Source organism: Pongo pygmaeus, chromosome 13, assembly GCF_028885625.2.
Source record: "Pongo pygmaeus isolate AG05252 chromosome 13, NHGRI_mPonPyg2-v2.0_pri, whole genome shotgun sequence".
Lineage (NCBI taxonomy): Eukaryota > Metazoa > Chordata > Mammalia > Primates > Hominidae > Pongo > Pongo pygmaeus.
Window position 1 is genome coordinate 31,663,838 of NC_072386.2, and position 72,089 is coordinate 31,735,926.

General features: G+C 37.0%; 1 protein-coding gene across 1 annotated transcript; it reads left to right on the plus strand.

Moving 5' to 3' along the window:
* Window positions 1–33,351: 33,351 nt before the first annotated feature.
* Window positions 33,352–36,661, plus strand: TUSC1 (tumor suppressor candidate 1). The gene has a single exon (XM_054502151.2). It carries the CDS (start codon window positions 35,310–35,312, stop codon window positions 35,943–35,945), a length of 636 nt encoding a protein of 211 aa, XP_054358126.1. The 5' UTR covers window positions 33,352–35,309; the 3' UTR covers window positions 35,946–36,661.
* Window positions 36,662–72,089: the final 35,428 nt, after the last annotated feature.

A 72,089-nucleotide genomic window follows, 5' to 3' on the forward strand; every position in this document is an offset into this window, starting at 1 on the left:
ATTAAAGTGCCCTCAAAACTGTTTCTCTTTATTTTTTTATTTGTGCAATGAGAGAAGAGGAAGAAGGAAGAAAACCATTAGTGCTCCTAGGCATAGATATAGATTATGATTTGTTAAGTGTACCTTTGAAAAAGAAATAAAGAAAAAAATTTAAAAAACAGTACTTATAATATGGTTGCATTTTGTTTGTATACTTGCAAGAAGGGATGACTCTAGATGGAGAAGGTGTTACAAAAATAACCTCAAGCTGAAAAAGAAACTGTCTCACAAGGAGCATCCTGTATTTTTCTAAAGGAATCTGGAAACAAGAGAATGTACACTGAGTATTGGCTGCTGCGTTCTTTGGAGGGAAACCCAAGGAATGTCTGTTTTATCAGAATTCAGAACACTTGCCATGGAGAGCTATTTGAGCTTTTTACACTCTTTCCTCACATAAGTGGCTAAAAGTGGTGCTATGGGGTAATCATGGCAAATAGTCATGAATGACAGAGCAACAGATGATAGAGGATGCCTCCATGGGGTTTTATTTTTATGTTATTTTATTTTATTTTTATTTTTTATTTATTTTATTTTTGAGATGGAGTCTTGCTCTTTCGCCCAGGCTAGAGTGCAGTGACGCAATCTCGGCTCACTGCGAGCTCCGCCTCCTGAGTTCACGCCATTCTCCTGCCCTAGCCTCCTGAGTAGCTGGGACTACAGGCACCTGCCACCACAGCCGCTAATTTTTCGTACTTTTAGTAGAGACGAGGTTTCACCGTGTTAACCAGGATGTTCTCGACCTCCTGACCTCATGATCCACCCACCTCGGCCTCCCAAAGTGCTGGGATTACAGGCGTGAGCCACCGCGCCCGGCCTTCCATGGGGTTTTGACTGCTGACCCATGACCTCCAGGGCTTGGACCAGGTGAATTACCAATTACAAAATTTAAACTTGGTTGTCTTATATAATTTTAAGTGGAATCTTAAGTACATCATGCCTTCCATAGTACTCTTCTTATGTTTAGTTAACAAATATTTATGAGTATTTTAATTTTTTCCCTTATCTGTCCTTACTATTAGTCAAAGAATATTAGGATCAATTGAAAAACATGTTTCAGTATTGCATTACTTAAATTCATATGTAAAGTAAGGGCAAGAGATACAGGCAAACCTTGAGTGTTTTCTGTAGCTTGAAATATTTCACAGCTCATACTGAAGCTGAAAAAAAGTATATCCATTAAAAAATAATAGTTAATATTTTTATTATTAATTATTGCTGTCTTATGTAGTAACAAGTCTTAGATCACCTGTGCACATCATTATTTTATAAAAATATCATTATTATTAAACTATTTTAAGATACTTTGTTTCATCCTATCTTTTAAGTACATTATTATAAATAATTCCACTGAATAATCCATAATATTTTTGAGGGTTTTTATATTCTAAAAAGCGCTAAGCACTTTGCAATAATCTTTGCTTGTAAAGAGCAAATAAAACAGAAAGCATTCTGAAAGATTTTCTTCTCTCCAGACTGGTAAATTTGAATCAACCATCTCCTTTCCCTACCTTCTCTCATTTAATTTCACGTCATCTCAATTTATGTATGAGAAAACTAAGCCTAAGCCTGAGGGATTTATCCATACCTATAGCCTTAAAATTAGTAGCACCTAAACTGAGCTTCAAGTGTGCAAAGGCACCGACCCTAAACTGCTCCACTAGAGGAGGCGACATGTGCAGCTTGAACTTGGACTTCCCAGCTTCCACAACTATGAAAAATAAATTTCCGTTCTTCATAAATGACCCAGTCTGTGGTATTCTGTTATAGCAGCATAAAAGGAATTGAGACATTACTCATATAAATTTTCAAAAAGCATGATTCTGTTTAAACATATTCCTATATACCTCTTGGGTGTAAATCTTCCTGTTTGCTTTTAATAATTACTTTTTAATGTAAATTGTTTTTACTGAACATAACTTTCCTTCCCCTTCAATCATAAGTGCATGGCTTGATAAATTTTTATGTGACACATCCATATTACTAATTCTCAAATAAAAAAATACAACACAATCAGCTCTCCAGAAGAACTCTTGTATATCCTCCCTTGCTGCCTCTGACACAAATAACCACTATTCTGACATCTAGAATCACAGATTAGGTTTACCTGTTTTCGAACTTTATGTAAATAGATTCATAAAATATGCACTCCTTTTGTCTGATTTCTTTAGCTTAATACCACATATGTGAGATTCACTTACATTTTTGCAAATTGTACTACTTTCATTTTCATTGCTGTATCACTTTTTTTGTATTAATATGCCACAATTTTTATACTCATTCTATGACTGATGAACATTTTGGCAGTTTTCAATTAAAGCTATTACTATTGATACTGTTAGGAATATTCTTTTACATATCTTTTGGTGATAGAATGAAGTTCTAATAGTTATATACCTAGAGCAATAAATGTTGTGTCATAGACTTGTTTTTCAGCTTTAGTAGATACTGCCAAACACTTTTTCCAAAATGTTGTACTAATTTACAAATAGCTTGACTGAAATTTCGAATACCTATCTTTTTCAGTTTAGATATCATTTATACTACTAATAAATCCTCAAATTATACTAGCCATTTGTTATTATCAATGACATTATCAAATTTTTGTTATAATTGGCATGTCATTGATGACCAATGCAGTTTCTCACTTACTCATATGACTAATGGTCATTTGGATATCTTCTTTTGTGAGGTACCTGTGTAAGTCTTTGCCATTTTTCAGTTTCATTGTCTATGAATTTCAATATATTCTTGATAATGCTTTATATTTTATGGCTGTTTTTAGGTTGGTTGCATTTTTTAAATAAGCATCTGAATGAAATAAAAAGTAAAGACATTTTGAGTGCATTTGTAAAACAGAGAAAAGCTATGACTTAAATGAAAGCAAATGACTGTGTTTTGTGATATAACCTAGAAGAGTGTTTGCATTCCCAAATCTTTGAAGAGCTAGCTTTTCTCATTTTTATTTGCAATCATTTGAAAATTTATAGATCTTAAAGATTATACATAATGCCATCTAAAGACCTTACTCCTAAAATATTGGGGGTTGTATATGTTGCCATTTTCTATGTCCCCAAATGCTTTGAAAGGAGTTAATTATAAACACACTATTCTTTTCTGAAAAACACATGGAAGACTTTATTTTAAAAAAATACAGTCTTCTTACTCCACCCACATTTTTTTAATGGGTTTCCTTTATTTGGTTAGATCTGAAAGAAATTTTTAATATGATATTTGAAATATCTATTATGTTTGCAAATTTAATAAAATTCCAAACCTAAAACATATTCTAGATTTAATTATTTTTTCCATGCCTTTTATAAGATCTTATTTTTCTTCTAAATGATAGCTCTACACTGCTTAAAAATACTCATTCCATTCATTATCTCACTTGACTTAATCAAAAGTGAAAGAAGATATATTAAATTTACTTCTCTGGGAGTAGAGTAACCCAAACAAGCTATCCTCTAAAGCAGAGTCTGAGCAGAGTGTAGGAGAAAATACATTTGTTTAGAGCCCAACTCTCTTAAAAATTACGAAGGGGAAAAATTGTTAAGACATAGCCATAAATGATAATATTGTTTTATTTTCACAAATTTAAAATTCACACCATTTGTCACATCCAAGTATCTCAAAAACAATTTCCAGCTAGATATAATGGAACCCACACTGAGAATATAAATCAAATTTAAGCCAGGATTCTGGGAATCACAGCTTTCTTTTATGTAGAAAGTTGCATTCCTGGTTTCTTATCTTGTAGCTTTATACAAAAGAGGAAGAAAAAGAATAAGAACAAAGGCTACAGACGATATAAAGACATGGCAATTGAAGTTAAATATTGTCTCACATACGAGGAGCACTATAACAAAAAACATCTAGAACCATAAATTGTTAAAATTTAGATTCTGTATTCCTTTTTTACTTAAGCTCATCTATAAGAAGCTCAAAAGTAAAAGGCTTTTGTTAGCTGGAATTGTCCTAGACTTTGAAAATGTGTTTTAAATAGAGAATGAATCATTATGGATGAGCATATTGGATTTGCAAGTATTTGACTGTTTTGATACTTTCTGCCTGAATGTTTTCCAACTCTCTGCACCATAGATGCTTCCCACACATTGAAATGTCTTGCAGTTGTTCAGAGTAAAGGAAACTAGGCAAGGAAGTATATCTTCCAAAGACAGTCCCTCTATATATAGCATTCATTTGGCTGTCAAAACAGAAAAAGGCTGTCTGACAAATGTCTAAATATCACAATGTTCATGTAGGCTCATTGTCTGAGGTCTGTGTTTTACATTTACATTTAAACATGTTTACTATATTTATTGCTCATATATACAGTTTCTCATTTCAGTTTCAAATGATGTGTACACTATTTTTTTGCAGTTTTGAAAAGTCACATTTTATGTGGTAGATAAATTAGTAGTTTTTAGCAAAATGGAATTTTATATATTGAAGAGACAGAAAAATACGAAAGAAAACAGTTTTTATTTTATTTGGCTCATAGCCTTTATTAAAACTTGATTAAAAAATCCAAATACTGCCAAACATTATTTCTCTTTTTCAGATCATTATCATGAATAGAGCCATTAAAGTTCTGTCTTCCTCTGCCCCAAATAAAATGAAATACTGTGGTTTTTAAGTCTATAAACTTTGCTTGGAATAGAATTGGAGCTTCAAAGACATGTTACAATCTTCTAAAGACTTCAGGTGAATTCATATTCTGCGCATATACAAATTCAGGGAGCAATATCTAAGATAAGGAACAATTTTGGAGTCTTCTTATCACTCTTTAATTGCACTTTTCACTCTTTTTCTAGCATTCCTTATTTTCTGGATGCCTCGTAATCTATTCTTATGTTAGTTCCTTTCTTCCTTGAAGGACAGCTAAGTAATTAGTCAACTATTTCAAATAAACAAAAATCATGTTTTTTCATCGTTGAGATTCCTTGTGCTATTTCGATTTAAATAGAAATTTCTGGGACATTGTGGTGCTTAACCCAAAGAAATAAATGTTGATGTCTAGACTGACTTCCTTCTCTTCCTTCTTTCTCCTTTCTAAAGTCAGAGAAAATAGGGTTCTTGTGTGGGATAGGGGCATAGACTGTAGACAGAAGGGTCTTAGTGAAGGCTAAGTAAAAAGCATTAAACACGAAGGAAGCAAGAACTTGGTTTTGCAACTATGGCTCAAGCCTGGACAAGTAAGAAATATAAAAAAGAGTTTAGAATTTGCATACAGATTCAAAATACAGTTTCCAGAAGACTTCAAGACCCAAGTTAAAGAATGAACATTGCAAAGTTCTCTTGTCCCTAGGCTGGTAGTACTCAGAAATAGTCTGCTGTTATATAGTCCTAGACAAATGCTTTAGAGAGTGACAGAATTAAAACCCGCATCACAACTCTGGGTTCGGGCCACATAGGGTGACCAACTTCTCCTTCTACCCTTAAGAGATCTGGAATATACTTTGGTTCTTCAGAAATTTCATCTCTTCTGGAACCCAGGGAAGTTTGAAGAGAGACTAAAAAGTCCTCCTGACCTGTCTTTACAGTTAATATCTGTCAGTGATGGTCAGGAACCTAATCAAAGGTCTGGGTACCTTTCGCTTTAAAATAAAGTATCCATTTTTTAATAGAAAGGTTTTCCTGTTGCAACTTATGAATGTATTTATTTGCTTGTTAGTTTGTTCATTTGTTCATATAGTAAAGTAATAGTTATTTCATTTGTACCTTAGGTGATAGGATAAAATGATAAATAAGACCAGTTTGGGCCGGGCACAGTGGCTCATGCCTGTAATCCCAGCACTTTGGGAGGCCGAGGCGGGTGGATCACAAGGTCAGGAGATTGAGACCATCCTGGCTAACATGGTGAAACCCCGTCTTTACTAAAAATACAAAAAGTTAGCCGGACGTGGTGGCACCCACCTGTAGTCCCAGCTACTTGGAAGGCTGGGGCAGGAGAATTGCTGGGACCCAGGAGGAGGAGATTGCACTGAGCGGAGGTCACACCACTGCATTCCAGCCTGGGCGATAGAGTGAGACTCTGTCTCCAAAAAAAAAGACAAATGAGGTACAAGACAAATGAGGTGCCTATTCTCATACAGAGATCTGAACGAGACAAATAAGTACGTTTATACTACAGAGTTCTAACTTTTAATGAAAAGTCCTTATTTCAATAGACTTGTTTGTTGATAACTGAGGACCTACACTTTGTGACAGGGCATATTCCAGGATAATTTATTCAGAAATATTCAATAATATTTTATAATTTATAATAATAGGTACATCAAAAGTTATAGAGACAGCTCAATAAATACCTGCAGCTTTAGGAAAGATCAAAGGAAATCATCTTGATTATGTAGCCCTTGTTTAATGCAATCAGATATAATTATTAAGAATTTGCATCTGTATTTAGGTACCTGAGTTTAGAATTCAAGATTAAAGGAAATATTTTGACTTTACAATTTTTTTTTTTTACAAAGACAGCTTAATATCTGGAAACTTTATCTCTTCATTTGGTTATATTTACAAATAAAGGATTTTTGTAACATCTGGCATTAAAAGGCATATCTCAAAGTAGCTTAAAAGAAATTCCAAGTCGCTTGTGAACCCAGATAGATCTTTTCATAAACGTGGTGGCAAGTTGTGGCAATACAGATTTTCAGTGCAGGATACTTTCCTATTTCATCAAACAGATGAGTTTCTTTAAGAAAAAGAAAGCTACTCTAAATATCCATATGTGACACAATTATGCAATGATGCCCTAAACCTTGATATTTTAAAACATTTTTAGAAAGTCTACTGTACAGAATGCCTTTTTCTACTCTGTATGTCTATAGCCTTCAAGATCAGGCTCAAATTTCATTTCTGACAGTAGTCTAAGCAAGCAACTTTTTGAAACAGATCAAACACTTGATCTATTATATTAATCTTGAGACAGAATTGTTACAATTCCCTAATAACTATAGAAATTTATCAATTTAGCTTTCAGCTTATTTTTTTCTATGTATATTGCTACAGTTTGAATTTATGTGTTCCTTTAAAATTCACATGTTGAAATTTAAAGTTCAAAGTGATATTATTAAGAGGAGAGCACTTTTGAGAAGTAGTGGAATCACGAGGGGGCTCTGCCCATGTGAATGGGATTAATATCCTTCTAAAACAGGCTTTTGAGAACTGCCTAACCCTTTTTCCCCTTCTTCCATATGAGGATGTGGTGTTGGTACCCTCTGGAGGCTGCAGTAATAAGGCTCCATCTTGGAAGCAGAGAGCAAGCCCTAACCAGACAACAAACGTGCCAGAGCCTTGGTCTTGGACCTCTCAGCTTCCCTAACTATGATAAAAACAGTTTTTATTATTCATAAATTACCATTATCAGATATTTTTTATCTAGCAGCAAAAACAAAGTAGGACATATATTACAAAGCTATGTTGACAGGCACGTACAGATTCATAAATGTTATATCTTCTTAGTGAGTTTTTCATTTTATCATTAAGTAACAATCTTTTCAAATCAATATATTTTTTCCTTTAAGTAGATTTTATATGACAACAATGCTTGCTATTATGGGGCATTAAACCAGACATTTTCCTTATCACCAAACTGAAAATGCACACAAGTCCCCAACATTATTTAGCCACATTGGGTACATTCTGTGGAATATTGTGCCTGAAAAGTCTAAAAGGGGAAAATTACTCCAATGGAAGTAATGTTTTCATGTTGGTAAAGTTGTCAGATAAATGGTTAGAGTTTAGGAAAACATTCACTAAACCAAAGGTTTTGCCAATTAATGGATAATGTAGTGAAACTCCTGATGTGGTAGGTCAATGAATGGAAAAGTTTAATTAAATACTACATTTAATACAAATGGTTTTCTGCTGTACTACTTGGGCTGTTCATGCTACGGATGCCTATCATCTTCTGGCTTCTTATTTGAAAAATAGCTTTAGACATTAAAAATTATAAAAATAATACAAAGTGCTTGTAAACCTTACATGTAGCTTTCCCTATTGAAAATATCTCACATAAACTTAATTATATAAATACAGAAATGTCATTGATACAGTAGTGTTAACTGCTCTCTCTACCTTATTAGAATTTTTCAAATGTTCCCGTTAGTGTCCTTTTCCTGATCCAGGATCCAACTCCAGACCCTACATTGCATTTAGTTGTCAGGACTTTTAATTATCTTACAGTTTGGGATGGTTACTCAGTTTTTTTTGTCTTGCATGACCCTGACAGATTTGAAGAGTACTATTTATTTAGTTTTTAGCATTTTCCTAAATTTGGGGATATTTTTTTCAAGGTCAGATTCAGATTATGCATATGTGACAGGTATACTCAAAATGATATTATGCCCTCCTCAATGTATCATTTGAAGATGTACATGATGATGATATGTCTTACTTTTAATGAGGTTAACTTGATAATTTTTGCCAAGTTTCCCTATTATAACATTTCTATTTTTCCTTTTGAAATTAATAAGTATTTTGTGGGAAGATAACTATAGACCGTGCAAATATTTTGTTTCTAATTATAACTTTTCCACTAATTTTAGCATTCACTGATGACTCCTGACTGCAATATGTATGACTAAATTGTTTACCAAGTGGTGAATTTTTATTGTTTCTCTTATATTTATTTATTTGAATTCTACTCTAAGAAAGAGATGTTTCTTTTATTCCATTTATTTGTATATGAACTCATTTATTTCTATCAATATAGACTCATTTATTTTATTTGATGGGCCATAATTCGTAGCTATCACTATTTAATTTTTTGCTCAACCCAGTTTGGGCTATTGAGAGCTTCTTTAAGTTGGCTCCTGTGAACCCTCATCTTTTTAAAAAAATTGTTTCTTCACTTTCTTCTTTTCTGGCATTCTAAGATATTCTGGACTCATCTTGTACATCCTCAGCAATTGCCCAACCCTGGAATCAGCCATTTTTCTCAAGGATTCTTGTTTATTTTTATTAGAAAATTGCATTTAGAAACCAAAATCTAGACATTTGGTGTTCTCACTGCTACTAGGATGTTATTGCTATTATGCCTTCTCTATAAACAAAACTTGAAAGTATTTGTGTATATAGTAACACATACATACACACATCTACATCTACTTCTTATTTATTCACATTATTTATAATAAAAGCCAAGAGTTTTGACAAATATTTTCAGTTCCAATCCAACATCACAGAGTTCATTCTAGCCTTCCACTTTCCTTATTTGTAACTCCTTTCTCTGATAGTGAGAAACTTGTGTTGTTACCCACAGTCTATTTCTGTAAGACACAATTACATAATATATTTTCAGAATTACTAATAAGTATACCAGTAAAGCAAAATTTAACTAGAGTATACTATTATTTGTATACAGTTATTTTTATTTTTATCCTTACAGTATCTTGTCAAAATACTCTTTTGGAATCTACTTAATCTAGTTATTTTTCCCTGACCCCTTCAGTAGGGCTATGTTATTCATCTGTAATAGAGTTAGGGTTATTCATTATTGTTTTATTCCACTTTTGGTTCCCCTTAAGACATCCAGCTTGAGTTTATCAATATATTGGTTCTGTTTGTGAAATGTTGCTATGATCCTTAGCTGCAGAACTATACTTAAAGGTATACCTAGAGTAATGTCTCTCTCTCCCCTTTTCTTCTAACCCCCATTCCCTTTTTCTTTTCACTCCATTCTCATTATTTCTCATTCATTTTTTATTTTTACTACTTGAATTACTTTATTCACAAATGAGCAGATGTATTCATTATTTTCTTATTTACTCTTTTTTTCTTATATAAAAGGCAATGCACTATAGGTATTCAGGTATTCTTTTGCACTTTAGTATTTACACTTGAAAATACATCCTGAAAATCACTCCATATCAGTTAATAGAAATCTTTTTTATTCATTTTTATAGCTGCAAATGGAGTACCAAATATTCTTGTGTCTATACGTACAAACTGATGATAACTATTTTTATTCATTAATTTTGATGACTACTTACATTCAAACCAAAATAAAGTGCCACACCGCTTGCTGCCTGAATTTTCATCCCTTTCCTGACTTCATGAATCAGGCAAACACACGTCTTGACTCATGTGCATGTTCTAGCTGGTACTTACCAACCTCTTCCTGTTACTTCTTGCTTGAGTTGGCTTCTGCTTCATCTTGTGATCTGATGTTTGAATCTGAGTCTGTGAGTCTCTGATTCTCCCCTCCTCTGTCTAGCTCTGGGCGCCTTTCATCAGTTATTGGTCCCACCTTGGCAGCAACATGACTCCCAGTCTGAGTTTCTTGGTGAACTCCTCCAGCCGTAGTGGTCTTACTTTTACAGTAGGCCTAGTCTACTTGGGTCCAATCCAGCTGATTCTACTCCAGCTTCTATCTTTTCTCTCTGACTTCTCTGCAGCACTCACATACTCTAAACAAGATACCTGGGATACTGTCCAAGTTGCAGAATAAAACTGTGCTTTAAAATTTAGCACTCTTTTTTTTCTAAAAAAAGAGGGTTACTTCTTTTTGACTATATATGTGCTATGCTTTTACTCTGACTATTCATTTAGGACACTGTTGAAGCAGCTCCCTGACAAAATTTATCCATTTATAGTAAATGTTTCACTTCATGGAAACCTGCTGAAATGGAAAGTATTTTGGAAATAAATTAAACATAGACTATTTTTGAAAACTATGCATAGGCAGATTCAGCAAATGTTGATAACTTGGAAATTCCTGATACTTTAAAAGGAAGAGAAAAAAAAAACTATACTTCTTTGGTAAAAAGTTTTTAGTTTCCCACATCTTACCTCATTTTTACAGATGCAGTAATTAAGACCCTGATCAGGTGTCCCAGGGAGTCTAATACATCTGAAAAGAAAACTTCTTAGTTATTCAAATAACCTTGAACAGCACAAATCAAAATGCAGAAATAATATATCTACATTTAACTCTCTTATTACTAAAATATGAGATCTTCTTTATTTCCTTTTTCTGTCAACACATGTAACAATTTAGACATCAAATTTGAGCTATATGAAGAGCAGGGGGCAGCCATTAGAAGAAATAAATAGAAAACATATGCAACAAATATTTGTGATAAAGCAAGCCATTTCATTATCCACATGCAGTTTGAGCCTCTTTACTACATTCTCATTTTTAGCAGAAATCAATTTGCCTCTTTTTCACATCAATAGAACATCTCCTAGATGAAGCCCTGAGGTGGGTATATAAAGGGTATCTGACTTTTTCATTAATGCAAAGCTATTAAAGCCATAAGTAGGAATTAACACCATTCAACATTCACTGCAGAAGGACTCCTCTAGCAAATAGTCCATAGGAAAAAAAAAGAACAATTTTTCATTTAAGTCTGGCATTTATGGGTTGGAGGTGATCTAAAAATTGCAGCATAGAAATGTAAGTTCTAAAGGTGAAAATGGCACAATAGTGGTCAGAGCTGAATAATTCACTTTTCTCAGATCAGTTTTAATTTTGCTTGTACTATAAATGCATAGACAGATATTTGCTACTCTAAAAATACACTGTGTATATTTACTTGCTACAGATGTCTGATGAGTCACTGCACAATATGTTTCGGATAGGTGAAAATGATTTGAATATCTAACAGAATTGCAACTAAAATAAATATAGTATTTAAAAATAAACTACAGAGGTTAAACATGCCGAGACATTTTAAGGTTAGCACTGCCTACTTGATGAACAGGGGATTCATGATCATCTGTCTGTTTCCCTCTGCATTTCTCATTGTTTGACATTGTTGTCTCAAACAGAGCAGATGCTGGCTGGTTCTTATAAGTAGTTTCCGAGAGACCCCATCTTCTTTGTAGTTGTCAACCATCAGGAGCTGGGGATCCTGTTCACTATTAGTAGGTAGTCCTCTACATTATACTTGGAGATCAGGAAATTTTGTGTCAAAAATGAAGTTCTAAAGTGGGAGAGGGAATGTAAATTGTGGAATTCAATTACATGGAGAATATGAACAGTCATCCAACTCAAAAGCATTTAACTCAGAGAAGAAATCTCGCTACAACCCCCAAATGGATGAAATGACCAACTTACAACTTACCATTTTCACTTACTTATAAAACAATGCATTCTACTATTCCATTGTTGGACATTCTGAGCCATTAAAAAATTCTTTAATTTTAGCTAGTATGTCTCTTTGCAATTTCTTATGTTAATCCTATATTTGCCCTCTGGTGCCACTAAACTAAACCTGATACCTGTTTTTGCAGGTTAGATTGTAACTACTTGTTTAAAATATCCAATCATTAACAGTTCTTCATGTAATGTAACTATAAGATTCTCTCTTCCTTTTCCAAGGTTTTGCAGCTATTTGGAGAAAAAGTGACTAAACAGACCACTTAACATCCTTAACAGCTCCCATTTAAAATACTGGCATTGCCCACACTTTTGTCCAGGAAATCTATAATCTGCCTTCTATGGGCCCTTCTGCCTTAGTTCCAGATCCTTTACCCACCAGTTCAATTCTTGAATACTTCCTGTCCTCTAACTCAATGTGCTTCCCAAAGCCACCTCTTCTGAAGCATCAAGTTCACTTTATCTCACAAAAGCCAATTCTGACAAATCCTGTCCCTAATCCAGCTCCCAAGAAGTCCAGCTTTGACAAGGATTCTAATTTCAGGAGTGGTGGCTAGCCTAAATTTACGTAGACAGCCTAAATTAACAGAGTTCTTAAGACTCCATAAGCTATACTCAACAAAATTGATCAAGTTAATTTGTTTTTTGTTTTGTTTTGTTTTGCTTTTTACTGGCTGAGAACACTTTTAAGGCACCAAATTTGCCTTAAAAGCAAATATATATATTTTTTAAAAAACAAGACGAGTCTGGGCGCGGTGGCTCATGCCTCTAATCTCAGCACTTTGGGAGGCTGGGGTGGGTGGATCATGAGGTTAGGAGTTTCAGACCAGCCTGGCCAACATAGGGAACCCCATCTCTACTAAAAATACAAAAATTAGCTGGGCATGGTGGTATGTGCCTGTAGTCCCACCTACTCAGGAGGCTGAGGCAGGAGAATCGCTTGAACCCGGGAGGCAGAGGTTGTGGTGAGCAGAGATCACGCCACTGCACTCCAGGCTGGGCAACAGAGCAAGACTCCATCTCAAAAAATAATAATAATAACAAAAACAAAAAACAAAAGCAAGGCCATCTCCCTACCAGAGCCATTATCATCACCATGACTCATGACTATACAAAGACAGTACTATTTTGAGATCTAGTATTATAAACCCAAGAATACAACTCACATTTTAAAAAATACCCAAATTTGAATGTAAAACTTCGTTTGTGTTCAATTTATTGGGAGATAAGAGAATCAACAAATTTCTGATCTCAAGGAGTTTATAATCTAATTAAAGAAATAAAGTGACAGTTACAGTGCTATTTGATCAGTGCTTTGACGGAAATAGATGTTCTGTGCTAAAAGTGAATAAAAAGGGACCCAACTAGGAGGAGTGGAGGCATTTATCTTAGAGGATATGAAACATGAGCTGAGTTGTGATTTACAGATAGGAGTGAGCGAGAAAAAGGTGATAAGAAGCATACACCAGGCAGATGCAACAAATGAACCTTGTTGTAAACCTGAGAGAGGGACTTTTGTTCCCTGAGAGTTATTTGTGATGGTGAAATATGTAATGAGAACCTGTGAACTATGAGACGTCTGGAAGGTATGCAGACATCACACAATAAAATACCTTACAAAACAATGCAAATACATCTGTATTTACTCTGAAGGAAAGAAAAATCACTCAAACCCAGAGGAAGTATGCTGTCAAATTTAGGAGACTAATGTGGAGATTGAACTTGAGAAGTATGAAACTAAAGGTGGGGAGATCAGTGAAAGGCCTTTGAAGTGAAGGACTGCCAGAGTAATTCTGGACAGAAATAAATAAAGCTTTGAACAATGGGAAATATAGAATGTCAACTCCTTGAAGGCAAGGGTTTCTAGCTCTTTTGTTCATTTCTAAGTCCTAAGAACATAGAATTGTGCCTGATACATAGGAAGTTTATAAATATTTGAAGAAAGGAGATGAAAGGATAGAAAGAAGGAAGGATAGAAGGAAAGACAATTGAAGAAATGTCAGAAGAATTCATTGACAGGTCTTGTAGACTCATTCATTAGAGTATTACTCCATGTTTCTGTTTTGGTTACTTGGGTACTCAGTTGCTCCTTTCACTGAAACAAAAAGTATAGGAAAAGTAACAGGTTAGTGTGAGAAATGTATGGCCATATTGAACATATTGACTGACTACTAAAAGCCAGGCATTATGCTAAGTACTGGAAATACAATAATAAACAAAGCATTGTCCTTGCTCTTAATAGAACTTATAATCTTGTGTAGCCAAAATAAACAAATAAGTATATAAAATTTATACAGCTTATTAAATGAGGGACATCATTAGGAGGACAAGAAGATAGTTAGTTGAGCTAGTGGTCAACTACTACAGGTAAGTAGGTAGTCATGAAAAATGTTTCCAGTGTAAAAACTGATGTTAGGACTTGAAATGTTAGGAAGAAATCATATGAAAGCTAGTAGAAGAATGCTCTGCGTATAAAACAGAGTTTGTCATGTTCAAGAATCTGAAAGGAGGCTAATGTGTCTAGAGTATATACAGTACAAGGAAGTTCAGGCAGAACATTTTTAAAATGGGAAGGAATTTGTGGTTCTCAGTGAATAAAATATAAGAATAAAGTAGATGGCATCTGGAAAAATAGAAGTTAGTTGTCAGAGATTGGAAGAACAGAATTTAGGTTTTCAGATGTGTAGCAGCTCCAGATGATGGCCAAGTTCAGGATGTGACCTTGAGGATCCACATCTAAAGTGGAGACATTGTGAAAGTTATCAAAAATGCAGAAGTCAAGGCATGTTAAAGATAGATGTTAAGTGGATAGATGTTAAGTGGATTGTCCTCAGGGTCTTTGAGTTGAGTTAGGTATAATAGAAAGCAAAACTGCACTCTGTGATTGAACAACTTTACTAATTTCTAAATGGGCAAAAAAAAAAATTGCTTATTGAAAACATTGAAAATTTTTGTTTTTTTTCACATATACATGGGATAGTAAGAAATGTGTTATACTTTACCTGAAACTGTCATTTTTGCCAACAGCAACAAATACTCCATATTGTAGCAGAAACAAATAATCTAGTCATTAAAATAGTCAGAAGCAGTGATTCCTAAAATTGCTTGAGTATAAAAATCCTCTAGGGATGCTCGTTAAAAATGCATACTCTTGGGTCTAATTCCAGATTTACTGAATCACAATCTCCAGGAGCAGTGTTTGGAAACTTTTATTTCTAAAAACATGTCCTAAATAATTCTAAAAACCAGGCAAGACTGGGAAATGTTGATGTAGTAAAAATATATCATACTATGTGTCAGGAAACACGATCCCAGGCCCATTTCTCTGCTAACCAGCTTTCGGCTTTAGGTTCAATTGTACAGTCTTCTTTAAGACTCAGTTTCCCCTTATACAAAATAATTTTTTGAGGTTTTTCCATATACAACTTTCCTGTTGCAATCACTTCTACGGATATTTATGTAGGAATTTTCCCATATACCTCAAATCAGGTTACAATGTTTTAACATAAGGCAACATAAAAAACAAACGAACAACAACTTACAAATACTTTGCTGAAGATTTCTTGAAATTGATGTTGGCTCTTTTCTTTATTTCTCATATTTTCACTTTACCACTTTACCCTACCATTGTGGAAATAATCTAAGAGATTTTCAAACCCCTTTATTTTGGGTAGCTTTAAAAATTTCAAATAAAATAGCTAATCAACAGAAAAACAAACTCAGTTAAAAATGAGCATTTTTATATTTAAATTATTTCTATTCAAAGGAAACCCCAGTAGGCTGCAAAAGAAATTTAATTTTTAACAATAACATTTTCTATTAAAATGTTTTATATTTTTTATTTCAAAGCCATGTTTGCAATTAGTTATATGATACAGTACGACGTCTTCAGTAATATATGTATTACTATCTGCTGTACTATAAAAGCATTAATTAGCTTGGAATATAAAGTAAGACCTCTGAATACTGTGCATGTAAACATAAAAAAAGAATTTAGCTCAGGCTACAATGAAATATAAGTACTAACTGAATGATCTCTGTACAATCCTGTTTACAAGTACCCACTTCATCCAGTTTGTGTAGCGCCTCCAGATATTCAGGTAGGAAGACCAATTAGCATTAATGCCTGGAACCAGAATTGAAATGAAGCACATACGCCAATGTCACAAGTGAAAGATTAACCCTATTCAAATCATACTCAGTGCTACATTTACTACTTACATTATAGCCAGATTTGAAATGTCAAATCTATTTACTGTAAACATCTTGAGGAAAGAGATCATGAGTTTCTGTTAAAGACAAAAATCAGTTTATTTTAATTGGCATAGAGAAAACCTGGGGATTTCAACTGTGTTTACTAATTTTCTTCAGCAAACCATGATGTTCAAAAGAGGAATTGACTAGAATATAGCATATTTGGGTGTTTACGAATTTGAGGAAAATCTTTATTTAGTTGAAAAAAGACTTGGCTTCTTTGCCATGTCTTTTCTCAGAATCTGACACAAGCAGCCCTATGTCAGATCCAGAATACAGGACAAAAAAAGCAAGTTGATGGGTCTCTAGTGATAATATGGAATTTGAAGTTCTAAGAACTAGATGTTCATTGAAAAACTGAACTGCAATTTGCCAAGGTTAGAGAGTGACATTTTCATAAATTAATGCTATCAGAAGCTGCTGGAATATTCACAATTGTCTCATTTGAAACCAGCAGAAATTCCAACAGAGGTCATGCTTATTATGCTGGGAGCAAATCTGGACTCCCAATGTATGTAAGAATTTTCTTTGAAAAAACAGTGATAACACTCAAATAGACTTTTTTTTTTTGTATGCTAAAAGGAAACATACATATATTTGTATGTTTAGTGTCTCTTTACTTACTCTAAAATATGTTTTTCTTTCTAAGTACTTAAGCTTACATACAATTTTTCAGTAGTTTTTATACAGAAGTAACAAAAAAAACTTAAGATAGAAGTTCCAATTTGATGGATATAGATTTGAATTGAAATTTGGTATTGGAATAAGAAATAATAAAAACACAATGAGGCAGTGTCAGAAGCTAAAGGAAAGAGTTGAACTAATTTTCTACTTACTTTGAATACATGTTAAGTTCAGAAAAGTTTATAGCTAGGTGAGCCCCAAGCACAGGAATTGATTGGAAATTATTAAATATTTATTTGGCTTTTATCATTTGCCATTAGGTCACACATAAAGAATATTCTGAAACCATAATAAAGATTATCATTTCAGGATATTCATTAAAACACTTCATTGCATTAACAAAAGATGGGAATGGGCATGGAAAAATGACAACTGCTGTGAGACAAGACACGTAACTGGGAAATAATAATAGGGAATTTTAATTTGGCTGTAATTTCCCTAATTATGTCTTTATCTACCAGTATTTATATCATATCATTTAACTCCCTTCTTTGCACTTTCACCCTCTGGAAAAAAAAATGGTTGTTATCAAATCAAGCCCATCTTTCCCACTGCACAGTATGCCAGTTACTGAGATGACAAGTTTTGCAGCAAAGGGTTTGTTCATGGGGCAGCAAAGCAAGCAGATGGGAGAACAAGTCTCAACTCTGCCTCCCTGAAGATGGGGTTTAGAGATATTTATGGGATAGAGAAACAGGGTGATCTGAGGCATGGAAAATGTGATTGGCGGTAAGATAAAGTGAGGTAATCCATGTTCTGCACAAATGTGGTTAAGCTTCATGGCTCTTCATAGGATACATATTTGAAAATTTGCAGCATTAGAATGATATGAGGGTGGAGCTGTCAGGTTGATGTCAAAAGGGCACCCATTGGACATTCGCACAGTCTCATTTGAAGGGTTGGCAGTCTCACCCAGTTTGAACTGGAGAAGAGTTAACTCTAAATTTCTGAAAAACAACTTAGGCAGCTGTTACCATTATGACCCATACATCAGCTATATTATCTGTATTGAGGCAGAAGAGTCTTTTTTGAGAAAAACAACTACAAGCAAGCAAAGCAGGTTCAGGTTCGAAGAGCCCAGTCAGGTTTGCTTTTGACTTCATGGTTAGTCCCAGTTCATTAACATTAATTAGAGAGCTAAAGTTTCCCCAGCAAGGGGTTCCAGGCCAGGAGACTCCAATCCTTTTTAACTGCAAGCCTACTATTCATTTCCCTAAGATACAAAGCAATACAGGGAAGAAGAAATTAGAGTTGTACTTACTAACAGTGTAAGGTTCAGCTTGGATGGGAACCAGTGTCTTCTAATAGGGCAGAGGAAACACTGCCTGTGGGTGCTCCCAACCTCACCCCACACCTGGCCAGAAAGGGCTGGCAGCCTCAGAGTGTCTTGCCACAAAGGCCCTCGGTCCTGCTAGAGGCCATGAACATGCCTTCCACTTTCTTGGGCAGTAGCACTCAATGTACAATAAAATAGGAAAGAACAGACTGAAATGGTAACCACCAAGCTGTCACAAAATAAATTTAAAAATAAGCAAACAAACAAATCAAGCAGTACATTCCCTGAGAAAGAAATGTGAAGCACGTTTGCACTTGCAGATACTCCCCATTGAGTCCTGGATCCCCGTTAGCATATAGAATGTCTGTCCCCAGTTTTCATGCTAAGGACTTCAATTATTTTATTTTTCTCAGTATGAATAGTCTTTTCCCTTAAGTCACATTCTGATGGATAGCTTTGTCTGACACCCCTTTTTCTCATCCCTAGACAGCTCTCTCTTGCTTGTGAGGTGGCTGAGAAAAAAAAAATCTTTTTTCAAGTCAGAGCTGTTAAAAGCAGACAGTGTTCCTTCTCTTGGACTCTCCCCTGAAACCTCTAAATCTCTAAGCAACAATAGGCTCAGCTGACAGCCCTGATCTGAGACATTTAAGAGGATTTTAGAAAAGATTTGGCTTTTGTTTGTTGTTTGTTGATATCTGGAATAAGGAAAGCGTATTTATTTCCAGCCTTTCAAACAAAAGGTTTCAGAGCTCGCTTTGAGACTAGGACTGGTGATTGGGATGCTTCCATCTCATCCCACTCGTTGGATCATCATTAATGTTACGTTACAGAGCTTGCCAAATTGTGGTATATCTCTCAGTACCAAGTAAATAAAGGGAAGTAAATGACCAACAATTTATCCTGTACTTGTTATAAGTCACTCAAATTACCTTGAACAAACAAATGTGTTTCTATTACTATTATATGTCATAAAAAGATAAAGGTATATGGAAATAATGACTTTTAAATGTATACATAAGTGCTTTCATGTTTCATATACATAACATTTCATCCCACTGAAAAACAGTAACAGGCCGGGTGCAGTGGCTCACGCCTGTAATCTAGCACTTTGGGAGACCAAGGCATGCGGATCACTTGAGGTCAGGAGTTTGAGACCAGCCTGGCCAACATGGCGAAATCCCATCTCTAGTAAAAATACAAAAAATTAGGCGGGCATGGTGGCATGCACCTGTAGTCCCAGCTACTTGGGAGGCTGAGGCAGGAGAATCACTTGAACTTAGGAGCTACTTGGGAGGCTGAGGCAGGAGAATCGCTTGAACAGAGGTTGCAGTGAGCCAAGATCTTGCCACTGCACTCCAGCCCGGGTGACAGAGCAAGACTCTCTCTCAAAAAAATAAAGTAAATAAAAATAAAAATAAAACAGATCTAAAAGTTAAATGTCTCACACAGGGGTTAAAAGATAAAGTTACAACACATTTAGTTATACATCCAATTAAATGAGACTTCCCATTGAGCAACTGCAGAACAGTGGGTTTTGAAAAGTGGAAACAAATGAAATAAGTTTTTAAGCTTATTAGTAAACATCAGGTTACATTTTTGTAAGGATTAAAGCAAAGGGGACTTATTATGTTGATTCAGGTAGACTGGAGTCTTCTGTTTTCAGGAAAAAACTGGTCTGTTTTAGAATCTGCTTCCTTAAAGTTTCAGTTTGATAATATGGCATTTAGCATGAGTGGCTCCATTTGGTTCGGTCTGGTCTGTTGGGGCCTAGTGCAGCAGCTCAATCCAAAACAGCGACCTCTCATAATTTTTGTTTTGCAGAGTTTGAAGGAGTTCACAAAATTGTAAATGTGGGGAAATATAACCAATGATTTTATAAAAAGTTAGTTGAAATTTTCACCTCAAGGAGTATTGTAATCTCTTTCTGCTAGTTTCAGTTAAAATATTGAGTAACAACACTCAAGCACCATAATTTCAAAGTATACAAACAGCACTGCCTTTGAAGGGCCAGGCCCAGCCTCTACTCTGCTTTCCCAGTTACTTGTGGAAGAAACTGAAATTAGATCTCCCACACATTAGTAGGGAGCTTTACCTCCCACACATTAGCCAGGGCTACTTGGTCTCCCACACATTAGTGGGGGCTGCTTGGTCTCCCACACATTAGTGGGGGCTGCTTGGTCTCTCACACATTAGTGGGGGCTGCTTGTTCTCTTACACATTAGTGGGGGCTGCTTGTTCTTTCACACATTAGTGGGAGCTGCTTGGTCTCCCACACACTAGTAGGGAAGCTTGATCTCCCATACGTTAGTGGGGGATGCTTGATCTCCCACACGTTAGTGGGGGTGCCTGAAACACTGTGTTGAGGTTTTAAAAATGGAATTCAATGCCTAGCCTTGCAGAAACACACAGCATGGACAATCAGTTACATTTGTGTAGGTACTGGAAAGGGAAGTAATAATAGTCTTTGTGCCACATGTTTGCCATCTCTAGTGTAACCATTGCTATTCATTTTATCATTCAGCTCTCTATCATTCTGTTTTAAAATGGTTTATTGACCTCCAACTATATGAACTTCTGGGTTATATCCCAGAAAATCAAAATCTATATGTCTAGTCAAAATGTATTAGAGAAACATTAAAACCTAATAGTATACAGTTCCAACTTCTCACCTGTATGTCCTCACTTGACATGCATTTGTTTTTAGATATCCTCTCTCCACTCTATTACTTTCTTTTTTAGGAACATGTCCCTATACCACTTCTTACCCTGCTTCTTCTATGTAATCTTTTTTTTTTTTTTGAGACGGAGTCTCGCTCTGTCACCCAGGCTGGAGTGCAGTGGCACAATCTCAGCTCACTGCAAGCTCCACCTCCCCGGTTCACGCCATTCTCCTGCCTCAGCCTCCCGAGTAGCTGGGACTACAGGCACCCGCCACCACGCCCGGCTAACTTTTTGTATTTTTAGTAGAGACGGGGTTTCACCATGTTAGCCAGGATGGTCTTGATCTCCTGAGCTCATGATCCTCCCACCTCGGCCTCCCAAAGTGCTGGGATTGCAGGCGTGAGCCACCGCGCCCGGCCTATAATCTCATGCAAATATCTTTCTCTTAGTTTGTAAGTAATTACTGGTAAACTCTTCCGTATGGTTTTTCTTTAACTGTAAAGTGGTCACTCAGTTACTGCATCTCCCCAGTGTCCTCACAGACACTTAAGTAATTAACTCCACCTATTACACTTGCCACATTTTCATCTACTTCTCAATCCCCAGATTTTTGTTTAGTTTGTTTTTAAAATTTTCCTAATTGCTTCCTCATCAAATGCCTGTTGGCCAAAGTTTCCCCCATCTGCTATCTTAGGTTTTATCATGGGAAGAATCCACTGATAAAGGAATGATACAGGTTATGATTAGAAAAATATATAAAAATTTTTGTTTTGGTTTGTTTTGCTTAAGACCGAAGTTGCTTTTGAACTAGAAAAACACCACGTAGAATCAGTTCCCTGTGCTCATTTACTAAACAGCTCAGTCATCTCCATCATATTTTCTTCCAAGCCTTGCCATTTCATCACAAACAAGATTCTGCTAATATGTGAATGGTTATCTCTTCGTGGTCAGTCTGTCTCTAAATTTGGATATTTCCTACAGATATGATTAAACTAAGTCAGTATTTATGAACATTTGAACTCCAAAGTCCTCTTGTTTTCCTAATGTTTAAAAAAATGAAGCTTGGAGACTGGGTGCGGTGGCTCACGCCTTATAATCCCAGCATTTTGGGAGGCCAAAGTGGGCGGATGGCTTGAGGTCAGGAGTTCAAGATCAGCATGGCCAACATGGTGAAACCTCGTCTCTACTAAAAATACAAAAAATTAGCCAGGCATGGTGGCGGGCCCCTGTAATCCCAACTACTCGGGAGGCTAAGGCCAGAGAGTCTCTTGAACCTGGGAGGTGGAGGTTACAGTGAGCTGAAATCCCACCATTGCCCTCCAGCCTGGGTGACAAGAGTGAAACTCCATTTCAAAAAAAAAAAAAAAAAAAAAAGAAAAGAAAGAAACATTAAGTTTGGCAAAGATTCAGTAAAAACGTTATTTTTAATAAGCAAGGATTTTTATACATTAATAGCTGAAAACAAAGTGATTGGCTACCCCAGGATTCATTTATTCAGTGAATATTTATTGGGCATCTATATTGTCCTAGATAGTATAAAGAGATAAACAAACCAAACATGGTCTCTGTTTCATGTAACTTACAGACTAGTAGAAGAGATCAATAGGATATCATGTTGAAATGAAACTTACAGATTAATAAAACAGATAATAAAAATATAATTATAAATAATTTTTAACATTCTGAAGTAAATGAACAGAGTGAAGGAATAGATAATGAAATGGTTAAGTCATTAAGGAAGAAAAAGATGAAAACAATGTTTAAACTGAGATCTATAGGATTGAAAAAAATAATAATAATAAGCCAGACACAGAGTGGAGGAAGAATATGTTCCAATGAGATGGAAAAGAATGCTCAAAATCTTCAACGTGGGAAACAATTTGATAAGCTGTAAGAATTAAAAGAAATCAGCATGGCTAGAGTATAGAGAGTACGGAGAGAACAAAATAGATGAGTGTTAAGAAGTAGACAAGAGTCAGGAGTCAGAAATTATTCAGGAATTTGTAGGCCAAGATAAAACCATGATAAGATTTTTGATTTTATTAGAAGTATAATTGGAAGCCTTTGAAGAGTTTGAAGCAGGCTTCTTCAAGGGCAGGAACAGGGACAAAAAGTCACACTGGACAATCTGTGTACCATGGATTTGACAGGGCAATGATTAAGATCAATAAAGCAGTTACTGCATAAACCAGGTGGTAGATGGTAATAGTTTGGGTTAATATGTTATCAGAGGAGATGCTGAGAAAAATCCAGATAATATTAGAGGAATAAATGAATGACTTGAGATGGGTTGAGTATTAGGTGTGGGAATGATAAGGAAAAAGGAGGAATTAAAGAAGACAGCTGGCTTAAACAACAAGATGTATGGTGGGATTAGTATTGAGATGCAGAAGTCTGGGAAAAGAACAGGATAGGGAGGCAGTGTTTTAAAATGTTTATTTTGAAAATATTATGTGAAACACCTGTGAGAGAGTTAAGGAGTCATGTCGTGTGAGATTTGACATATGAAGCTGGAACTCAAGAGTAAAATTTTTCAATTGAGATTTACATTTAGAAATCGTTAACATAGAAAACATATTTAAGGTCATTGCATTGAATGAAATATTTGGTGAAAATGTAGAGAAGAAAGAATACAGGAAATTAGCACAACCTGAAAGTTTGCAAATTTAGAGTTTACAATTGTATGGTTGATACATGTTATTATGCTCCTCAAATGTGCTGGGTACTTTATGTATTTTAAATATTTCAATAGGATGTGGATGGTCATGGAAGTGAGGAGATTTCATCTCTATTACACAGAAGAAGTCCAACCTCTTACGATAAGAATGGGGTAGGGGAGGAGGCTTATTTGATGGGATTATATGTTTGGCTCCAAAGACCATACTGTTTTAGCTACCAGTGAAAAAAAATTGCTATCCTATAAGAGCAGTGTGCATATCTATCTTTTTCTCACCACTGTATACCTAGGCTTTGATTAGTATCTGGTTAACAGTTGAATTTCAATGAATACTACTTGAATGAATATATGTGCAGGCTTCCCTAAGAAAGACATTATTTTATGTCTAAAATGTGATAGAAGTTTTCCTCATCTCAGCGGAAGTGACAAAGCTAGAGATATGGATTATAGGTGCTAATTTTTCTTTTTCTTTTTTCTTTTTTTTTTTTTTTTTAAGAAGTCTTTTTCTGTTGCCCAGGCTGGAGAGCAGTGGCATGATCTCGGCTCACTGCAACCTCCGCCTCCTGGGTTCAAGCAATTCTCCTGCCTCAGCCTCCCAAGTAGCTGGGATTACAGGCATGCTCCACCACGCCCGGCTAATTTTTGTATTTTTAATAGAGATGTGGTTTCGCCATGTTGGCCAGGCTGGTCTCGAACTCCTGACTTCAGGTGATCCCCCCATCTCGGCCTCTCAAGGTGCTGGGATTACAGATATGAGCCACCGTGCCCGGCCAGGTGCTACTTTTTCTAAAAGGGGCTAAATCATACCCAGAACTGAAACAGAAACTATGTTTTTTGGCATATAATTCCACAAGGTGGAGTGAGATGAAAGTGGTCTTGAAACAAAGCCTAGATAAATCTAGAGATTAAAGGTTAGCTAAGGCTGACTGACAACAGAGCAAAATGACAAGGCTGTAGTCACAGCCACTTATACTTCCTGAGTTTGGACTAAAGTGGGAAGCAAGGAATGTAACTGGCTTTAATATTTTCTAAAAGATCATGCCTAAAAGGATTACCTGTGGAGGGTGAAGCAACTGCACAGAAAGAGGCTGTGCAGAGTATACCACCAGAGCAAGGATCGAAAAGGACTCATTACCGGAGAAGAAAAGGGAATGGTCTCTGTCAGAAGACCAGTGTGGGATGGCCAAAGAACCACGAAGGTACCTTTAGAGAGCAAAAGCCTGAAGACATGATTTGCCATTAGGGCCTCAATGAGAGAAAATTGTAGCCCCAGTAATGATTTTTCCTCTTTTCCTTTAATTCCACTTTGACTTTGTCCTTGTTTCTGCCCTAGAAGGAGCTAGAAATAGCAGTTAGTGGAGAGTAAAGAGGTGAAGTGTGGAAGAAAATAAACATCAGTTTCCCCTTCTTTTGAATTCCAAGCTAGTTAATTCCTATCTAAGGCATGGACAGTGGTACTGCCCTGAGGAAGGGAGAAAGCATGAATTGAATGAGAACTTGAGGTTTTGAATTATATTGCAGCAGACCTTTAATATCTAAAAATAAGGATTATTCATTAATGCCCAGAAGTAACTGTATATTAATGGTTCTTTTTGAGATATTATCTAGGAAAATGGAAGAGAGAGCTGACACAATGGGTTTAACGAATAGTGGTAGGAGAAAAATTAAATTACTTGTTTTTTGTACCATTTTGAAATTAGTTCATGAATAACTTAGTTTTAATTAAAAATTATTCTACAACTCTTACTACCTTCATGATATGAATGTAACTTTAGAAATCAGATTGAGGCAAATCACTACTGTATGTTACACATACTTAAGAATAAGATGACCCTATATGTAGAAGGTTGTTGAAAGAACTGTTTCATTGACATGAAATCATGCATAAGAAAATGCTGAAAATATACAGAAATACCTATTTTATTTTATTTTCATTATTAATTTCAACATGGCTTTTTGAAGGCTGAGAACAATAATTAGAATGTGGAGTGGGATATACAGATTTTCCCAGTGCAGTCCAATAGATCTTTCTGTTATAATTGAAATGCTCTATATCTGTGCCATCCAGCACCCTAGCCACTAAGCCACATGTGACTAGTGACTGCTTGAAATGTGGCCAGTGCAACTGAAGAACTAATTTTTAAATTATATTTAATTTTAATTAAATTTAAATAGACACACATGGTTAGTGGACAGCACAGGTCCAGACTCCTTAAAGAATGATGCTAATCAATGAGAACACTTGGACACAGAGTGGGGAACATCACACACTGGGGCTTGTCGTGGGGTAGGGGGGGAGAGGAGAGGGATAGCATTAGGAGATATACCTAATGTAAATGATGAGTTAACGGGTGCAGCACACCAACATGGCACATGTATACATATATAACAAACCTGCACGTTGTGCACATGTACTCTAGAACTTAAAGTATAATAAAAATAAATAAGTAAATAATAAAAAGAAAGAAATGATAAAAAAATGCTAATCTACAAACATGTATCATAAAACAGCACTATTGTAGAACTAATGAAAACATTTCCCATATTAAAAAGTCTATTTTAGAATCTTCTTTTGGCCAAGCATCCTGTGTGGATACCTTTTGCTTTAAGCTACATTACTTTCTGTTAATGTATAATGCACATGCTCTCTTTCATTTCTCTGGCTAGTGCTTTTATAATGAAGGAAGGTGGGCATATCCCCTACTGTACAAAGTATTCTAATTAAGATAGATAAGTCATGCTGCTTTTGTTTATGTCACAATTTTCCCTGTAGCTAGAATTAAATGATGCTGTCAAAGGACAATGCTAGTGTTTGATGGCTTTTAATATTTTTGTCCATAACAAAAGACTAAATAAATGCAATCAATATTCCCAATTCCTAGCTCTCTAGTAATTATCCTAATAAAGAGATATTCATGCTACCAAGCATCAATACATGCTCTTCATAGCCCTAATAAATCTGCTCCAAGAAAATAAACCACATACTGCTGTGGCTTTAGAGAGAATGTTAGCAAACACAAAGATCAGAATGTGATTAACCAACTCTTCAGCACATGGGAGTAACAAAATATGGATTTTAAAACTCAAACACTTAAAGTTACCAAGAAATAAGAATCACATTCTTAAAGGGGCCATGTACTGTATTTGGGGTAGCTCCTCAGGCAAATAACTCAAATTGGGATTTTAAATAGCAGTGGCTATTCAAAAGAACTCATCCTATAAATGTCTACCTTATAAAATAAAAACAACTACAAAATAATAATAGTGTCATAGTCCATTTAGTTTTATTATAAAGGAATACCTGAGACTGGATAATTTATAAAGAAAATTGGTTTATAAGGCTGTACAAGAAGCATGGCACTAACATCTGCTTCTGGTGAGGACATCAGGCTGCTTCCACTCATGGTGGAAGGTGTAGGGGGGCCAGTGTGTGCAGACATCATGTGGCAGGAGGTGAAGCAAGAGAAAGTGGGAAGGTGCAATGCTCCTTTTATCTACCATCTCTCTCAGGAACTAGTAAAGCTGGAATTCACTCATATACCTTGAGGATGGCACCAAGCCCTTCATGGGGGTTCTGCTGCGTGATGCCAACACCTTCCATTAAGTCACCTCCAATACTGGTTCCATTAAGTCTCACCTCCAACACTGGGGATCAAATTTCAACATGAGATTTGGAGGAGTCAAACAAACCAAACTGTAGCACAAGAGTTATTGAGTATTTTAATATACACCCAAATGCTCACAAAAACTCCATGAAGTAGATACTGCTTTTATTTCCATTTGACAAATGAGGAAAGTATGGCTTCAGGAGGATGTCCAAGGTCGTACATCTGGGGTAAAAAGAGTGTGGTATTTGTCAAATCCAGGTATGTCTGACTCCAAAACACATCTTATATATTAATTTTTAAAAAGTATCCACTGTATCTTAAAACAAGTCATTAACAAGGTTTACTATTATTAAGGCAGTGCTACCTCCTATTTCACTATAATAATTTCAGCTTTCTACAAGCCTTTCTCGGTGAGTTTCAATTAGCTAGGCCTGTTGGATAGTCTAACTTTGACTATTAAGTGGTTAATAGATTTACTTGGTAAAATCTTCCTTTAAGATTATATAAGAAAAGGAGGAATAAATAATTTCAATATCCTAGTTATCCAAGAGCCATTTGTATTACACCACACACACACACACACAGACACAGACACACACACACACTACAAACTGTTCCTTTAAGTCCAAAAGTTCACACCCTATTTGCAGATCAATTTGCACAAGAAATGTTAACATAGGGAAGGACTTCACCATCAAATTATCAAATTACTGGTAAGGCATTATTTTATCAATGTTTTATTTTTTCTTCAGCTTTATTGATAATATGGTGTATACATCAATGTGATATTTTGTGATATGTGATATCACATATACAATGTGATATTTTGGTATACTTATACAATGTGAAAAGATTACCACAATCAAGCTAACTATAATAACATACCCATCATATCAATGTTTAAAAGAGGGGAAAAGCACTTTGAGATGAAGAGAACTAAGACAGATTTATGAAATGGTGGGGTATAACTCTGCCTTGATGAATTCTTTACAATCCAGATAATTGAGGAAAAAAAGCGAAAGGTACTATATTAGTCATATTGGGCTGCTGTAACAATATATCGTAGACTGGGTGGCTTAAACAAGATAAATTTATTCTTTATAGTTCTGGAGGCTGAGAAGTCCAGGATCAAGGTACTGGCTAATTCAATTCCCTAGTGAAGTTATCTTGCTGGCTTGCAGATGGTACCTTCTTGGTTTTTTTCTCACATGGAAGAAAGGAGAGCGAGAGCAAGCGAGAGAGAGAGAGAGAGAGAGAGATTGGGAGATAGAGAGACAGAGGGAGTGCTCTGGTGCCTTTTCTTGTAAGGACACTAATCCAATCGTAAAGGCTCTACCCTCAAGATTTCATCTAAACTTATTTATTAATACTTCCGTATTAGGTCATTCTTGCATTGCTATAAATACCTGAAACTAGGTAATTTAAAAGAAAAGTTATTTAATTGGCTCACAGTTGTGCAGGCTGCACAGGAAGCATAGCGCTAGCATTTGCTTCTGGGGAGGTCTCAGGAAGCTTTTACTCCTGGTGGAAGGCAAAGGGGGAGTAGGCAATTCACATGGCAAAAACAGGAGCAAGAGGTGGGGGGGAGGTACTGCACACTTTTAAACAGCCAGATCTCACGAGAACTCACACTTGTGAGAACAAAATCAAAAGGCTGTTACTAAACCATTCATTATAAATCCACCCACCCTCATGATCCAATAACCTCTCACCAGGCCCCGTTTTCAATAGTGGGGATTATAATTCCAACATGAGATTTGGCAGTGACATATATACAAACTATATTATTCCAGCACTGGCCTCCAAAATTCATGCTCTTCTCACACTGCAAACTACAACATGCCTTCCCAAGAGTCCCCCATAGTCTTAACTTATTCCAGCACTAACTCAAAATCTGAAGTCTCATCTGAGACAAGGCAAATCCCTTCCATCTGTGAGCCTGTAAAATCCAAAACAAGCTAGTTACTTCCATAACACAATAAAGGAATAGGCATTGAGTAAGCATGACCAATCTGCAAGGGATAAATCTGCCAAAAGAAAGGGGCTACAGGCCCTATGCTAGTTTGAAACCTAGCAGGGCAGTCATTAAATCTTAAAGCTTCAACATAATCTCCTTTGACTCCATGTCTCACATCCAGGGCACACTGGTGCAAGGCTCAAAAGGCCTTGGGCAGCTCTGCCCCCGTGGCACTGCAGGGTACAATCTCTGTAGCTGCTCTCACAGGTTGTTCAGTGCCTGCAGGTTTTCCACACTGATGGTGCAAGTTGCCAGTGGATCTACCATTCTGGTCCTGGAGGACGGTGTCCCTCTTTCTGCAGCTCCACTAATCAGTGCCTCAGTGGGGACTCTGTGTGGGGCCTCCAGCTCCACATTTCCCCTCCACACTGCCCTAGTAGAGGTCCCCTGTGAGAGTTCTGCCCCTGCTTATACATCCTCTGAAATCCAGGTGGAGGCTGCGAAGGCTCCTTAACTGTTGCATTCTGTGTGCCTGCAGGCCTAACACCATATGGAAACCACCAAGGCTTACAGCTTGCACCTGTGGAGGGGCAGCCTGAGCTGCACCTGGGGCCCTTTGAGTCAAGGCTGGAGCTGCAGCAGCCACAATGTGCAGAGTAGTGTTTTGAGGTTGCACAGGGCAGTGGGGCCATTCTTTGTAGGAGGAAGGAAACCCTTCTTTCCTCCTAGGCTTCTGGGCCCATGATGGGAGGGGCTGCTGGGAAGGTCTCTGAAATGCCTTCTAGACCTTGTCCCCATTTTCTTGAATATTAGCCCTTGTTTTCGTTTCAGTTATGCACGTTCTTCCAGCAAGTGGTTGCTTCACATCCCAGTTGAATTCATCTCCTGAAAAAGCTTTTTCTTTCTCTGCCATATGGCCAGGCCGCAAATTTTCCAAACTGTGCTTCCCTTTTAATATATATTCCAACTTACTTCTTTACTTTACTTGCTCCTGCATCCTGTACTTTACTTGCTCCTGCATCTAAGTATAGGTCATTAGAAGCAGTCAGGCCACATCTTGAATGCTTTGCTCTTTAGAAATTTCTTCCACCAGATACACTAAATCATCATTCTCATATTCAAACTTCCTCAGGTACCTTGGGCAAGGGCATAATGCAACCAAACTCTTTGCTAAGGCATAACACACGTGATATTTGCTTCAGTTCTCAGTAAGATCCTCATTTCCATCTGAGACCTTCTCAGCCTGGATTCATTGTCCATATCACTATCAGAATTTTAGTTACGACCATTTAAACCAGTCTCTAAGAAGTTCCAAAGTTTCCCTCATCTTCCTGTCTTCTTCTGAGCCCTCCAAAATCTTCCACCCTCTGCCTGTTCCCCAGTTCCAAAGCTGTTTCCATATTTTTAGGTATCTTTATAGCAATGTCCCACTCCTTGGTACCAATTTTCTGTATAAGGCCATTCTTGCATTGCTATAAAAAAAAAATACCAGAGACTGGGTAATTTTTAAGAAAAGAAGATGGTTCACAGTTCTGCAAGCTGTACAGGTAACACAGTGCTGGCATTTGCTTATGGGAGGTCTCAGGAAGCTTTTAGTAATGGTGGAAGGCAAAGAGGGAGTAGGCACTCATATGGCAAAAACAGGAGCAAGAAAGAGACGGGGAGGGTGCTACACACTTTTAAACAACTAGATCTCACAAGAACTCACTCACAATTGCAAAGATAGCACCAAGGGGATGGTCCTAAGCCATTCACGAGAAATCTGCCCCCATGATCCATTCACCTCCCACTAGGCCCCACATCCAAATTTGGGGATTACAATTCAACTTGAGATTTGGTGGGGACATGTATCAAAACTTTATTACTTTCCAAAGCTCCATCTCCAAATACCGACACATTGGTGGTCAGGGGTTCAACTCATGAATTTTGGACCTACAGTAGTCAGTCTATAGTAATACATTATAACCAAACTCCTAGACAAAAGAATGTGAGGACTTTTGGTAGGAGAGTGAACAGACCAGCAGGAAAGTAATGGAAGGTAAGCACAGAGATACTCAGGTCATCCACATTGTGTATAGCCCTAAATGCCAGACTACTGAGTATAACATTGTTATTTCATTGATCTTGATCAAAGTTGTTTTCCAGAATTCATTTGGTGCGATATTATAGAATGTTAGAAAAGCAACAAAGAGAAATTGAATGTGAGATGACTTGTTCCAGTGTGAATGTGCCACAGATTACCTTAATGTTTGACTTACTTTATAAGACATATGATTCAAAATGGGCAAACGAGAGTTAAATGAACATGATAATAAAATATTAGAAATCAACTAGGAGGACAAGAAACAACCTATAGGTCCTCTTAAGCCAACATCTAGAAATATGTAACAGCTACAGTATCTGGAAAGAACAACTTGTTTGAGGGATACAAGGAAGGGGCAATAAATTCAACAGCTATTATTCAAAGATGGTTGTAAGAAATACTAAGTATTTGCATGAAGTGCAAGGCAGAAAACAGTCCCAGCTCCAGTTTGCTGGCAGCTTCTTTTAACTACCGTATTTTCAAAAATGTTGGTCTGAGGCATTATTTTAAGAAGCATGATGATTGTAAACTTATGTTCTTTTTACTTTTTATTTTACCTAAGATAGGAGGCAGATCAATTTTAGAATATGATATTTAAGTTGTCAAATAATTAGACAATGGGCATTGGTTTTGTGCTAGAAGGCATGGAGACTAAGTACTTACAAAAATGTCCCTTTTAGAAAAGAAAAAAAGGGTTGTTTTGGGGAAATAGAAAAACTAAGCATTCCAAATTACTTACAGTAGTCTCCCCCTTATCTGAGGTTTCTCTTTCCATGGTTTGAGTTACTTGCAGTCATCCCTGGCCAAAAATATCAAATGGAAAATCCCAGGAAAGAAAAACATTTCGTAAGTTTTAAAGTGTGCACTATTCTGAGTAATGTAATGAAATCTCTCACCATTTCCATCCTGATAGGAATGTGAATCATCTTTGTCCACTGCATCTATGCTGTTGACCCTACTCATCCATCAGTCACTCAGTGGCTATGTCAGTTATCAACTGGAAAAAAAACATGGTACAATTGTCCCTCAGCATCCTTGGGGGATTGGATCCAGGACTCTTGATAATATGCTCAAGGACCTTATATAAAATGTCATAGTATTTGCATATAACCTACACACATCCTCCCATATACTTTAAATCCTCTCTAGATTACTAACCAAAGCCCTGTAAATTCTATGTAAATAGTTGTTACACTGTATTTTTGTTTTTTTAATTGTATTTTTATTTAAAAATATTTTTGATCTGTGGTTGATTCAGTCTACCAGTGTGGAACCCACCAATACAGAAGGAAGACTGTATGTGTATACAGGGTTCATTACCATCCAAGGTTTCAGGCATTCACTGAGGATCTTGGAATGTATCCCGACAAATAAGAGGGACTGCTGTACTTACGTTTTTCTGTTCTTTTACTTCAAACTTCATAACCTTAGTCAAGAAATCATCTTTGGTCTTAGAGTTTCCTAAATGCAAAGTGAAAGTAGTCCATGAAAGTTTTCTTTTTAATTTTAAAACTGTTAAAGCAGAATTATTTTTCTTGAGCAAGAGTAGCTTAACGAACAATGATGAACCAGTTGTCAGAAAAGAGTGACCTATGGGCTTTAAGACTTTTTTCTATTTAGCAAGCAAGCAATTTTACTGTTCAGAAGCCCCCAGTCTTAAAAAGCAGCACAGGTATCTAATCTACCTTTTATTTTTCTAATCAAGCACTTATATACTTATTCTATATGTTTTTTTAAGTGTTATTGTAGTCTTGCATTTCTTTTAAATTTGATCAGTTCCATATATTTTCCAAATATTTGCCATTTTATTTTCATATATAGGTACATATTATTTGCCCAGTAATATTTTTATATGTAGACCATTAACAAACTATAGTGTGGAGAAGCATTTTTACTCTTTGTGCTACCATCCTCAGAAAAGCTGTAATTTTCATCTTCGAGTATACGATTATTGACATATTATTCTAGGTAAATTAAAATAAATACAAGTATATGCTTTTAGTACTAATCATTTTAATCACTCCGTTTTCTCAACTCCACTTTCAACTTAGAAATTACATTGTCTCTATGTCATATTTGAAAGATTGGTGTACTCTCCATTAACAAATCGTAAGACAAATGTTCACTGCTACATAAGACAATCTTTATGAGTCTTAATACCTTTTTGTTGGATCGATTTTTTTCCACATTTTTTTCTTTCCTTTTCTTCCAAACTTCCCTTTCTCCCACCCTTCACCCCTTCCCCCTTCCTTATTTTTTGAGATAGGTCTCCCTTTGTCGCCCAGGATGGAGTACAATGGTGTGATCATAGCTCACAGCAGTCTTGCAGCCTCAACCTTAATGTAAATTAAGAATGATACAGTCCTTCTTGAATCGCTTGAACCCGGAAGGTGGTGGTTGTTGCAGTGAGCAGAGATGGCGCCATTGCACTCCAGCCTGGGCAACAAGAGCGAAACTCCATCTCAAAAATGATATGCTCCTTTTTTTTTTTTTTTTTTTTTTTTGAGAAGGAGTCTTGCTCTGTCGCCCGGGCTGGAGTGCAATGACGCGATCTCAGCTCACTGCAAACTCTGCCTCCCGGGTTCAAGCCATTGTCCTGCCTCAGCCTCCGAGTAGCTGAGACTACAGGCGGCGTGCCACCACGCCCAGCTAATTTTTGTATTTTTAGTAGAGATGGGGTTTCACTGTGTTAGCCAGGATGGTCTTGATCTCCTGACCTTGTGATCCTCCCGCCTCGGCCTCCCAAAGTTCTAGGATTACAGGCGTGAGCCACCACACCCGGCCTGGAATGCGGTCCTTCTTAAAACTAAATTTATATTTTTTGAAATTCCAAAATTATATCTTTCATGTTATAAAATGAGATAATTGAGAACACATTTGGTGTTGTGGTCTCTTAAGATCTTGCCTAACAATATAAAAGTACAAAAAAATTGAGTAACTATTTTCCCCTTATTTGTACTGGTAAATGAAGACCCCCATGTATGTACTTATATGTTTTTCTTGTTCGTTACTTGCTCCAGTGGTTTGGAAATTTTGGTTACCCTGAGAATTCTCTGGGACCTTGTTAAATATGTAGATTCTTGCTAGGTCATACTTGCTCAAGAGATTCTGGCGTCAGTACCTAATCCTTAAATTACTTTGCAATAATCCAGTTACTATGTAGGTTGAGACCCTACAAGAAGGAATGATTCATTCAATAAGATGTACATCCTTGATCCCAGAAACTTTGGAACTAAGTATTCAGTTTCTTCAATAAACAGAGCACATCTTGTTTCATAGGTTTTGGGGGTTGGCCTGAACAAATCAACTAAGTATGACCTAGTTTCTATAGCGTTCTGAACAATTTACAGAGTGAATTCCTGGCTGTTCAAAAATCGGGAATTGACTGCATTCTTTGGAGAGCCAGGTGTTTCCACTGGGAAACCCCATGACAGGTGCTCAGCCCAATTCTGTTTAATGTTTTATTAAACATAGGGGTGGGTTAAACCACTGGGTTTTAAATGAAGTACTTAGAGCTTTTCAACTTGCCCCATAGCTTTGTCTCAGAACTGATCATTCTATTATCATTAGTTTTGAGAATGCCGTGTAAAGAGCAAAGTAACCACTGGTGGTTGCACTCCGGAGCGGGCGAGGACGGCTAGTTCCTGCAGCGCCCTGGCACAACTCAGCTGAGGACACACGCTTTTTCCCGCGCAGCCGGAGGGCTGAACAGCAAAGCACTCCCCGGGGGAACTGTGTGTCAGCGCAGCCTGGAGATAGCAGGCCCAGGGGGCAGCTCCACCACAGGAGACAGGACACGCCTCAGTCTGGGCAAATTCCCGGCCTCCTTTGGCTCTAAGCCAGCAGCCGCCGCCCGCGACCTCCTCTCCTCCTCCGTCGTCACCCCGGCCGCCCTGCCGGCCCCGAACTTGCCCGCCCCTGGGCGCGCGGCCCCTCAGCCCACGGGGCTGGCGGCGCGGTTGGGATGGGACCGATGTGGCGCATGCGTGGTGGCGCCACTAGGCGCGGGAGTTGCTGCGGCGGGGACGGTGCCGCGGCCAGCCGAGGGCCAGACCGCTCGGGCCGGGCTCGTGGTGGGGGCAGCCCCAGCGGCGGCGGCAGCGTGGGCTGGCGAGGCCGCGCGGACGGCGCCCGACAGCAGCTGGAGGAGCGGTTTGCCGACCTGGCGGCGAGCCACTTGGAGGCCATCCGTGCGCGGGACGAGTGGGACCGGCAGAACGCGCGGCTGCGTCAGGAGAACGCCCGGCTGCGGCTCGAGAACCGGCGGCTGAAGCGCGAGAACCGCAGCCTCTTCCGTCAGGCTTTGCGGCTCCCTGGCGAAGGCAGCGACGGGACGCCCGCGGAGGCGCGCCGGGTCCCTGAAGAGGCCAGCACGAACCGGAGGGCTAGAGACAGCGGCCGAGAGGACGAGCCGGGCAGCCCCAGGGCCCTGAGGGCCCGACTTGAGAAGCTGGAGGCCATGTACCGCCGGGCCCTGCTGCAGCTGCACCTCGAGCAGCGGGGACCACGTCCGAGCGGGGACAAGGAGGAGCAGCCTCTACAGGAACCCGACTCCGGCCTCCGCTCCCGGGACTCGGAGCCCTCTGGGTCCTGGCTGTAGCCGAGGCCGCAGCCAGAGAGAGGCGGAGCCTCCAGCGGGCCCCTCCTCCTCCGTTCCCAGCTTACCCCTACTCCTCGCGCACGCCCTGGCCCGCGGCCTGCCCGCGGATACCTTGGACTACGGTGCCTTCCCGCCCCCGCCAGCTGACACTTCCGGGTGGCGCTTGGCCATCCGCTTGGCGGAGGTCGAATGATTGCAAGGGCCCTCAGGACCTCCCACATGTACAGTTCCCCTGCCTCTTGCCCCGGCTAGTTTCCCTGGAGAGAGGCCTAGGCAACAACGAAGGGACGGATTTTGAAACAGCAAGAACTGGGTGCCAAGAAACACTTCATATTCCCTGAACTTTTCTGGATGTTGTGCGAACCTGTTGTATTTTTTTTTCCCTGTATTTTGGTTCTGAGGGATGAGTAATGTGTTTTTAGTTGGTTGAGTTTATCCATTCTTCAATCCCCTAAAGCCTTCAGCTATTCTTTTCTTCTGTGGCCAACATTTTAAGTACAGTGTTTGCTTTTATAAGTCGGTCTTACTTGGATGTCCTATAAAATACCCACTTTTTATAAAGATGATATTTATAACCTAGGAACTCATGCCTGTCTTGGCTGCAGTCCCTGTACATCTAATATATACTGATTTGTTTGCCCCCAGAGAGTTTTTAAGGTATCTGCCTATATTGTGATCTTTTGAAATGGTAAATAAATCTGGTGCATTAAAAATTATCTGAAAGGTTCCAGCGAGTATTATTTGAAGTGTGTTACATTTTTCTATTTTTTAAAAGATACCTTGGTATATGAATATACTAACTTAAATCTGGTTTTAGTTGTCCTTAGTAAACTATCATGTTCTTTTAGCTTTATGTAACAGTGATCTTTTAAAATAATATAAAGATTAGGTAGTCTAAACGTTATTTTAATATGTATAATGTTCATTTAGCTTAATTAGTACGTAGATAATTTGCCTTGTTTTGACTAAGGACTTTTAAGAAATTATAAATTACTTGTATATCAAAAGTTCCCCTAACAAAGTGATTTAAGTTTCAGTTATTTCAATGGCACAAAAAAGTGACTAGTTTAGCAATAAATGTCCTAAAGTTACTTTTATTGCGCCTCGTTAATAACACTTTTGCCAACTAAGTAATGAAGAGGATCCCATTGTGCCTGATAAAAAAATCATAGGTCCAAGAGTGTTTCAATGATGGAAAACATTTCAGGGGAAAAAAATCATGAATAGAATTGTCAAGGGAATAAAATATACTAGTTATGGCATAGTCCAAAAGTTTTAAATATTATATATTACAAAACATTGTTTCACTCGTGTCCGTGTGAAGAGACCACCAAACAGGCTTTGTGTGAGCAACAAGGCTGTTTATTTCACCTGGATGCAGGTGGGCTGAGTCCGAAAAGAGTCAGCGAAGGGAGATAGGGTGGGGCCGTTTTATAAGATTTGGGTAGGTAAAGGAAAATCACAGCCAAAGGGGGGTTGTTCTCTGGCAGGCAGGAGTGGGGGTCACAAGGTGCTCAGTAGGGGAGCTTTTGAGCCAGGATGAGCCAGGAGAAGGAATTTCACAAGATAATGTCATCAGGGCAGGAACAGGCCATTTTCACTTGTTTTGTGGTGGAATGTCATCAGTTAAGGAAGGAACCAGCCATCTGGATGTGTACCTGTGGGTCACAGGGGACATGATGGCTTAGCTTGGGCTCAGAGGCCTGACACAATGTACCAGGAAAACAAGTTTTGTGATTTTTCAAGTCCTGGGTTATGAAGACACTGTATTTTGCTTAAAGGTAATTGATATTAGATGTGAATATTAGAATCTTCCCCTATGGCCAAAAAATATAAGGAACTCGTTGAGAAGAGGTAGGTATATAAAAATAAATTATATTCCCCTTCACTTCATTTTCTAAGAATGAAAGAAATACAGTGATGTACTGCCTAACCAACATTTCAGTCAGGAATGGACTGCTTATATGATGATGGTCCTGTAAGATTATCATACTGTTATTTTTATTGTACCTTTTCTATGTGTAGACATGTTTAAATACACAACTACCATTGCGTTGTAATTGCCAGCAGTATTCAGTACAATAACATGCTTCCAAATTTGTAGCCTAGCAGGAATAGGCTTTACCATATAGCCTAGGTATGTAGTAAGCTATACCTTCTAAGTTTGTGTAGGTACACTGTAATGTTCACATAACAAAGAAATTGCCTAGTGATGCATTTCTCAGAGCATGTCCCATTGTTAAAGAGACCCATGTCTGTAAAATATGTTCAGGAGTCAGTAGGAATTAGAGAACGGAAAAAACGTTTGTCCACCTTACTGCTATTACATTGTAACTTCAGGCTTAAATTGGTTAAGCTCTCCAAATCTTAGTATTCTCATTTGTAAAATGAATGTAAGATCTACCTCAACATGTTATAAAAATGTTATTGAGATACTATAGCAAAATGCCTGCTTCAAAGTTTTCGTGCACGTTCGTGTGAAGAGACCACCAAACAGGTTTTGTGTGAGCAGCAACGCTGTTTATTTCACCTGGGCGCAGGTGGGCTGAGTCCGAAAAAACAGTCAGTGAAGGGAGATAGGGGTGGGGCCGTTTTATAGGATTTGGGTAGGTAAAGGAAAAAGGGGGGTTGTTATCTGGCAGGCAGGAGTCAGGGTCACAAGATGCTCAGTAGGGGAGCTTTTGAGCCAGGATGAGCCAGGAGAAGGAATTTCACAAGATAATGTCATCAGTTAAGGCAGGAACAGGCCATTTTCACTTGTTTTGTGGTGGAATGTCATCAGTTAAGGCAGGAACTGGCCATCTGGATGTGTACGTGCAGGTCACAGGGGATATGATGGCTTAGCTTGGGCTCAGAGGCCTGACATTCCTGACTTCTTATATTAATAAGAAAAATAAAATGAAATAGTGGTAAAGTGTTGGGACAGTGAAAATTTTTAGGGGTGATATGGAGAGATAATGGGTGATGTTTCTCAGGGCTACTTCCAGCAGGATTAGAGGTGGCGTAGGAACCTAGAGTGGGAGAGATTAAGCTGAAGGAAGATTTTGTGGTAAGGGGTGATATTGTGGGGTTGTTAGAAGAAACATTTGTCATTTAGAATTATTGGTGATGGCCTGGATACGGTTTTGTATGAATTGAAAAATGGAATAAGAGAAGGAGAAAAACAGGTATTAAAGGTCTAAGAATTGGGAGGACCTAGGACATTTAATTAGAGAGTGCCTAAGGAGATTCAGCATAGTCCTGCCATCAAAGATTATTTATTTACTTTAAGAGTTAAGAGTGGCAGTTTGGGGATAGCACCAGCAGATATCAGCTGTGATGGTTTGGAGAAACAGTGTAAACTGGCAGTGTAAACAAGAGCAGGGCATGTATAAGTAGTTAAAAACGGTGAATAGGAGTATGACTAGACAGAAGATAGTAGGGATGACAAGTTTTTTGGGGCACAGTCTAGGTTGGTCTGGTGCCTGGAATGAGTCTGGGGCTTAATAAAAAGGAGCGTCTATACAGGAGCTCAAATGGGCTGTACCTTGTAGCATTCTGAGGACAGGCCTGAATTCTGAGAAGGCAAAGTGGTAAAAGTATTGTCCAGTCCTTTTTCAGTTGGTGGCTGAGCTTGGTGAGGTGTGTTTTTAAAAGATTATTAGTCCGTTCTACCTTTCCTGAAGACTGAGGACCTTAAGGGATGTAAAGGTTTCACTGAATAGCAAGAGCCTGAAAAAATGCTTGGCTGATTTGACTAATAAAGGCTGGTCCTTTACCAGACTGTATAGAGGTGGGAAGGCCAAACAGAGGAATTATGTCTGACAGAAGAGAAGAAATGACAGCGGTGGCCTTCTCAGACCCTGTGGGAAAGGCCTCTACCCATCCAGTGAAAGTGTCTACCTAGACTAAGAGGTATTTTAGTTTTCTGACTTGGGGCATGTGAGTAAAGTCAATTTGCTAGTCCTGGGCAGGGGCAAATCCCTGAGCTTGATGTGTAGGAAAGGGAGGAGGCCTGAACAATCCCCGAGGGGTAGTATAATAGCAAATGGAACACTGAGAAGTGATTTCCTTGAGGATAGATTTCCAGGATGGAAAGGAAATGAGAGGTTCTAAGAGATGGGCTAGCGGCTTGTAACCTACATGGAAGAGGTTATGAAATGACGACAGAATAGAATGGGCCTGTGAGGCTGGAAGGAGATATTTTCCTTGGTCTAAGAACCATTTGCCTTGTGTGGAAAGAGATTGATAGGTGGAAGTTTCAGCGGTGGAGTAGGTGGGAGTGACTGATATGAAGGAGGAAAACTGGCCGTGAAGGACAGAAGTTGGAAATCTAGCTGCTTGTCTAGCCACCTTATCAGCATAAGTGTTGCCTAGAGCAATGGGATCTGACGCCTTTTGATGGCCTTTGCAGTGAATGACTCCAGCTTCCTTTGGAAGTAAAGCGGCCTTGAGCAGAGTTTTTATTAAAGAAGCATTAACGATGGAGGACCCCTGCATAGTGAGGAACCTCTTTCAGCCTATATAACAGCATGGTGGTGCAGAATATGAAAGGCATATTTAGAGTCAGTATAAATATTGACGCGTAGTCCTTTTGCAAGAGTGAGAACTTGAGTTAAGGCAACTAATTCGGCTTGCTGAGAGGTAGTGGAGAGGGGCAGAGTGGTAGCCTCAACGATAGATGTGGAAGATACTATAGCATAGCCTGCCTTTGCTGGTGAGTGGCGATTAGGCCTGGTGGAACTGCCATCAATAAACTAAATGTGATCAGGGTGAGGAAAAGGAAAGAAGGAAATATGGGGAAATGGGGGAATGTCAGGTGGATCAGAGAGATACAATCATGAGGGTCAGGTGTGGTATCCAGAATAATGTGGGAGGCCAGATTGAAGTCCGTGCCAGGAACAATGGTAATTGTGGGAGACTCAACAAAGAGTGAGTACAGCTGAAGGAGCCGGGGAGCAGAAAGTATATGCGTCAGGTATGAGGAAGAAAATAGATTTTGGAAGTTATGAGACATGTAGAGAATGAGTTGAGCACAGTTTGTGATTTTTAGGGCCTCTAAAAGTATTAAAGCAGTGGCAGCCGCTGCACGCAGACATGAGGGCTAGGCTAAAACAGTAAGGTCAAGTTGTTTGGACAGAAAGGCTACAGCGTGCAGTCCTGGCTCTTGTGTAAGAATTCTGACTGCACTAACCATGCCTAGGAAGGAAAGGAGTTGTTTTATAAGGGATTGAGGTTTGGGAGATTAGTCAGACATGATCAGCAGGGAAAGCACCTGTGTTTTTATGAGAATTATGCTGAGATAGGTAACAGATGAGGATGAAATTTGGGCTTGACTGAAGTAATGGGGGCTGTCTGTGAAGCCTTGCGGCAGTACAGCTCAGGTAATTTGCTGAGCCTAATGGGTGTCAGGGTCAGTCCAAGTGAAAGCGAAGAGAGGCTGGGATGTTTGAGATCCAGAAAGCATGTTTGAGATCCAGAACAGAATAATGGGTTGTAGAGGGAGGTATTGAGGATAGGAGAGTATATGGGTTTGGCAACACAAGGTCGATAGGCAAAACAATTTGGTTGATAAGGCACAGATACTGAACTAACTTGTAAGCCTTGTCTGGTTTTAGGACAGGTGAAATGGGGGAATTGTAAGGGGAGTTTACAGGCTTTAAAAGGCCATGCTGTAGCAGACGAGTGATAACAGGCTTTAATCCTTTTAAAGCATGCTGTGGGATGGGATATTGGCATTGAGCGTGGTAAGGGTGATTAGGTTTTAATGGGATGATAAGGGGTGCATGATCGGTCACTAAGGAGGGGGTAGAGGGTCCTGTACTTGTGGGTTAAGGTGGGGAGATACAAGGGGAGGATGTGAAGGAGGCTTTGAATTGGGGGAAAAGGCGGCAATGAGGTGTGGCTGTAGCCCAGCAAAGCAGATAATTCAGTTAAAGTGTCTCAGCCTAATAAGGGAACTGGGCAGGTGGGATAACTAAAAAGGAGTGCTTAAAAGAGTATGTCTAAGTTGGCACCAGAGTTGGGGAGTTTTTAAGAGGTTTAGAAGCCTGACCGTCAATACCTACAACAGTTATGGAGGCAAGGGAAACAGGCCCTTGAAAAGAAGGTAATGTGGAGCGGTAGCCTCCGTATTGATTAAGAAGGGGACGGACTTACCTTCCACTGTGAGAGTTACTTAGAGCGTCTGTGATGGTCCTGTAGGCTTCCGAGGCAATCAGGCAGTGTCAGTCTTCAGCTGCTAAGCTGAAAAGATCTGGGAAGGAGTCAGTCAGAGAGCCTTGGGCCAGAGTTCCAGGGGCTCTGGGAGTGGTTGCCAGGTGAGTTGAACAGTCTGATTTTCAGTGGGGTCCTGCACAGATGGGACGCGGCTTAGGAGGAATCCCGGGCTGTGGGCATTCCTTGGCCCAGTGGCCAGATTTCCCACACTTGTAGCAAGCTCTTGGGGGTGGAAGTTCTGGAGGAACCCCTTGCAGCTGCGGTTTGGGCATTTGGAGTTCTTGTGTGCTGGAGATGTGGCTGGGGGTTGTCTCACAGTGGAAATAAGGAATTGCAACTCAGAAATACATTGCTACTTGGCTGCCTCTACTCTATTATTGTACACCTTGAAGGTGAGGTTAATTAAGTCCGGTTGTGGGATTTGAGGGCCAGAATTTAATTTTTGGAGTTTTATTTAATGTCGGGAGCAGATTGGGTAATAAAATGTATATTAAGAATAAGACGGCCTTTTGACCTTTTAGGGCCTAGGGCTGTAAAGCATCTCAGGGTTGCTGCCAAACAAGCCGTGAACTGGGCTGGGTTTTTATATTTGATGAAAAAGAGCCTAAATGCTATCTGATTTGGGATAAAGAAAAAGGAGCATTAACCTTGACTATGCCTTTAGCTCCAGCCACCTTTTTAAGAGGAAATTGCTGGGCAGGTGGGGGAGGGCTAGTCACAGAAAGAAACTGTAAGCCAGACCCAGTGTGAGGAGGGGAGGTGATAAAAGGATTATAGGGTTGGGGAGTAGAGGCTGAGGAAGAATTGGGACCTGGCTTAGCCTGGCAAGGGGTAGCCTGGGGAGGAGGGGAGAGGTCAGATGGGTCTGTAGAAAAGGAAGATTAGAAAGACTCAGCGACGCTTGGGGTTGGGACTGAGGGGACAGGTGGGAGGGAAAGACGGAAGATTTGGGACAAGTTGCATTGGGAACAGAGACTAGGGAGGGACCGATATGTAAAAGAATGCCTGGACGTCAGGCACCTCAGACCGTTTGCCTATTTTATGACAAGAATTATTTAGATCTTGTAGGATGGAAAAATTGAAAGTGCCATTTTCTGGCTATTTGGAACAACTGTCGAGTTTGTATTGGGGTCAAACAGCATTGCAGAAGAAAATAAGGCATTTAGATTTTAGGTCAGGTGTGAGTTGAAGAGGTTTTAAGTTCTTAAGAACACAGGCTAAGGGAGAAGGAGGAGGAATGGAGGGCGGAAGGTTGCCCATAGCGAAGGAGGCAAGCCCAGAGAAAAGAGAGAGTAGAGACATGGAGGGAAGGGGTTCGGGGGTTCTTACCCTCCAGAAAAGCGGGAAAGGGGCCGGGGCATGAAAATAAGGGATCAGGGTGCAGAGATAAGAGGTCAGGGTGTGGAAATAATGGATCCAGGGGTTCTTGCCCCCAGAAAAGCAGAGAAGGGGTAGAGACATGGAGAGAAGGGATTGGGGGCTTCTTGCCCCCTAGAAAAGCAGTACTTGCCACTAAGGGTGAAGGAGAAGGGATTGGGGGGTTCTTGCCCTCCAGAAAAGCAGAGAAGGGGTAGAGACACGGACAGAAGGGGTTGGGGGGTTCTTGCCCCCCAGAAAAGCGGTACTTGCTGCTAAGGGTGAAGGACCAAGGCAGGCATCCTCGCGTGGTCAGACACCTCTGAAACATGGGTGAATAATCAGAGAGGCATCCCTGCAACGATTAAACACCAAGGGAAGGCTGCCTTCCCGAGTCTGTGACTGGCGCCGGAGTTTTGGGTCCACGGATAAAACATGTCTCCTTTGTCTCTACTAGAAAATGAAAGCAATTGAAATTAAGAGAAGGGAGAGATTGAAGGGTAGCACCAAGACTGAAAGGAGAAAGTGGTTGAGGGCTAGTGAGAGAGGTTGGAGAAGAGAGTAAGAAGAGGCCACTTACCCAATTTAAAATTGGTGAGATGTTCCTTGGGCTGGTGGATCTGAGGACCCGAGGTCATAGATGGATCTTTTTCACAGAGCAAAGAGCAGGAGGACAGGGGATTGATCTCCCAAGGGAGGTCCCCCTATCCAAGTCACAGCACCAACTTTCATGTGCGTCAGTGTGAAGAGACCACCAAACAGGCTTTGTGTGAGCAGCAACGCTGTTTATTTCACCTGGGTGCAGGCGGGCTGAGTCCGAAAAGAGAATCAGCAAAGGGAGATATGGGTGGGGCCGTTTTATATGATTTGGGTAGGTAAAGGAAAAAGGGGGGTTGTTCTCTGGCAGGCAGGAGTCAGGGTCACAAAGAGCTCAGTAGGGGAGCTTTTGAGCCAGGATGAGCCAGGAGAAGGAATTTCACAAGATAATGTCATCAGTTAAGGCAGGAACAGGACATTTTCACTTGTTTTGTGGTGGAATGTCATCAGTTAAGGCAGGAACTGGCCATCTGGATGTGTAAGTGCAGGTCACAGGGGATATGATGGCTTAGCTTGGGCTCAGAGGCCTGACAAAAGTAAATTCAATATCTGTGAGAATTATAATCCAAAGTGTGAAAATTGTAGATGCATATTTTTCGTACACTTTTCCCTTGCTTTCTGTATCTTGCTTCTAATTGACTTTACATGTATTAGCAAAGATAAATAAATTTGGAATAAATTGACACTTTTTACTACTTAGAAGCAAATAGAAGAGAGAAAAACCTACATAATAAGAATAATGAAATATAAGTTTAAAAAATAATTACCACTTGTCGCAAAATTGGGGATATTTAACAACCAGCCATATTATTTAGTTTACATAGTTCTTAAACACTTTGTCTTAAAATATGTACATATGAATGAATGCTAAAAATTGTAAATGTTACTGGTGAAAACGTTTTTATAATAGGATGTAAGTGTGCACACACACACACACACACACGAGGGTAACTTTTGAGCATAATTCCTAAAAGGCATTGCAAATTCTGAAAACAAAATGCTCATAAGTTGGGTTAAAGCTAACGTTTATTTCACACTTGATGAAGTTCTCTGCTGATAACTGATAAAGCATCATGTTGTAATGTGAAAGAGGTTTTGTTACATCACAATACGTAGCAATTAAAGAAATGGGTAAAGTTGATTTTTAGAAAAGCCTCTCGTAGAGGAGGCTTCAAAATCTAAAGTTGATTTTAGAAAGGATATACAATGATATCCTCTTCATTACTTAGTTGTCAAGTGTTATTCATTAACGAAGGGCAATAAAAGTTACCAGGTCATTTATCGCTAATCTAGAAATTTTAGTTTGATCTAGGATCCAGTATGATCTAAAATAAAAACTGCTGTGTACCATACCTTATTACAATGACATTATCTTTTCATTCTTTCAAATTACTTGTGCAATGAAAAGAGGGCTTACTGTTTATAGAAATAAGTGACAAAAATGTATATCTTCTTAGCAAACGAATTTAGTGAGGGGGGATTGGCATGTTTTTAATAAACATTTTTTATGGCTGCTACTCACAAAAATACACTTTATCGTATCTGGTACAAAAAAATTAGGAAATGAAAGCAATATAAAAGGAGTACTTACGTAGATTGTAGAATAAGCTTTTTTGCTAAACATCTTGAATATTATGAATATTTGAAAAATACTTGAAAACATTTTTTGTCATGTTTAAATATTCTTAGACATAGTTTTGTCAATTCACAAGTATTGCCATGATAAAGATAATATCAAGGTATTTACTAAATTAAATTAACAGTATATACTGAAAAATTATTAGCAGCATGCCCTTGATCCCAGTGCCAAAAGACCATTTTCTCTTTTGCTAGATTTTTAGCAAAGGGATAGATTTTTACTGAGAATTTGTCACAAAATGTTTGGAAAATCTTCATGAATGGCAAAATTTGTTTATATTTCTATTTAGTGATGAATTGATAAATTAAAAATCCTAATTTTTTCTACTATAAACTTAATTTTTGAGTATCTATCTTATGTATCATCAGATATGCAAGTAGTATGTAATATATTTATGCAATGTAAATATTAAAAATCAAGGAAACAGACTACATTCACATCTGACTTTATAAGAATTATGATCAAATTTCAAATTTTAATCCTTAAACTAAGATAATTATAATACCTCAGTTATCAGAATTAAATTACATTGTGTTTAATCCAAAGCAGATAATTCTTAGTATAAAATTCATACTGAGAATCTATGTAGTTGCCAGTGTAGTCTTTGTATATTTCATGAAAATGCGTTGGTAAGGAAGTATGTTTTTAAATCAACATTCTCAAACATCTGTTGTGCTTGAGAGACAGTTTGAGAAAGAAGAACAGTGAATTTGTTGGTCTTTGATTCTTGTCTGAATGATAAGCATTCTACCCTAAAAATCTGAGTTGTTTGAGGGAGGAACTCTGACAACAATCTATCTCATATTCACCAGGGGCTTTATAGTGTTTTCTATTTTTTTCTATTTGTAATGGATTCCTGAAATATCAGTTAGAAAAATACTCAGATGTAAAATCAAAAGATATATGTATGTGTGCATACACACACACACACATACCCACACACACACAGATATGAATTTTCAATGCGTAGCATCCTTTTCCATTGGTGTAAAAGTGATAATATATATTGAAAAGCTTTAAAAAGTTGTTTAATTGTGGTATTTAGTAAGCTAATCTTATTCCTGATAATTGGGTAAAGCCTAACATTTTTCTTAAATCATTTAATTCTCTTATCCAATCCATTATTTGCCTCTATTAGAATTGATACACAATTTCTTTGGCCTTACATTTTTCTGTATTTTCTTTAACTCTAATTTGTATCATTTTAAGTGTGCAACCTCTACTGTATTTTAAACTTAATGGCTTTGCCATTAGTTATGGTGAAGACTCTGTTGCTATAAAAAGAAACCCAACAATTCAGTAGCTGTAAAAAACAACTATTTTTTCTCTAACAAAATACTCTAATTAGGGTGCTTCAGGGTGTCAGGAAGCTGTGCCCATATGATCATTTGCGGTCTCAGACTCCTTTTATGGTGTGCCTCTGCCTTGCCATTGCTTCATCTACATGGTAGAAACAGATTACCATACCCAGGTTTCAGTTTATGAGAATAGTAACTAGAAGTGGGAGGCAGCATACCCAGATCTGAAAATGGCATAAATCTCTCCCCTCACGTTCTGTCAGTACAACATCATTACATCACCATTTAAGTTCAAAGGAGGCTAAAAAATGTAGTTAAGTTGTGTAATCTTTGGTCCAGCTATAGTTTCATTGCAATGGAAGAATGGGAGAACAGATTTTTATGGACAACCGCCTTAAATGGAGGCTGTCATCTATTTAGAATTTTAAAATATTTTATGTCTTAGTATAGTATTTTTGAAACTACATAATGTAGTTAAAAATAGAAATATAATATGATTGCTTTGTAGACTGAAAAAAAATCTGACTTTTTTTATTCACCTATGTGCCAGTCTTATGAATACAAAACATCAGATATTGCTTTATATTTAAAATAAGTAAGGAAATATAGCTAGTAAATTTTGTATAGGACATCCCTGTAAGTATGAACTATCTGTAAAAATTGTATATTATAAAAATATGGGGTTTAGAGCCTATAAGTAGTAAGCATTATTCTCTGTGTAAATCTAAATGTAAAACTTGAGGGGAAATGTATTTTGTTCATCTGATCTATTACCTACCACAATTCTGCAACTTTTGGAGCTGAAAGAGACCTTACAGGGTTTTAGCCCACCATCCTTTAGGCCTTTTTTGTCAACAACTTAACTTTGAAGAAACTTACATTTTACATAGCACGCTAGTTGAGTATTCTTCATTCATTTATCAAGAATAGTTAACTAGGCCAAGCACGGTGGCTCACGCCTGTAATCCCAGCACTTTGGGAGGAGGAGGCGGGCGGATCACGAAGTCAGGAGATTGAGACCATCTTGGTTAACACAGTGAAACCCCATCTCTACTAAAAATACAAAAAATTAGCCGGGTGTGGTGGCAGGCATCTGTAGTCCCAGCTACTTGGGAGGCTGAGGCAGGAGAATGACATGAACCTGGGAGGCGGAGCTTGCAATGAGCCGAGATAGCGCCACTGCAGTCTGGCCTGGGCGAAAAAGCGAGACTCCGTTTCAAAAAAAAAAAAAAAAAAAAGAAAAGAAAAGAATAGTTAACCAAAATTGAATGTGAATGCGTAATAATTAAAAGTCTAATAGAACCATTTAACTCTAAAACTTAAACATTTGGCCTGTGAGTGATTGAAAATCAATTTATTGGTCAACCCTAAATAAAATTTAAATTTTACTAAATATTGTGTTATAAAGAAGGCTTTGACCTCTTCATTTGCCCTCTTGAATATATACATGTGTAGGGATGCTTCAGTTTTTCATAGTATAATTAAAACACTTAAATATACTTGTATGATAAAACAATGTAGTTTATACCTATTTACTTTTGCTATCCTTCTCATTATCAGTCTGTTAATTACAATTTCTTTAAACATAACTAATTTCTGTGTGTTAACTTTCACTGTGATACATTTCAGGATTCAACTAATTCCAAGATTAAACTTGGTCTTCAGAAGTTCTGGAGGCTTTATTGGTGAATAGCAGAATACTATTATAATTCTATTATATTTAAAATTTTTCAATATTTTAAATAAATTGTAATGATCACATATTAATGTTAATGATACTAAGTTTTATTAATATATCCTTTGCTGATTCTTCACATTTCTAAGTATGTTGTTAAAATAACATACAAAAAAAGAAGGCATGTGCTTAGAAATAGAATGAGCACAGAAACAAATAGTTGAAGAAGGCTGGTTCAAAACCTGAAGGAGATAATATAGGACAACAAAATAGGATATCTTAATTAGATGGGGCTGCTATAACAAAATATCATAAACTGGGTGGCTTATAAACAAGAGAAATTTATTTCTCACTGTTTTGGATGCTGGAAGTATGAGATGAGCATGCCAGTAGACTAGGGTTCCAGTAAGGGCCTTCTTCCGGGTTGCAGACGCTGACTTCTTTTATCCTTAAATGTCTGAAAGGGAGAGCTGTGGTCTCGTCTTTCCATATATGGTCACTAATCTCATTCTTAGGGCTCTACTCTAATGACCTAATTATCTCCTAAGGGCTACACCTCTAAATACTATCACATTGGGAATAGAGTTTCAACATATGAACTTTGGTGGCGACATAAACACTTAGTCCACTGCACAACGTAATGCTGAGCAAATGTACTAGGGTTTTCTTTACTCCAAAATATGTTCATTGAAATGCTATCTTAATTTTCCCATTAAGATACCAACATATATGCAATACAATTGCACTATCTTATATGGCTAAACTAAGAAAATATTAAAATCTATCTCAGCAACTATCTGAAAATCTACATACCCATATCTTTAAACCTGCACTGTAAACTAATGTTCTTGGATAGTGGCCAGAACTAACATATCTGCAGTTGTCCAAGCCAGATAGCTGGGACTATCGATACCACTATCTTATATATTCTTTTAAAAATTATATGTGTTTCTGTATGTGTGCATGCATGAATATGAGTGCTTGCATGTGCAAACAAACAAAAGAATTTATACACACTCTGTAGATTCCCCACACACCCATGAGCAGAAAATATTACTTGGATATCACTCCAAATCAAGACCTTCCTAGGTACTTCATTCCTCTTATTGATTTGGACTAGCTTTTGCTCTTAGTAGAAACGCTACATTAAATATATATGTATGTTTCTTATTTCATATGTGTACACATGTCTCTGTAATAAATTTATGAAAATGTGTTTTTATTTTTTAAAGCTTGCAGATTTTTAATGCAAAAGAGACTACCAGTTGCTCTCTGCAGAGTTTGTACCAATTACATTTCACCCAAAATCTTTGAGACTGCCTGTTTTCCGATATTCTTGCCCCATGGTGTAATACGAAATGTTCATTTTGCCTATATAACAGATGGAAAACTTAATCACATTGTAAGTTTTAAATTACATTCCTCCTATTACAACTGAGATTAAGCTAGGATCACCATTTGGTAAAATTTTAGAAGTTGAGATTCATGTAGATTATACTTAAGGAAATTTATATTTCCTTTAATGTGAACTTATTTTTTTGTAGGAGTGATATGTAAGTATTTTTTTCTGAAATCTTTTGAATTTATGCTGCTTTTAATCTATTAATGTCAATGTGGTCACATTTTCAGTCTTATGATTTGTGGATTTATATAATAGTTATAGTTACAAATACACTATATATATATATCTTTAAATATCTGATTTATCTGAAATTATTTTGATGCTAATTTTGGTATAGAGATCCAAAAGTATTTTTATATAAAAAGGGATCTGTTGATCATCACTGATTAATTTATCCTTTCTTTAATAAAATGTAATGTTGCATTAATAATATACTAATTTTCTGGGTATAATTGTTTATTATTTCTGTTTATTATTATTTATTTTGTTCTATGAATCTATTCATGTAGCTGTACCATATTGCTTAATCACTATAACTTTATAAAATATTTCAATCTATAGTAATGTTAATGCCCCTCAGTACTCTTTGTTAGTAAAAGTTTTCTTAATTTTGCATGTTTTAGATGAAAGCTTTAAAATAGTCTAAAACAAAATGTCTTAGGCTGGGTGCGGTGGTGCATGCCTATAATCTCAACACTTTGAGAGGCCAAAGCAAGAGCATTGCTTGAGCCCAGAAGTCTGAGACCAGCCTGGGCAACATAGGGAGATCCTATCTCTACAAAACAATTTAAAAATTAGCTGGGCATGGTGGTATGCACCTGTGGTCTTAGCTATTCAGGAGGCTGAGGTGGGAGGATTGTTTGAGCCTGGGAGGCTGAGGCTGCAGTGAGCTGTGATGGCACCACTGCACTCCAGCCTGGGTGACAGAGTGAAACACTTTCTCAAACAGACAAACAACTCCAACATGTGTTGTTGATATTTTTATCTGGATCCAATTAAATGTAAAGATTTAGAGAGAACTGACATTGATAATAGTGAATGTATCCATCCAAAAACAGGTTTTGTCTCTTTATTTGTTCAAATCTTCTTTTCTTTCTCACTCGCAAGCTTGTGAAATTTTCTTCATATGGATCGTGAGCATTTTAATTAATTTTATTATTAAATATTCTAGCTTTGTTGTTGCTAATACAAATGGTATCTTTTCTATATTATACCTTCTAATTCGTTGTTTAAATTTAGCACTATAGAAGAAAACTATTTTAAAGATTTACATTCAGCCAAATTGCTGAATTATCTTATTGTTTAAGCTAATTTTTTAAGTTATATTTAAATTTTTTCCGGCCTACAATTATAACTTTTTCCAGTATAAATGTTTCACTTTATTTTTTTTCCAATTTTTAGACGTTTCTCTTCTGTGATCTTATGATTGTCATTTTCAATTTCACTGGCTAACACGTTCAGAAAAAAATAAAATTAAGTAACAGTGGTGAATAACCAAAAAATTTTCTGACATTAATAGGAATGTTTTTTTGCTTTCTCTATCAAGAATGATATGGTTGTTCTGTTATTTCCTAATTTTGTAGTCTTCATCATAACTATGGTTATATACTTATTCCATAAAAGTTTTTTTTTTTCACTTTTGTTACAGAACAGTTTAAATAGTAATGGAGTATATATTTTGGTAAATTTCACATGTGGGGCTTTTTGGGATAGATAGATTGATTATTTTGGGAGGCACAGAGTAGATCTTTCAAAATTTGCCTACTTATTTGATGGAAATGTATCTCTTTACAAACTTGGCTCAAGTTGACTAAAGAGAGCAATGTACAAGTAGGCCCTCTTTATCTGCAGGTTGTACATCCATGTATTTAAAAAACAAACTGAATATTTGGAAAAAACAATAAAAATAACAATACAACAATAAAAGTAATACAAATAAAAACAATACAGTACAATAACTATTTACATACCATTTATATTGTATTAAGTATTATAAGTAATTTAGAGATGATTTAAAGTATACAGGAGGATGTGTGTAGGTTACATGCAAATACTATGGCATTTTATATAAGACATTTGAGCATCTGCAGATTTTGGTATCCTGGCGTGAAGGTGGGTGGGGAGGTCCTGCAACCAATCCCCTGTGGATGCTGAAAGACAACTGTATGTTCTTTGGTTAAGAGAGAAGTTCTCCCTCTCTGTTGCTGAACTCAGTAGTGCCCTGGCAGTTTTCATACGATCTTAGGAATGGTAGCACGGGGAGATGGGAGAAAACTTATTTCTTAAAAATGTCATTGCAGCTTTGTTTGTGTCTAGAGTTTATTCTACTTCTAGGCTTCCAGTTATGTAAGAAAATACATTTCCTTATTGTTTAAGCCAGTCTGAGTTAGGGAATTTTCTTAATATGAGTCAAAATGGAACATTATATAGCAGTGAGAATGAACGCTACAATGACACACAAAAATACAGGTGTCTCACAAACATAAAGTTGAAGAAAAGAAGCCAGACACAAAACATATACTGTGTTATTCAATTTATAGAGTACAAAACAGTTAACACTTATCTATGATATGAGAAATCAGGATAGTGTATGTTCTTTGGTAGGCAGAGACACTGACAGAAAGGGTACATAAGAATGACTTCCAAAAAAAATTAGAACCTGTGGAGGAAAAAAAATATTTCTGAGATGTGTCTTATTATAACCTATTTATAACCATTCAGTATCTTTTGGTGCACGGCTAGGTGAGAAGACCAGAGGAATGGGATGGAGAACTCACAACTATGCCCACATATATTTGAAAACTTAATTTATGAAAGAATTACCTTTAAGGTTTAGTGTAATCAAGATGGACTTGTCAATAGAAGTGCTGTAAAAATAGATTATCCCTATGGAAAAATTATTTTTGCCCTTTACCTCACATCAAATACATAATTTTTAACTTATAAAGTCTTAAATTTGAAAGATAATGTTTAATAAAATTCTAGGAAACAATATTGGAGAATATCTTTATGATCCATAATGATAAAATATTCCTTAAAAAACACATACCTGAAACCAAGAGGTTATGAATTCAACCAATAAAAATAAATTATTTTCTCAAAAGCCAGCACAAACTGAGTGGAATGTGAACTGGATGAAGATAATTGAAAAATATAAAATGGGTAAAAACCTAATATCTAGAAATGTTGAGAACTAGTGTAAGTCAAGTAAGAAATAGAAAGTCATCCCTGTATAGAAAAAGACAAAAGACTTAACCAGTCTTTTATATTAGAGAATAACTGAGGAGCCAGTAAGCCTATGGAAAGGGTTTCAAATTAATATTCATATAAAACTAAACTTAGGTATCCCATCTCTTGTAGTCAATAACTTAAATACTCAGCATTTGCCTAATGACTGAAGATAAAACAAAACCTAGAAGTCATTCTGATATGGTTTGGCAGTGTCCCCATCCAAATCTCATCTTGAATTTTAACTCTCACAATTCCCATGTGTCACGGGAGGGACCCAGTAGAAGGTAGTTGAATCATGGTGGCGGGTCTTTCTCATGCTGTTCTCGCATAGTGAATAAGTCTCAGGAGACCTGATGGTCTTAAAAAGAGGAGTTCCCCGCTGCACAAACTCTTTCTTTTTGCCTACCACCATCCATGTAACACATGACTTGTTCCTCTTTGCCTTCCACCATGATTGTGAGGCCTCCCCAGCCGTGTGGAATTGCAAATCCATTAAAAACTTTTTTTCTTCCCAGTCTCAGGTATGTCTTTATTAGCAGTGTGAAAATGGACTAATACACATTCTGAAAATCTTCTCTCATCATTCTTATATTTAAATGATTATCAAATCCTACAATTTTTGACTCAAAAATGTCTTTTACAGTTTTCCTTCATCATTTTGAAACTATGTTATCTTTAAGGACTTTTGAGTTTTATTTCCTATAAGGTGAGCATCGAGAAAGACCAGTTTATTTTAGTGCAGAGGATAAACTGAGGTCTATGCTACAGACCAATAATTTTCAAAGTAGGGTAGGCGGGCTCTGCTATGGTGGCTCATGCCCTTAACCCCAGCACTTTGGGAGGCAGAGGTGGGAGGACTGCTTGAGCTCAGGAATTCAAGACTAGCCTGGGCAACATAGGGAGATCCTGTCTCTACAAAATATTTAAAAATTAGCTTCGTGTGGTTGTGCACACCTGTAGTCTGAGCTACTAAAGATGCTGAGGTGGAAGGATTGTTTGAGCCTGGCAGATCGAGGTGTGAGCAGTGATCACACCATTGCGCTCTGGCCTGGGTGACACAGTGAGACCCTATCTCAAAAATTAAAAAAAAGAAAACAAAAAAAAAACAGGAGGGCAGTCATGTGTGTTGGGGCAGAGGTGGAAAAATTTAGATCTTCTATTTATATTTATTTTTATCTTATTTTTTAAATGTATTCTTTTTGTTTATGTTCTTAGTATAGCAAATGATATACACATTTTGGTATTGTTACCGACACAACAGGTTTTGGTCACTTGGTGGGTCACAGCTCAATGATCACAACCAAGGAGGATTTAGCAAGGGGATTTTATTATTCGCAACAAGTAAGAAAACACCAGGGAGAGCTTGCAAATCAGTGCCTCCCAGGGCAGTGGGGGTGAGTCAAGTTTTATAAGCATAGGGTAATGAGGCATGATCTGACTGGATCTTGCAATGAGTTGATTCTGGTAGGCGTGATCTGACTGGATCCTGCTAGGGTTTGATGCCATCTGATTGGATCCTGAATCCTACCCTACAGTGTCTGCTTCTTAACTCAATTATTAATTCAGTTCCTGCTCCTTGGTCAGAGCACTTAGGTTCTTCCTCCCCTCCACCCGCTGCCTATGTTCTTACATGCTGGGTTCATCTGGCCATGCTCACCTTACAAATCTTCAGCCTGAGGGTCTATAGCAACAGAAAAACAGTCCTCAGCTTTGTTACCTAAAAGCTAAATAAGATTGGTCTGATGTGGCTACAGCATGTGCTCACAAATATTTTATACAGTCAAAAGAACGCTACACTGGGAGTCAGAAAGCTCAGTTGATGTGTTTGTCATTTATTAGGTTTAGACCTTAGGAATGTTACTTCATCTCTCTATAAAGTTTTTCAAGTATAAAAATTGGAAAACAATGTATCCCAAATGTATATACAATTAGGTTTGTTATGAGACTTAAATTAGATATTATACCTGTACTTGCACGTTAGTTTTTAAAGTATAATACCAAGGAAAGAAAATTATTATTTCTAGGGGATAATTTCTTCATGTGCCTTGGTTTTTAGGACAGAAAGTATTAGTCATTACAATTACGTTGGATTTTTTATTTGATTTGTCCTCCTGACTGCTTCTTAAGGTTGAGAAAGAATTTCTCAGAATTTTTGGGTGTATATTTCTTTGCTCAGCCTTTTATATATTTCAGGTGAGAACCTAGGGCAAGTTTGTGTCTGTCAAGTGCAAGAAGGCTACCAAATTAACTTGCAAATCTCAAAGGTTATATTATTGAATCTATGTGCTTCACAACATTTTCTGAGAAGAATAAAAGCACTTTTATGCTTTTAATAAGGCACATCAGTAATACTAATAATTCTAAGACTTGAAAACATCTGACTGTGAAGTTGATTATGTACTCAAGCAGAAAGCTGTAATCAAAAAGGTTTCTGAATCCACTTTCTTCTACAGTGTTTTTAAAAATATTATTGATGCAGATGTTGAATTTCTTTAAAAAAATGCAAAATAATTGGATCTGAAAACTCCCTTTAACTAAAAAGAAGTTTTCACACTTTTACAAAACCAATATCTTTTTTGATATAACAAATTCTTATAAATTATTCTTCTGAAGCTGAGGTTCAGCAGCCTAAAAGCAAAGCCAAATGAAAAAAAAAAAAAAGTCCGAGTCATAACTACCAGATATCAAATCTTTGCCTTCCATATTCAGTCTCCATCCTCTTTACCCTAGTCCGCATTTATATATTACTGATCTCCTTTGCTTCTTGGGTTGCAGGGCAAGGTTGGCTTCTGGTTAGTTTAGGCCATTAGGAAAAACTAACAGGAGAAGATGTAATGGCCCAATGGGTTCGCCTTGCCTGCTGCCTAGACCGCAGATTTATCAAGACAGGGAAATTGCAATGGAGAAAAGAGTAATGCACGCAGAGCCAGCTGTGCGGGAGACCAGAGTTTTATTATTACTCAAGTAAGTCTCGCTGAGTGTTTGGGGATCAGATTTTAAAGATTATTTGGTGGGTAGGGGCTTGGAAAGCGGGAGTGCTGATTGGTCAGGTTGGAGAGGGAATCAGAGGGGGTTGAAGTTAGGTGTTCTTTTTATTTATTTTATTTTTTTTTTTTGAGATGAAGTCTTGCTCTGTTACCCAGGCTGGAGTGCAGTGGCACGATCTTGGCTCACTGTAACCTCCACCTCCCAGGTTCAAGTGATTCTTCTGCCTCAGCCTCCCAAGTAGCTGAGACTACAGGCACGTGCCACCACGCCAGGCTAATTTTTGTATTTTTAGTAGAGACGGGGTTTCACCATGTTGGCCAGGCTTGTCTCAAACTCCTGACCTTGTGATCTGCCCACCTTGGTCTCCCAAAGTGCTGGGGTTACAGGCGTGAGCCACTGCGTGCCGCCCGAAGTTAGTTTTTTTTTAATGTCTTCTGTTCCTGGGTGGGATGGCAGAACTGATTGGGTCAGATTATCAATCTGGGTGGTGTCAGCTGATCCATGGAGTGCAGGGTCTGCAAAATATCTCAAGCACTGATATTAAATTTAACAATAGTGATGTTACCTCCAGGAGCAATTTGGGGAGGTTCAGACTCTTGAAGCCAGAGGCTGTATGACCCCTAAACTGTAATTTCTAATCTTGTAGCTAATTTGTTAGCCCTGCAGGCAGACTGGACCCTAAGCAAGAAGGAGGTCTTTTTGGGAAAGGGCTGTTATCAATTTTGTTTCAGAGTCAAACCGTGAACTGAATTTGTTCCCGTAGTTCAGCCTACACCCAGGAATGAACAAGGACAGCTTAAAGGTTAGAAACAAGATAGAGTCGGTTAGGTCTGACTTCTTTCACTGTCATAATTTCCTCAGTTACAATTTTACAAAGGCAGTTTCAAAGAGAGGGAGGAAAGAATGTTAGGCTGGGTTTGCCCTAGGTTGGCCATATTCTTCTACCAAACGACCCAGCTCTTGCAAATCTGCCTTGTCTATGGAGCCCTCTGTCTCTGGATTCTGATAAAGACTCTACCCCCTTAACATTTCAGGCCAAAGAGTTGTGAAGTTCTTCATTGCAGGTAATATTGACTTTGGGATACTGCTCTATCTCTTCTGCTTTCCCTAAACCTACTCAATTCTTTGTAAATAGCTCTTTATTAAGCTGTTTTAAAATAGTTCACTTTGAGTGTGCCATCTGCTTCCTGTAGGGGTCTTGATTGATTCAATATATAAACAGTGATGATTGATAGTGACATTTGTTCGTATGCTTTAATTTATATTTAACACATTTGGAAGATTTCATTGAGCAAAAGGATACATCTCAAACTTTGATCTCCTTAAAAATAATCTAGCTTTATGCTTTTTTGATTTAACAAACTCAAAATGGACATAGGTAAACTTAGGTTTTGACAATTGGAAATATACTAAGATATTATTTCTTAACTTAAGAAAGTATATTTAAAATGATTCAATAAAAAGCTATTCCACAGCTATTTATTTTATTTTTAAATCATTTCAACCTTTTTTTTTTTTGATTCGGGGGTGCATGTGCAGGTTTGTGACTTGGCTATATTGTGTTACGCTGAGGCTTGGGGTATGACTGATCCCATCACCCAGGCACTGAGTATAACCCAATAGTGTTTGAACTTTTATCTTCCTCCCTTTCTCTCTCCTTTTCTAGTAGTCCCCAGTTTTTGTTATTGCTTATTATTTTAATAAATTATGCATAAAATCCCTGACCATTGGTAATGCCATCTATGAGACCATTTATTTCCTTGAAGTGTTTGACATTCAATGCAGAGATACGACATATAATAGAAAATGGGAAATCAGGGAGAAAATACTAACTTTCCTAACTAGGAAGAAATGTTATTTGAGATGAGTCTTAAAAGACAGAAAGAGGATCAAGTAGGTGGGCCTCATCGAATGTTTATTCAAGCCTAAGGGAACATGAGTAAGAGATATGAGTAGAGATGTATAGGGATGCTCTAGGATTAAAGAGACTGTTATATGACTGAAGTAAAAGATATATAGGATTTTATATAAGTTGGATAAGGTAGACAGGATCAAATAGTAGAAGGCCTTGAATTCCAAAATTCAATCATTCAATGGAGAAAAATCAAAGTTTTTTGAGCAGGTGATTAACTTAGAATTATATGGTAGACATAGGTGCCATGATCAGATGTAGTTTTAAGAAAGATTACACAGGCAGGCTAGATAAAAATAACTCAAGATGATCAAAGTAAGTAATGTAACACATTTGTTTAAAGAGATTGAAAAAATACCTTGAGTGTTAAATGTGTGAAAACAAAATAAATCTTGGGACCTCAAAATCACTAAGCCAAAGAAAAAAGTCAAGCTGGGAACTGCATCAGGCAAACCTGCTTCCCATTTTGTTTCTAAATAAGATAGCTACAAAGATAAAAAGCTACATTCTTTCCTCACAATTTGTCCACAAGGAAATTCCTTGTGGGCCTCAGATCTTTACCTTAAAACCCTTCTGTTGGATTTTACCCTGGCAATGTAAATTGATAGCTTATCTTCACAGATGCTGGACAAAGGGCAGAATTCAAAGTCATCCTTCTGCTCACCTGAGACAAATGCATATCTGATTGCTTCCTCTGCCCTACTGCTTATGTAAAAATGAAGATTTGCTGAGTCAGACTAAGGCATAAGTGACTATTCCTTCACCTTCCTCACATATGTAAATTGTGTATTCAGCCAAAGGCTGATCAAAGGCTCAAAATAATGCAACCGTTTATCTCTTATCTACCTATGACCTAGAAGCCTCCGCTTGGTTCCATCTAGAAAGGATTTGTCTTGACTTTCTGGGCTGAACCAATGTACACCTTACATATATTGATAGATGTCTCGTATCTCCCCAAAATGTATAAAACCAAGCTGTGTCCAACTACCTTAGGCATATGTCACCAGGACCGTGTGAGGCTGTATCAGCGATGCATCCTTAACCTTGGCAAAATAAACTTTCTAAATTGATTGAGACCTGTCTCAAATACTTCAGGTTCACACAGGTTATAAAATTTGTGGATATATTCTTTCATTGTATGTATTCAACATTCACAAAATAAAACAAAATTCAAGTAACTCCACCAGCTCTACATCAGAGGAAAGGAGAAAGAAGCTGGAGGTGGAAATACCAGGAAAGGAATTAGAGCAATAGTTCAGTTAAGAGGTAATAAGGCCTGAACACATTTCAAACTGTTGGAGAATGATAGGTTTCTTAATTAATTTTCTCTGAAAACAGAGCCTGAAGCAAGGGGGTAGAAAAAGATGACACAATCATGGGGTAAACATGCTCAGTTATACGAGATAAAAGCCAATAATGAATTAGAGAAAAATATATATTTAAAGAACAAACAAACCCAAGTAAGGACATTGGAAAGAGCAGACTAGAAATATAAGGAAAAATCCAGGAAACTGTAATTCTTAAAGACCCAGGGAAGATAGATTTGATGAAAGAATGAAAAGTTTAGTACTACAAAGAGGTTAAGCAAATGTGATAGGATCCAAATAAGAAAATGGTCCAATTCTTCATCCATCCCTATATCCATTGTCTTTGTAAAGTAATTTTGCAATTCCATCTGTAAAGAGGTGAAGCCTTTTTCCCTACTCCTTGTTGTTACTTGCTTCCACCAATTAAATGCAGTGGAAATGATGGCGTCCCAGTCAGTGTCTAAGACTCAAGAGATCATGCACACTTCTACTCTTTCTTGGAGTCCTGTCATCACCATATGAACAGGCTTATATGGCTAGCATGCTGGATGAAAGAAGTGTAAACTGATCACTTCTGTTGCCCCAGCCAATAACCAACCAACTATCCTCAACCAGCCAGTACCCAGACAACCAGTCAGTTGATCACATAGATAGGAGCAAGCCCTGCAGAGGTCAGATCAGTAAGGCACTACTCAGAAGAACTCACCGTTGATAATTAAACTTGTAGCATCTTTATTTGAAGTCATGTTTTGGTGATGCTTATTATGCAGCAATATATAAATGATACAGGGAGGGTTATTTTCAAGGGCACGTTCAAATAAATTATGTAAGGTGTAAGGCAAGCTAATAGATATACATTCTTAAGGAATTACCAGAAATGGTCTTTACAATTTGGCATGTTTTTGCAGTGGTCGGTACCGGTTGTTCCTTTCCATGTTTAGTACTTCCTTCAGGAGCTCTTTTAGGGCAGTCCTGGTGGTGACAAAATCTCTCAGCATTTGCTTGTCTGTAAAGGTTTATTTCTCCTTCACTTATGAAGCTGATAATTTAGAGGAAAAAAATTAGTTTAAGGGACGTAGACTGAGTGAAGTCATTTCTCCTCAATAAAGGACTGAAATCATGAATTAAGTTAACTGATTTGCTGTCTTAAAAGTGCAAGTATTAATGAAAATTATTTAAAATGTAGTCAACTGGGGGATAAATAAAAGGATGGCCCAATAATCCTGAAAGCTCAGGTTAGTCTGGAAAGAAAAAAACAAACATTACAAAGAGAAAAAATTATATTGGGCCTGAGGATATAAAGCATGTGAAAGACAACCCTGAAAAAACAATTCTCTCTCTTTTTATATCAGGCTTAACATCAGGATTGTTAAATTGATGAGAAAGAATTCTGGGTTTTCTGTAGAGATGGTAAACTATCCCTATGTCTGCAAGATGCTGATCAGAGAGGGTGTACATTTACACAGAAAGTAAGACTGGATTTTTATGAATCTCAGGATTTCCTCTATCCTGGAGTAAGAAAAATCAGTTGAACTTAATAACTTTGCTTGTAGCATAGTAACATCAACTTACAGCATTGTTGAGAAAATCAAATGAGATGCATGAACGTGAAGGTGCATTGAAAATCTACAACTCCATAAAAATGAAAAGGATTTGCTAAAGCTAAGGGAAGCAATATTTAAGATAACTTTTATTAAAACTGATTTTTAAATTATACAAGAAATAAGCCTTATCATATTGATTAAAAATAACTGGTTCTATCTCAAGATGATCAAAGCAATTAATCTAAAACACTACTCTAAAGAGATTAAAATAATATCTGAATGTTACATGTTATAAAATTTGTGGATATACTGTTTAATTGTATGTATTCAACATTCACCAAAGAAAACTAAATTCAATTGCTTCTAACTCCACCAGACCTACATATGTTACTGCTTCTGTCATGTACAATTTATATGAACTACTTTTCTTATTACTTTTTGTGCCACTTGAAAGCAAGTCTTTCATAATGAGAATTATTTGCTCGATTGGTCTGTGTGGATATTGATGAAGCATAAAGCCCAGTTGACACATAGTTTTCGAACATGGATGTGTTCCTCCTGCTGTCTTAGCAGGAAAAGAAATAAAATAGTTCGCCTTAATAGTTTGTAGTCTAGTATTATGGAGAACAGGTCTCAATGAACATACATATGATAAGAGATTGAAAATATTTTTAAATATCCATTATTTTATTAACAAAACCAGCAATCATCCATTTGTGAAATGTATGTTGAGCATCTGCCCTGGGAAAAGCATTGTGCTTAGTGCCAGTTAATATCCCAAAAATAGTCTGTCACTACCTTGGAAAGCCCAGAAATAATTGAATGAACGTAAACTATATATAGATAGATAGATATTTAGATCCATATATATATACATTTATATATATATATATATAATGTGTATATATATACACTATTTATTTAAATCCAGCATAATTTACTGTTTTTTTGTTTAGTTTTGTTTTATAAAATGTCTTTTCAGATTCTGGCATAGGTTAATTAATTGGGGGGATGAAAAGAAATAAGAAGGCTACACTTAAAGAGGCAATGGACTCATAGTATAGGCATGCCATTGTGAGACACTGCTTTTGAGCCTTTCTAGTTTACATGCACAAAACTCTTCCTCTATTTAATTCTCCTGATGTATACAAATTTTCACCAACTCATTTAATTTTAGAGACAATGTAAAAGTGAAGATTCACAAATTCAACTCTAAATGAAAACATTACTTTTCTCTTCTTCCAAAAATGTATTTTGAAAGGAAAGAGATGAGTTTTTCTAGAGATGTGTCTAATTGTTTGGCAATAATCTGTGGTCCTTCAAAAATAGGACTAATTATCATCATGAAGGCAGGGAGGCTTAGATGGCAATTTGTAATTTTTTAGCAGGTTTTTACTTGCAGCATTTTAAATTTGTTGCAGCAGGAGGTAAAGTACAAAGTCATGTTTATTTGAATAAAAATATTGAAAATGCTATATTGTAAAATCACTAGAATTCAGAAGAAATGAATACATGTATCTTCAGTTTTTATTATTTAAACTTTCCATGTATTTCATATCATGGTAATCCGTGGTTTGCTTCCTCTACGATCCTTTTAAATGTACCCATGACTTAGATTGTTATGTACTTACAGATATTGTCTAATAGTACACTGACCAACATGGTAGCCACTAGCCAGATGTGGCTTTTTAGTATTTGAAATATAGCTAGTCTGAATTCAGGTGTGCTGTAAGTGCAAAATACAGGATTTAAAATACTTAGGAAGAAAAAGTAAAATATCACATTAACCATGTAATATTAATTACATGTTGAAATGATAACCTTTTGGGATATGGTGGATTAAATAAAATATATTAATATAATTAAGTTTTTCCATTTTACTTTCTTAATGTGGCTACAAGAATATTTAGAAATACACATGTGGCCTGCTTTATGTTTCTATTGAACAGTGCTTTCTAATAAGTATAGAATACATTGGGATTTTCTCCTCTTAAAACACCATTTTCTATTAACGGAGCTTTAGATTAAAACAGTTTTTTTAAAAAAATATCACACAGCATAGGTATACATTGAACTTTTCATTTACTAAAACCATGAGCTCCGTTTTAACAGAGCTGCTGATAAGCAGCTCAACACTGTCCTGCAGTTTACTTTATATACTAAAAATGTGTATATCCCACTTACTTGCAAAAGTATTTACAAAGATTGCCATAAATATAATTAAATGCAGCAGTTACAAAAATGTCAAATAGAAACAAAACAAGATAGAGGGAAAATAGGTATCATTATGAAATAAAATGTTTATTGCAATTGATCAGTCATTTAGCTCAAAGTTTCTTACAAGGAGAAAATGCAGACATAAACATCATCTTGGTTTATGGTACAGTAAAACAAAAATTTGGATTCATCCATTATTGGAAACTGTAGTTCTTATAAAGTTTTCCATAAATTTTTATGTATAGTAGAAAAAAAATGGCAGCAATATCCTGGAGAGGTGATGAAAATCAGGATACCTGAAGAACATACTGCTGCTATATCCACTTATCCCACTGACATCCCTGCATGGTCTCAGTAGAATATTTGAATCTTTGATCTAAAATAATCATGATATGAAAAGTAGTAATAAAAATCCCCTTCATGCTGGGTGTGGTGGCTCATGCCTGTAATCCCAGCACTTTGGGAGGTAGAGGCAGGAGGATTGTTTGAGCCCAGGAGCTTGAAACCAGCCTGGGCAACCTAATAACATATTTTCTCCATAGAAAGAATTTTTTAAAAAAGAAAACAGAACCCCATTTGTCAAATTCCAAAAATATTTGAAGAATCAGTGATGATAATTTGCAACAATATTACGAGCGATAAAAAATAAAATACAGCAATTAACTCAATACAAATTAATTAAACATTAAAAATGGGCAATTAAAAATGTGCAGTTTTAAGGAAAATCTGAAGGATCCATGAAATCTATCAGTATAAGAAATTTAAAAAATTATGTACTGCTTTTCATCAAATCTGAAAAAGATATAAAATTGTGGTGAGCAGAGGGAAGAAAAAAGTTTGTTGGAAATGATGTAGGAGAAGTAGCTGAGAACCAGATCTGCCTTGTAAACTGTAAGAAGTTTTTTTATCTTACTCTAATGTGATATCAAGCCATTGGTTTTGAGCACTGGAAATACATAACGTAATTTTACATTCTAAAACATCAGTCTGACTGCTCTGTGGCAAATAAGCAGTAGAGGACCAAGGGAAAAAATCAAGATGATGCTTTTAGACATAGACATAGAGATATGTCATGCTACTTGGATACAGGAGTTTGAGGCTCAGGAATAGATCAGGGTAGATAGTAAATGTGTGCATCAGCACATAAAGCGTAGAATAAATCTGAGGAGTAAATATAAATGTAAAAGAGAAGGGGCCCTGAACTCCCAAATGTTTTTATTTTGCCTAGAGATGCCAAAGCCCAAAAAGTTAGAAGGTACGTCTTGTGAGATAGAACAAAAACTAGAGTGTGATACTTCATGAATGTCAAGATCCTACAAGAGGAATGGGGGATTATCAAGTGTGCCAGATACTGTGGAGAGGCTGAGTAAGAAGAGAACACAGAAGCAACCATGATGTGTCATCACAGAGGTCGTTGGTGACATTGATAAAAAAATGATTTCAGTGGTTCGGGTGAAAAGAAAGATTAGAGAGTGTGACAATGGACCCTGGATGCCACAATTATGAACAACTTTTTAAAGACTTTTCTTTAAAATGACCACCTAAGCAACAACAACAACAACAACAAAATAAGATATCATTTTGTGAGTGGATAGTCAAGGGAAACTTACTTTTGTTTTGTTTTGTTTTTTAAATGATGAGAATGATACAATGGAGAAGGGCAGAATGATGATCCTGAAGGAGGAGCTCATGAATAGAAGACTAAAGTTCTCCAAAAGAGGACATTGGAAAAAGAGCATGGAAACCTGTGTATAGAGTAGATTGGCCTTAGGAGGAAGCAGGGACATTTCAGTCTTTGACCCAAGAAGGAGAGCAGGTAGTATGTAAAGAGATACAAGTGGGTAGGCAGATTTATTGGAGGGACTCTGAAGGTCTTCATTTCTTCCCCTATTTTCTTGACAAAGTATGAAGAAAAAATCATCAGCTGAGATGGAAGGAAGTGGTTTCTCTCATTACAAAAACAATGAAGTCATTGACTTTAATAAAGAGCAGAGATCTGACTGTTTTTAAGGTCGAACACTACATTTTCCTTCCAAGTAAACTTGAAACTGTATACATGATTCTAAATGATTGAAGGATTATCTACAACCTAGATGCTTGATAGTTTTGTGTCACTTCCTACTGTAGGATTTAGGGTGGTTTGTGGAAGCAGGAATATATACCAAGTGACTTCACTCACACTTTTCTTATTTTTTGAATCATTGATATTCACAGCAAATTTGGAGAACAGTGAAGAGATAGTTCATATAAAGGTAGGCTGAGGTTTAAAATAAAAGAGGTTAATATTTATGTTTTCCTGAAACAATGTTTATGTACAAATTGAACAAAGAATCTATTTCTGTTCATAGACATAAAAGATTTTTTTAAAAGTTACAAGTAGAATAGGCTAGATTCTCGGCATCTATTTTATTTCCTTGCCAACTACAGAAAATCTGACTTCCAAAGACAAAGATGAACATTGGTACTTGAACTGTGATGATTATATCTTAATGCATTTATTTTTAAGGATAGTTTCACCTTGATATGACAATTTCAGACTGAATTACGAGCCTATGTACTAGAATGGTCATTTCTTACCTGCTGGAAATTAAAGCAGTATTAAATTCTTGTCTTGAGGACACTGATCAATCTTTAAACATCAGTGTTATCTGAGGAAAACTACAAATAGTACTGTAAAAAAACAAAAAGCTAAATGTTATTATCTTTTGCAATATCTCATATTGTTCAATTTGGTAAATTGGTATTAAAGATCTGTTCTTGGCTGGGCATGGTGGCTCACGCCGGTAATCCCAGCACTTTGGGAGGCTGAGGCAGGCAGATTACCTGAGCTCAGGAGTTCTCAACCAGCCTGGGCAACATGGTGAAACCCTGTCTCTACTAAAATACAAAAAATTAGTCGGGTGTGGTGGCATGTGCCTGTATTCTCAACTACTCGGGAGGCTGAGGCAGGAGAATCACTTGAACCCATGAGGTGGAGGTTGCAGTGAGCTGAGATTGAGCCACTGCACTCCAGCCTGGGCGACAGAGTGAGACTCAGTCTTAAAAAAAAAAAAAAAAAAAAAAAAAATCTGTTCTTTATTATTTGTTGATTACATAAAATTTTTAGATGTGCAATTTAACTGTGTTTTGGGTCAATCCCTTTGGAACTTTATAATGTTGAGGGCTTTCTTAAAAGGTATTCCTATAATAAATTTATAATATGTCCAATTTGGATGAGACAACTGATCCCTGGAAATCTGTGGAGGTTACTAGGTATAATGTGATAAATCTTGGTCTCTAGAGTTAGGCAACTTTGAATTGCAGTTCTGCTGTCTTCACTTACTTGATTGGCAATCGTGGGTAAATCGCTTTACCTCTCTTAAAATAAGTTTTCTCATGTGCAATATGGGGAAAGTGGGGAAAATAATACCACCTCTACAGTTGTGAGGATAAATTGAGGAAGTGAATATTAAACTCTTCCGCAAAGTATCAAACATGCCTTTTCAGTGGCAGCAATTGCAGTACCATATGTGGAAAGCATGCAGTTTTTTCACAGGGTAGGAGTCGTTCTCAGATATTTAATTTCCTCATCTCTCGTTAGACTTTTCATTTTTGATTATTAAATTCAAATTTTTTGTAAGGTGTTGCAATTTACATTTTATTTCCTAGTATTGCATGAGTGTATATTTTATCTATCTATCTATGCTAGATATGAACCATAATAGTAAAATTGACACCTGTGAACTTATCACCCAATTAATAAACTGGGATATAGCAAACGCTGGTTCATCAACTAGGTGTCTGTTGCTATTCCATCTGGTATTGTTTGAATATTTGTCCCCCCCTACAATTTATTTCAAAACTTAATTCGCAATGCAGCAGTATTGAGAGGTGGCCCTTCTAAGTGGTGATTGAATTATGAGGGCTTTGTCCTCATGGATAGGTTATTCATAGGTTAATGGGTTAATGCATTAATGGGTTATTATGAAAGGAGACCTGCTGGCTTTATAAGAAAAAAGAGACCTGAATTAGCACATGAGCATGCTCAGCATCTTTCCCATGTGATACCCTGAGACACCTGGGGACTCTTCAGAGAGATCCCAGCAGCTAGAAAGCTCTCACTATATGCACTCCTTTATGGTCTTGCCTGCCTCCAGACGAGAACTATAATAAATAAATTCCTTTTTAAATTGCTCAGTTTCAGGTATTTTGTTACAAAGAACAGAAAATGAACTAATGGACCATCTTTCTGCCTCATGGTCAAGGGTGTCTTAATTTGAAGTTTGAATTTATCATTCTCCCTTTAAAAATAAGCTTTTATCATATATAAAATTTTCCCTAAAATACTTTATTTTGCTTTTGTGAAATGTATACAAATAATATTTTAATCCTGAATAGTTATTTTACATTATTTTTGCTCAATATATTTCTAAAATGTGTCCATGAGTTTGCATGTTTCATGTTTATTTTTACTGTTATAAGATATTCCATTATGTAAATATAGTAAAATCTGTTTGGTAGCTTTTTGTGGGTTATTTTCAGTTGTTTGTCTACTGGGAACTCTGCTGTATCTTGTACTATTCAGAACAATTAGTACAAGTTTACCTCAAAAACATATAATTACAGGGTTTGTGGTTTCAATTTTATAAGATCGTGTTATATTGTATTTCAAAGTGATCATACCATTTCACTTGATTGTTATGTAAGATTTCTTGGTAATCTGTAAGCTTACCATCTTTTTTTTGAGACGGTCTCACTCTGTCATCCAGGCTGGAGCTGCAGTGGCTCACTGTAGCCTTGAACTCCTGGACTCAAGTGATCCTCTTGCCTCAGCCTCCCGAGTTGCTGGGACTACAGATGCACACCACTGGGTCCAGCTATTTTTTTTTTTTTTTTTTGGTCACCATGGGGTCTTGCTATGAGGCTGATCTCCTGGCCTCAAGAGATCCTCTCATCTCCAGCTCCCAAAGTACTAGGAACTTACCATCACTTAAAATATATATTTAGTTGGTTTATCACCAGTCTCTCAAATCTATCTATCCCTCTATCCATCAATTCATCTTATTTTCAATTGCTCTAACTAAATTGAGGATATCAGTACTTTTTGACACTAGACACTTCAGATTAATATTTGAGTTCAATATGTATTTAAGTAAGCTTTTCTAGGTAAAAATTTGCAGTGAATGCACAAACCTAATGTGTACCATTTCATGAGTTTTAATATATGCACACACCTGTTGCACGACTCAAATGGCTGTCAACTTACAGAACATCACCATCCTTCCAGAAAGTTCTCTAATGCCTCCCCCCATGTCAATTTGTGCACCATTCCATGAAGCAGCCAATGTTCTAATTTTTTCACCGTGGATTAACTTTCATGTAGATAAAATATTTTGCGTAAGTCTCTTTTTGGGCCTTTTTAAAGGTATACATTACAGAATTAACTTGTCAATTTCTAAAAATATTTAACTTTGATTCATATATTGAATCTATACATAAATTTGTAGATCTCATAGTCCATGAGAGTGATCTATCCTTTGAGACATGTTAAATATATTTCAATAAAATTTTATATTTTTTACATAGCATTTACATATGTTTTCTTAGAAATTTCTTAAGTGCTTTACATTTGATAGCAATGATACATGATAGATATGATGATGATGATGATGAATGATGATTATTATATTCTGTGTTTCCTACTGGTGTACAGAATTTAATTTTATTGTAGTATATTGATGCCATGTATTCAGGCATATTGTGAAACTTATTATTTCTACATTTTTTTCTGTAATGCTTTTGATGTTTCAAAGTAGTAATTACAGCATCTGTGAATAATAATTTTTATATTGTTTACAATTCTAATAATCTTATTTTTTCCCTTTCTTTACCATAGTAAGACTTCCAAAAGTATGTGAAATAGAAGAAATTATAATGTACATCTTTACCATATTTTGTTTTTAAAAGGTCTGCTTTCAGGAAGATAACACTTTTTCTAGCTCTTTTTCATTTTTGCTAGTTTACACTTTGTGAAAACTTTCATAATGAATGTATTGAATTTTATTTTCTATAAAGATTGAGATGATCATACAGTATTCTCCTTTAATTTGCCAAGAAGCTAAAAAACCCATACATATTAAACCACCGTTATATTACTGGATTGACCTGGATTGATCATGGTGTACTATATTTCCTATGTAATGAATTTAGCTCTCTAAAACCTTGGACATTTGCATCTATGCTCATGAGTAAGCTTGGCATGTAGTCTATTACTTAAATGAAATTTATCATTTTATATTAAAGTCTGCTTTTACTTTCTCACACTCCCTTCATACTCCACTTAAACTGCTCCCCTAATTTCAGTTAGTTTATACTTGCCAGCACTTCAGAGTTAAATAACGAATCCTTCGACTTTATCAATTTAACCCATCATAATGGCTTTGGATTCTTTTCAGCTAGTTTGACCTTTTTCTTAGAAATAATGGCATTTTGTGGATACTGATGAAACCTAGAATAGACAAAGGCAAAGCTTTCTCATTTACTTGGGGAATTTTAGCAAATTTGATATAGGACCTATAAGACATTGGAGGACTCTATAGGAAACACAACTTGGCTCCTTACCCAATTTCAACATAGGTACAGTTTGACTAAGATTTGTTTAAATACAACACAAAAACAAACAACACTTTTTCTATAATTTATAGTAGGGTAGGAGGTTTATATGTTCATCTTTTCTAATGTCTTATTTTTATTCAGGTGTCTGAGGCCAACGGAATGGCTAAGATGCATTCTGGTGTTTCTAATTATATCTCTGTTCTATCACAACTATTATCTTTGCTAGGAATATAATTTTACTCCTCTTCCCTGCCTCCAAATTAAATATGTTAACTTTAATTTTGCTTTGTTAGTTGTGAAAAAGAATGACAGGAAACATTTTTCTTTATGATTCCTGACTATTGACTCTTTCCTCCACTGCATTATTTTTTTCATTAAGATTACTTGAGAGTACTAAAATAGTGCTCTATATATATATATATATATATATATACAAACTAATAAATAAAAATTCTATTTTTTATCGATCCATGCATTTTCATTGCAGGATTGACTGTGAAATAGGAAGCCACTTATATTTCTAAGGAGAATTATGCCTCATAATTAACAGTCATGAAAATATTACTTCTATTATATAGATAACTATACCAATTTTAAAGGTTCATTTTAGAAGGCATTATTAATTGCCATTAGTGTTTAGCTGACTTCTGTTAAAAAATGAAGATTATAAATTTCATTTAAGCTTTCATAATTCTGACAGATTTTCTGAAATAATGTTGTTTTTCCCACAAAATTAGTCCCGACTTTCCTTACCTTGGTGATATTTCAATAGCATTGCTTCAGCATTGTTATAGATAGGTATATGCCATTGTAATATTATTTGTTTGTTTTGTTTCCATGTGAAACTTTACTGTCTCTACGAAAAAAAAATATAAAATTCAGGACAAAATCTTGTCTTCTTTTTTTTTATTATTCCAAACTCCTTGTACTATACATGTGACTTATATAGGAATTAAAGTGTGAACTCAATATATTGTGTCTGTGAGGTTAAATTTTCTACTATGAAAGTTAAATCTGGTAATCAGTTAAATATAATTATTTCATCAATGTGCCAGGTACTGTGTTAAGTATTAGGAGTGTTGCTATCAATAAACCAACTAGGTGCTACTAGTAATATATTTGCAAAATGTGTTTATATTCGTTTCTTCTTGCTGCTGTAACAAATTACCACCGACTTGGTGACTTAAAATAACACAAATTTATCTTACAGTTCTTGATGTTACAAGTATGAAATTGGTCTCAATGGACTAAAATCGAGGGAATGGCAGGAATATGTTTTTTCTGAAGGCTCTAGGGCAGGGGTCCCCAACTCTGGCCACTGATTGGTACAGATCTGTTGCCTGTTAGGAACCTGGCCACATACAAGAAGTGAGTGGCAGGCCAGCCAGCATTACTGCCTGAGCTCTAGCTCCTGTCAGATCAGTGGCGGCATTAGATTCTCATAGGAGCACGAACCCTATTGTGAACTGCACATGTGAGGGATCTAGGTTGCACACTCCTTATAATAATCTAAGTAATGGCTGATGATCTGAGGTGGAACCGTTTCTACCAGATACCATCCCCCCATCCCCCCATCCCCCATTTGTGGAAAAATTGTCTTCCATGAAACTTGCCCCTGGTGCCAAAAAGTCTGGGACTGCTGCTGCAGGGAATAACTTATTTCTTTGACTTTTCAAGCATCTGGAGGCAGCTCAGTTTCTTGGATCATGGTGATGATCCAAGAGCTCAGTAGCAGCTCAATAGCTAGTGGAGTCATTCTTACACTATAGCACTTTGACATTGACTCTCCTGCTTTTCTCTTTCATATATATAAGAACCCTTGATTTTACATTGGGTCAGAATAATCTCCTTAGTTATTACCAGAATAAGCTCCTTATTTTAATGTCATCTGATTAGTAACCTAATTCCAGCTGCAGCCTTAATTCCCCCTTGCTATGTAACATAATATATTTACAGGTTCCAGGGATTAAAATATGGACATCTGCAGGGGTCCATTATTCTGCCTACCATCATACTCAATTCTAAGCACTATACCAAGTTTCAGAGCTTTAAAATAAAGAACTGAAAGTATTACCTATACTTTATTTGTCTAAAATTTTTTTCGCTTATTCATTACATAAAAGGGTTGAAAACTGATTTTGGTTTATTTGTTTGAATAGTTATATAGTTCTGTTGATTTTGCAAAA

Coding starts and splice junctions, on each gene's coding strand:
- TUSC1 (XM_054502151.2), top strand. CDS start 35,310: ATGGGACCGATGTGGCGCATGCGTGGTGGCGCCACTAGGCGCGGGAGT.